Source organism: Zeus faber (genome assembly GCF_960531495.2).
Source record: "Zeus faber genome assembly, chromosome: 12".
NCBI lineage: Eukaryota > Metazoa > Chordata > Actinopteri > Zeiformes > Zeidae > Zeus > Zeus faber.
In genome coordinates, this window is record NC_137196.1 from 26,102,624 (window position 1) to 26,174,712 (window position 72,089).

General features: G+C 47.8%; 3 protein-coding genes across 3 annotated transcripts; 2 read left to right on the top strand and 1 right to left on the bottom strand.

Annotated features, from left to right (window-relative positions):
* Positions 1 to 2,357: 2,357 nt before the first annotated feature.
* Positions 2,358 to 19,088, bottom strand: plppr4a (phospholipid phosphatase related 4a; the record flags this gene model as incomplete). The annotated part of the gene is given in 13 exon segments (XM_080011354.1): positions 2,358 to 2,492; positions 3,038 to 3,049; positions 3,051 to 3,817; positions 3,946 to 4,105; positions 4,526 to 5,150; positions 5,347 to 5,575; positions 5,785 to 5,920; positions 7,639 to 7,812; positions 8,447 to 8,504; positions 11,574 to 11,769; positions 12,364 to 12,493; positions 14,565 to 14,750; positions 19,005 to 19,088. Coding segments are annotated over 13 exon segments (2,892 nt in total).
* Positions 19,089 to 22,730: 3,642 nt separating this feature from the next.
* LOC307237726 (phospholipid phosphatase-related protein type 5-like) lies at positions 22,731 to 30,711 on the top strand (the record flags this gene model as incomplete). Its single annotated transcript, XM_080010489.1, has 6 exons — positions 22,731 to 22,934; positions 23,160 to 23,292; positions 23,847 to 24,097; positions 24,198 to 24,374; positions 25,814 to 25,954; positions 30,559 to 30,711. The coding sequence occupies 6 exons, from the start codon at positions 22,731 to 22,733 to the stop codon at positions 30,709 to 30,711; spliced, it is 1,059 nt and encodes a 352-aa protein (XP_079866615.1).
* Positions 30,712 to 31,532: 821 nt separating this feature from the next.
* Positions 31,533 to 42,681, top strand: LOC307237727 (uncharacterized protein; the record flags this gene model as incomplete). Its single annotated transcript, XM_080010490.1, has 9 exons — positions 31,533 to 31,590; positions 38,214 to 38,265; positions 38,828 to 38,908; positions 39,520 to 39,641; positions 39,866 to 39,980; positions 40,091 to 40,115; positions 40,291 to 40,383; positions 40,787 to 40,947; positions 41,050 to 42,681. Exons 1-9 carry the CDS (start codon positions 31,586 to 31,588, stop codon positions 42,679 to 42,681), a joined length of 2,286 nt encoding a protein of 761 aa, XP_079866616.1. The 5' UTR covers positions 31,533 to 31,585.
* Between the last annotated feature and the right edge of the window lie 29,408 nt (positions 42,682 to 72,089).

Genomic DNA, 72,089 nt, shown 5'->3' on the forward strand with positions numbered 1-72,089 from the left:
AGAATTTGGAAATTTTCTTCTTAAAAAAAAAAGACTGAAAGCGATGAATCGATTATCAAAATAGCGATTAATTTAATAGTTGGCAACAAATCGATTAATCGACTAATCGTTGGAGCTCTACCCTGTGCACGGACCCATCGCATATTTAGTATCTCCCTGGATACCAGCGGTAACAAAGGCACTCCTCAAAGATAAACAAGCCAATTTAACATTTTTGAATCGCGGTGTGGTCACTTGTTTGTCGCCGGCACTCAGCCGTGACGACACCCCCCGTCAACAAGACTTACACCATGAACCAACCTAAGGTAACGGCGCCCTGCAGAGGCGGCGGCCGCGACGGCGGGCGAGGCCGAGCCGCGGACGACCGCCGCAAGATAACGCACTGCCAGGCGCCGCGGCCTTTCGTGCGCGAGGTGAGCAGCGTGGCCGTCGACGTTAACTCTGGCGAAGGCTCACAGGAAGCTGAACGTGAGAACGATCAAACGTGCGGGAAGCTGTTCGTAAGCGTTCGATCAGAAAAATGGGGGGGGGGGGGGGGCGGGAGACGACCCTGCCTGTTAAACCGCCGGGGAGGAAAAAGATATATATATAAAGAATCTCGAACGCGACGCCATGGTCACCCCTCTCAAAGAGAACCTTACCATGTCGTGTCATAAATATTTATTTATATTCCACCTAGGAGGAAAGAGCAGTTCTTTTTTTCGGGGGAATTCTATGTGCTTATTTGGAGTGTCACGGTATCAAACGCCCCGTCGAAATGTCCCTTAATGGCAGCTATTCAAAACGCATCGTTAACTTTGGAGGAACAAACATATAAGAGACCATATAAAGACCAGATATGTCATTAATATTCAACGGCAATATAGTACTCTGCTGATATATATATATATATATATATATATATATATATATATATATATAAACATCTCTCTTCCAAATGAAATGAAAATACATGGACGTTATGCCTCCACCACCCATCCCGGGTTAGAAACTTAAAAGTCCTGCCATGTTTTTGCTCGGGCCATGTAGCCTCCCAATTTCACTCATCGGTTTCATCTCGGGCTCGTTCCCATGTGCAAATCCAGATGGCTGACTCAAATTACCGGCGAGGAAATAAACTTTTCTGAACGTGGAAGTCCAGCCTCTGCTCTTACTTTATCCCGACCACTCCGCTATTTGCATTTGTGCAAATCCTGAACCTTTTTTAGGTTACCTTCACTGACTTTGAGGACCCTATCTCATATTGAGTTGAGTTTAATATTGTTCATTATTTGATTTGTTCATCGCTCCGTTTGCAGATAGAACATCGTACATACTGTCACCAGGTTTCGGTATCGTTGCGTCCGAATGAATCCCAACCCGCCTCAAACTGCTGTGGGACCAGCTTGTGATGGCTAAACAGACCATCGCAGAGATTCATAAGCAGCATCACGATGACATGCATCGGTCTTTGGGCTGCGGTATGATGTGCATCCAATTGCTTGTATCCAGTTTCACACAAGTATGATACCAATGAGAGCTAAGACATTTTATTATTGCCCGTTTTAACCCTTTTTTCCTTTCTAGAGAACAGCCCGAACACTGTGAACAGCGTCATTTCAAACCCCGCAGTCGCCATCGAGACGAGTATGTACACACTCTGCACTTGGTTTGTGTCCATCATGTCTAGTTATACAAGAGTTTATACATATCCATAATGTTTATCTGTGCTTGTCAAAGTGATAAAAGCTGAGGATATATATATGTATAAATGTGGATATGTACATAGCAAAACACAAACGGTGAGTTGAAGGAGTGACTAAGGGCGCTGTCGTTTCTACTCTTCAGCCAATCAAAGGCTTACAGGTGAAGCCTTGCACTGACGACTTGAGCGCGGCAAATTAAAAAAACACGACATTTTGCGAAGCATCTTGTTTGGGCTGTTGGGACACCTAGAAGTAAAAATAGAAAACAACAGCCAGAGGGTATTAAACTCAGCACTCAACACTACAGGTAATCATCTTTGCTTATTGGACAGCTGGGAGCTTAGAGGCAGAACTATATTCGGCTGTCATCATTTCTGTATCCTAGTTTAATAAACTAAGGTTCAAGACCCAGATCGGATCGTGGAAGGGTCAGAACGCACCGTTTAAATGTGAGATAAGAATGGAACTTGCAGTGAGTTCTTATGGGACAGTTGAGGTGCTATGGATGGTCATTCCTCACCAACCACTGCTGGGCTGTGGACAGATTGGACTCACTCAAATACTCCAAATACATAAAAGAAGAGTTGAAGGTCTACGACTCAAACCAAAGCACGAACTTTCCACCACCGTTGTGTTTTGGCCAATCACAAAACAGAACCGATTTACCTCAGCTCATTCTTTATAGGCCAAGCCTAGGGTCGGAGGCGGAGTGTGAGTCAGAACGGGCCGAGGTAAGGTCGGGGGCGGTGTCGGACTTGGTCGCCCATAGTACCCCTGAAACTGCCTGTTGGGGTGATTAGGGTTCTCCTGGAATCGAGCGCTGTTGGGGTTGTCGTGGAACCGGACGCCATTCGGGTTTTCCTGGAAACGGACGGTGTTGGGGTTGTCGTGAAAACGGGTGCTGTTGGGGTTCTCCTGGAAACGGACGCTGTTGGGGGGGTTCTCGTGGAAACGGGCAATGTTCTCCTGGAAACGGTTGCTGTTGGGGTTGTCGAGAAAACGGACGCTGTTGGGGTTCTCCTGGAAACGGCTGCCGTTGGGGTTCTCCTGGAAACAGCTGCTGCTGGGGTTGTCGTGGAAACGGGCGCTGTTGGGGTTCTCCTGGAAACGGGCGCTGTTGGGGTTCTCCTGGAAACGGCTGCCGATGGGGTTCTCCTGGAAACAGCTGGTGTTGGGGTTCTCCTGGAAACGGCTGCCGATGGGGTTCTCCTGGAAACAGCTGGTGTTGGGGTTCTCCTGGAAACGGCTGCCAAGGGGGTTCTCCTGGAAACAGCTGCTGTTGGGGTTCTCCTGGAAACGGGCGCTGTTAGGGTTCTCCTGGAAACAGCTGCTGTTGGGGTTGTCGTGGAAACGGGCACTGTTGGGGTTCTCCTGGAAACGGGTGCTGTTGGGGTTGTCGTGGAAACGGTTGCTGTTGTCGCTGTCGAAGCGGCCGCCGTTGTCATAGGAACGCTGGCTGTTGTGGAAGTCGGGGCTCGGCCCTCGGTCTTGGATGTGGACGATGTTAGAACCGCTCTTCCTCCTCAGAGTGGACTCGCGGCTGGAGGAGGCCACCGATTGGCAGTCGGAGCCGCCGTCGCTGCTAGCACCTGCCCCTTCGACGGGGGTGACTCTGATGGTGGTGACAGCTTGGGGGTGGGGGTGGAAGGGAGGGGCAAAGGTTGCACTGGGAGCAAAAGGTCCAGTGGAGCTATTGGAGTTTGGATTATAGTGAGGATTGGTGATATTGGGGTTACTGTTGTTACCGGGGTTCTGGCTGCTGTTGGGGTTGTTGGGGTTACTGGTGTGCAAGGGGTGGAGAGGGTGCACCACGTGGGGATGGTTGAGGTAAACTCCACCTCCCTCACCGCTCTCCGCACCCCCTCCTCCTCCCTCGCTCTCTGTCTCGGTCCCAGTCACGCTTCTCCTCCCGTCCAGTGACTCTTCGTCCCTCATCCAATCACAGCTCTCCGGGTGCCTGTTGAGGTCGTTGAGGGCGAAAGCTGACTGGCGCAGGGACGCCCGTTGGTCCGGCGGTTTCCATCGCCAGGAGCCGCTGCCGTCAGTGCTGGGCGGCTTGACCACCGGTTTGCCGCCCCCCCGGGACTCAGGATGGGCCTCCACGCGCACAATACTGCCGCTTCTCTCCAAGCCTCCTGAAGGGAACAAGCAAAACGTAAAGTTAAGGTTTCAATCATATTTACTTTTTCCACCATTTCCATTTCCACCTCCATTCAACCTATATGCAGCAAGCAGCTGTACATTCAGAGAAACCTACCACCTCCGCCCCCTCCCACTGCTCCCGTTGTAGAGGCAGGCGGGGAAGGGTCTTGGTCCGTTAGGGCACGGTAACGGATCGAGCCGGTGCAGCTCACAGTACTGCCTCCATCCTCTGACCGTGGTGAATGTAGCAGACCCTGCTGCTTGGATAAGGCTATCACCTGGAATGTGTAAAATGTACAAAGTCAATTGCAGACCTGAGGCAACTACCCCTACCCCGCTGCAGACTCTGCTGCTTGGTTAAGGCGACCACCTGGAATTTTGAGGAGGTAATATATGGGTCAATGATTACGTTTTAGAAAAAAGGGAATATCACCAACCAGCCAAATATAGCGGGCTCACGCTGTTGAAAGATTAAAAATATATAGATTTTCTGGGTTTTTCATGTTGGCAAAAAGGCCTGGTCAGATGGATTATCAACCCCTACTTTCCAAAGAATTTTCAAAAGCCATCTCTGAGATGTTCAATTTCAGATGGCAAGGGTTATGGACAGACGGACAAACTGACAAACAGAGATAGACAGACAGACAGACAGATAGAAAGATAGATTGATAGATAGGTAGGTAGGTAGGTAAATAGACCTGCATAAGGCGTGGCTGTCCTCCAGCACTTAGCGGCCTACAAGGGAGGTTGGTCTTCTCAGCCACTCTCAACCACTTCTCTCTTACTGAGCCGCCGCCATCCATGATGCTGTCCTCCGATTCGCTTTCCAGGTCCTTGGGGTTCGGGTTGTCTTCCTCAGGAATGTGAACTAACTGGGAGGAACCAGGCCGTGACTGGATAGACACTCTGGCTCCACCAGTCAGCCCGCTGCTGCCATTGTGGGAAAGGTGATTGTGATTGCCCATAGGAACCGAGCTCGCAGCTAGTTTCATGTACTGAGCTGGGATGTGGGCCCCGGCTCGGAGCTCCGCCTCCAGGCAAGTGGCTAAAGGTAGATGGGTCCCACCACGGAGCTCTGCCTCGAGGCCCATAGCAGAGGGTTCAGAGGAGCAGCGCAGCTCCATGTTATTTCTCTGAGGAGAGGAGGAGGAAGCTGGCCTCACACCGTCCATCACCTGCAGCGACAGCTTTCTGTTGTCATTCTTGTTCTTCCATTGGCTGAGCAGCTGTTTGGATCGCGTGGAGTCCATAGAGGCATGAATGGAGGCATGGCGCCGTGGAACTCGACCTTCCATGCCCTCCATTGAGGAGCCTCCATGGGACCTAGCGGGCAGAGATGAACTTCATTATCACCGAGACACAAGAAAGTCCCAGGTGGACTTGGTGAGGCGTCATAAAAGCTCAGGCCAGGTCACGTTCTAGCTAAAGGCAAAGCATGTCCCGTACAAATATGGCCGACAATGTAGTGTTTGCTGTGTTTTAAAGCTCTTTATAAAGCCAAACCGAAGAGAGAGGTTACCTTGGCAATGTGCTGCTGCTGAAGGTCATCATATTGTCATGGTTACCGAGTGGACTGGAGGGAGTTATCACTTCCACCTCGGCGCTGGCCCTCTTGAAGTTTGAAAGGGAGGGCTCGCGATAGGAGGAGCTCCGGGTCAGGATGGGCTCCGATTGGTTGGGCGACAGGGTGTGCGAGGAGGTGCGCGTCAGGATGGGCTCTGGTTGGCTCGGGGCCAGGGAGTGGTGGCCTGTCCGGGGCAAACTCAGAGTTAAACCGGATTTGACAGGTAGTAAACAAGCAGAGCATGCGCGGGGGCGAGGGGGAAACTGTCATAATTATACACTTTCGACGGCTGCATTCTCTTACAATGTCAGTAACCTCAACCCGACAAGTATTCGGACCATTTAACTGAGGGGAGATGTTTTTGATCATAATAATACATATGAATGCAAACACCTGGGTGGCTGTTGCTAACTGTTGATTGGCTGACGTTGGGGAGGGAGGAGAGAGGAGGTTCCCTCAGCGTGGGCGGGGGTGGTCGGCTCCTGGAGCGGTCCTTGCTCGGCTGGAAATTACCCACCGCATACACACCCTGCGTACGCGCTCACACACACACACACACACACACACACACACACACACACACACACACACACACCCATTCAAACACAATCCCACACACGTATATGTTGAGACACAGCCGAGCAGTTATCATGAAGCAGAACCTTGAACATGACAGAGTTTGGCTAGTTCGTACGGCTGTATCGGCTCCTCAGTCCTTCCCCATGACTGTTGCTAAGTAACTGGTGAATCTACGCCGGGCTGCAATGAAACAGGCCGCGTTGTTACGTTTGTAAAGGCATATCCGAAAGGAGAAACGCGCGCCGTGGCAGTTGTAAACCCAATGGGCTTGCTGGTTTTGGCAGAGAACATCGGTCCACCTTAACACGTGGCCGACAGCGACACAGGATGATCCACTCAGTGATGGAGAGGAAGAGAAGGGCAGAGAATGCGTGGGCGGTTTGAGGAGGCCATGTCAGATTGTGTGCGCTTGTGTGTCAGTATGTGTCACTTATTGTCTGTGTGTGTGTGTGTGAGTGTGTGTGCGCGTTTGTGTGCATGTATGTATGTATGTGTATGTGTGTGTGTGTGTGTGTGCGTGTGTGTATGCGTGCGCGTGTGTGTGTGTGTGTAGTGTGTGTGGGAGGAAGAGCAGGGTCCAGTTTGTGGGAGGATTGAATGTAATATGTCCTTAGAAGTCAGAGCGTGGAATCATCGCTTTGAGCGCAGAAAATACGTCTCATCTTAGCAAAGAGTGACTTAGCAAACCATGGGTTGCGACCCACTGCTGGGTCGCAGTATAGGGCAATGTGGGTCCAAGAACAACCCCATCAATACTTTTTACATACATTAATACCTTTTCGACTTTTATTGTGCAATTTACGATACTTGGGCAGATCTCTTGGACTATGTCTACATTGATTATTATGTTGATGTGATAAATGTGAAAGAGAAATTAATTAACAAATATTTAATATTTAAACTTATTCTCAATAAGTTGAAAGTATTTTAGTTTGAAAATATATTGGTTGGGTCTGGGGCAAAAATGTAACGCTACAGGTAAATCCAGAAGTTAGAGGATCTTGTCCATAGCACATTATATGAAAAAGTCTCTTGTGTTTTAAATTGTAGTTGTTAGCAGTTTTCTAAAATGGGGCCATGCCACTTGATGAGTAAGACCCGTATTAAGGAGGAGCAAACAGCACACCAGACAATTCAGTGTCAGTGTAATGACTAAATAAATCATAATAAAAAAAAAAAAAAGAAAAGAATATTCGCTTTTTTGAAGATCATGGTTTTACAGTTGCAGTTGCAGTACAGTTTTTCCCTCGTAGCAACATTACTGGTCACCAGAGGATCTCAAGCAGCCTATCAAAATAAGATGCGTTGAAGCACAATACTATCTAGTATGGAAGATTTGGTGGAATATGACGACAAATTCGGACGCCTTCAGCCTCCTTGAAACTCAAGGATTGCATGGTATGAATATATTTGTCATGTTTTTTAATATATATATATATATATATATATATATATATATATATGCAATCTATTATATGCCGTTTAACCCAACATTTCCAATATGAAAAATAAAATTGACATAGAAAAGAACTTGCGTCAAGGAGAAGATATCACCATTGGTACCAAAAACAATTTTTACCCGTCCCTAGAAGTGCATTGAAACAGCTATGTCTCAGCGGTAACGGTTGACATGACAACGGATTAAGACTGCGTGATTCTCTGCGTTACCAGATAGAAGGCGATCGCTCCTCCGAGTAACCAGCCGCAGTAGACGTCCACGGGGTGGTTCCGGAACTGGATGATCCTGGTCAGACCGGCCAGGATGGCCAGCATGACGAAGGTGAACACCAGCAGAGGTTTCAGCAGCTTGGCGGAGTCCGTCAGCACCGTGTTGAAGTACATCTGAAGCAAACACACGGAGGGTCACGCCAAAATGTGGAGAGAGGCGTCAAACGCTGCTTTCGCTTCGATTCCAAATCTTCCTTTGTGTCAGTTGGAAGAGTTAGAAACAAGCAGGATGAACAGCTTATTTCGTATTTAAAGATATTTGAAGCAACTGTACAACCAACCGTACACAATATTTTTGTCAACAAAAAAGCCCCCAAAAGCGTGACCCTTTCTGGCAAAGAAGCCTTTATGATCCGGCACCCATAATGGTGTACCACGTACTAACAACTACATGTGCATCCTATCGCCAGCATATTTTTGTGTGTGAGTTCAACAATTGATGAGGACATGTAAATATATCATTGTAGAGCTCAACCACTGGTCTTACTCGCCATTGTTTGTTCTTTTCCCTCTCGACCCGTTGAGCTTGCAATCTTTGTACTTTTCCGTACCTTTCCACATGCTATTTGAGCGTGCTATGATTTCCGACGTACTACACGCAAATTTAGGATACTAAATAATATGCTCGTATACCATCCCCATCATGCATCAGCAAACAGAATAAACCAAATATCCACATCCACTTTGAGCACCCAGCTTACATCAAATCACTGTGTGTGTGTGTGTGTGTGTCTGTGATTACACTTACAGAGATGTAGACAGCGGCAAAGGCAGCCAGAGTTGCATGCTGGGACGGAAATGACTTCCTAGAGAGAGAGAGAGAGAGAGAGAGAGAGAGGGAGAGAGGGAGAGAGAGAGAGAGAGTTATGCTAATCGTCATGCTGTCCATGTCTCCAAACTGACTGGACGGCCGAGGAGAACAGAGCTGAATATTCATCCACTACAAGGAAGTGACTTTCAAAGTAAGTGGGAACTGTGTGTGTAGGTGTGAGACTGTGCACGCATAAATGGTGCTTGTGTGCATATAGCTGTGTTTGTGCATGTCTGTGTGTATGTGGATATTGTGTCTGTGCATGTTTGTGAGAGAGTTTGTGTTTCTCTATATGTGTTTGGAAGTTGTGTGTGTTTCTAGTGTGTGTTTTTCACAGCAGGTGTTCAATAAATGTAGAGCATGTGTGGTCAGCATGATTAAAAAAAGGATGAAAAGTGACCTAAGGGGGGGGGGGGTGTGGGTGTGTGTGTGGGTGGGTGGGTGGAGGTGTGGGAGGGAGAGAGAGAGAGAGGCTCCACCTCCGATGGGCTCTGATGTGAGCAGGACACCCCGGGTCGACACGACCATTTTGGCCTCTTTACCTGCGCGATGCGACGCGTAAATAAACAGGAGTATATCCGTGTATCATTCCATCCTTTCATATCCCATTTAGAATCCAAAATCAGAAGTCATGGACTTTTTTTCCCCGCATGGGGGACCATGATGTTGTGAGTGTGGGGACGGCACCGTAGGGAGCACAGCGGAGAACCCTCACGCTCCCCGCCGCTCCCCGCCACCGAAGGACAGATGCGTGCACCGGCAGCATGGAGTAACCGTGCTGGTGCTCCATGCTGCTTCTACCGTAGTGTCGGGCCGTTCATGAACGATCCCATTCTTTTGAACGGCTCAAAAGACTTATTTTTTTCCAAATTTGACAGTTTTTATGTCTTTGTTTGTTTAAGTTGCTGTCTCCACTGCCGTCTGGTTCCCCATCACGCTGGCACCATGACAAGGCCCTTCTCCGACGTGTTTGACGTCCAATGTGACACACCAGAAAAAAAACTGCATTTCTCCTGGCAATGGGAAAGGCGTCAATCGCCTATTTTTAGCGGGTTGACCCGGGTTTAAAAAAGGAAAAAACAAAAAAAAAAAAGAAGGGGGGGGGGGGGTATTGCATAAGCCCCTTTCCCACTTGCACTGAAAGCCAAGCCGAGACACCTCTCGGGCGAGCGTGACGTACTGTATTCGGAACAGTCATCTTATGTGGGAACAGACTCAATAACGTCTCCATAAAGGAGGCCAATGTGGGAATGAGCACCTCCTGCCTTTGGCGGATATTTTTCATCCAGCAATGATACAGTTTCCGTGTGGGGAAAGGGGCTTAATTCAGCCTGTAGGGGGCAACAGCCACGTGGAGCCTTACTACAAGAGACATCTAGGAATAAAGATTACAAACAAAGCTGTGTGTGTGTGTGTGTGTGTGTGTCTGTCTGTGTGTGTCTGTGTGTGTGGGGTTCTAGCCTGATGCTAAAAACAGACACACAAAAGACAAAGGATCCTCACAGTCCCCACGCTCACTCTCTTGTTCAGTTAAATCCTTAATTTAACTTCCAGTGGTGACGTGACGAACAAGCTAAAATTAAGTACCGTATTTTCACGACCATAAGGCGCACCGTACTAAAAGGCGCAGTCTCAGTTATGTGTGCCATTACTGTATTTAACACACACATAAGGCGCACCGGATTATAGGGCGCGTGTTTTATATACCGGTACATATCCTCTACTACGTTTAAATACCTCTACTGCGTATTTAAAAATAGAGCGGGAGCAAAACTGAGTATGTTTGTGCTTTATTCATGTATTTATTACAAAGTATTAATCAAACCCATCGAAGTCATCATCCTCTGTTTCTGAATTAAACAGCTGCGCTAAATCAGACATGCCAGTTTCCCCTTCTTCGCTGTCAGAGTCACTTTCCGTGCCGTGCGGCTCCTCGGAAATGATGCCGGCTTTTGCGAAAGCTCGAACAACAGTGCCAGCAGACACGTTAGCCCAAGCATCTACAATCCATCCGCAAACTGTGGCGTAACTTGCCCGGCGCTGCCTTCCACTTTTCGTGAAACTGTGGTCTCCGTCGGTCATCCATCGCTCCCACGCCGCTCGCAGCCTTACTTTGAACGGCCGGTTCACACCGATGTCGAGCGGTTCCTTTGTCAGACCTCCCGGAATAACAGCAAGCACAGCGTTCATTTGTTTCACCTTGTTTTTCACATCGGCTGTGAGATGGGCACGCATGGAGTCACAGATTAACAGCGATGGTGATGCGTGGAAAAAACCACCTGGTCTCCTTACATACACCTCCCTCAGCCACTCTTTCATCATCTCCTCATCCATCCAGCCCTTTTCATTTGCCTTAATAACGACTCCAGCTGGAAAAGTCTCTTTAGGCAAAGTCTTTCTCTTAAAAATCACCATAGGCGGCAGTTTCTGTCCATTTGCGTGGCAGCCAAGCACAACAGTAAACGACGCCTTTTCATACCCCGTTGTGCGTATCGCTACCGTGCTGGTCCCCTTCTTCTCCACCGTGTGATTCACCGGGATGTCGAAAGTGAGCGGCACCTCGTCCATGTTGGTGATGTGGCTTGGCTGGATGCGTTTGTCGGCGATGTGTTTGCTGCAGTAGGAGTGGAAGCTCGCCAGCTTTTCATTATAATCCGCCGGACGTTGCTGCGCTGCTGTAGTCCTGGTCCGGATGGAAAAATGGCACCGTTTCATAAAACGAAAGCACCACGACGGACCTCCTTGAAAATGTTCAATTTTCATTTCTTCCGCTAGCGTTACTGCTTTTAGTCGAACAGTGACCGTCGAAACGCTCGCCCCACTCGTTCTTTGCTCGATGATCCACCGCTCGAGTCTTTCCTCCAACTCGGGCCACCTCGCCTTATGTCCGCGGAACACACATAGGGCGCACCGCACTATAGGGCGCGCCGCACATTTTGAGGAAAAAAATAGACGTTTATATGCGCCTTATAGTCGCGAAAATACGGTACTAAATCATCTCATATTGCACGCACGCACCTACACACACACACACACACCCACACCCACACACACACACGCTCACCTCCCAGCGTTGATGAGTCCTACATCTTGTCCAGAGCAGATGTCTTCCAGTATGAAGGACTCGTCGCAGCTCGAAATGTTGATGTGCGTCAGGTTGGGCTTGCACACGTCCAGCCAGTAGGGGGCGTGCTGCCCGGTGGACAGCTGGAGCACGTCCGTTATCAGCGCCGTTACGCACAGGCCGAAAATATGGACGCCTGCAAGGCACGGTCGGCATCAGGCACCGGACACTTTGTGATAAATTACTAAGGAATAAAAGCCCTTTCCATTTATATAACCACTTTCAGAACACCACGAGAACCATGGCGATACTGTGTATACTGAGTGTTCGAGACCACTGATGGATTTTAGTTGTAAACTCTTCTCGTCAATTGCAATAACGAGCGCAATTTTAACCCAAATCTCTGCAACATTTGCGAAGATTGCCGCAACTTTTGCCTATGAAATATCAAAATTAACGGACCGCTTCGGAAGGCGTTGTGAGCAGTTCACGCCAGGCGCTCCTCCTATCTCGTAATCTGAACTCGCCATTGCACAGTAGATGTTTAGCGTCCTATTTCTGACAGAGGACCGTGTCCTGACAGGAGGGGATCCACAATGACCGCTTCACACTGGAGGTCAGTGTCATGAAACCAGAAGGTGTTCAGACCGGGGGAGGCCCTTGACTTCTCTGTGAAATGTGGGTTTGTGAAGCCCTTTGAGACTGTATTGTGATTAAGGGCTATATAAATAAACTTCGACGTGTGTGTGTGTGTGTGTGTGCGTGCGCGTGTGCGTGTGTGTGTTCTCACCTATAAAGCGTACAGCCCTGCGGATGTAGGAGTTGAAGTTACAGCCGGCGGCATTGATGTTGGCCTCCGTCTGTGTGCCGGACGACCTCCTGGACAGATAGCAGTACAGAATCGCTTCTCCTATCAAGATCTGGTGGGAGAAAGACGGACGGACGGACGGGGGTGCTGCATCACTTAACCAGCCGATCAGTCTGCGGAATTAGATCTACGTCAGCAAAGTCAATCTAGTAATAGGTATTTGCAGAGAAAAAGTATCGCAAAGGAAAATCTTTTTTTTTCCGGCTTGTTCCTTGTTACAGCGTTCAGTGACCTGGAAGCCGACGTGCTTCTGTCACTGTGTATCATGTACTCCCACGGGGGATGGGCCATTTAGATGAACGCTGTCAAGTACATCTAAAAACTGTAGCCCGATCGCAGGACATTTTACGAGACTGCATGTACAAAATACATCAGAGATAGATGGAGCTTGTCTATTGTTCATTTTATTTTCATTCATATTTATTACAGTGTGTCCATATTCTTACTTTCTGTACTTAATGTTTCCCCGTGTCATGTTCCCTCACTGAGAAGCTGTTACCCCAACATCTCTCCCATGGTGATCCGTAAAGTACTATCTTATCGCTTATCTTACTTTTATTCCAGTTTTGAACAGTTTGTCACACGATATCACAAAAACTCCATATCTTTTCTTCAATTCCCATATTCAAATCATCCAATGACAGAGCACCAAGGTGACTAAAAATGAATTCTGGATCCAATTGCCCCCGAAATAAAACGTTCCCCCCCCGCCCCTGACTGACTGGCGAGCATGTTTTTGATTGACAGCTCAAACGGAACCAGAACTAGAATAGCAAAGCAAGCCTTTGAGACGGACAATTCTGAAATAACCAAGATACGAGAAGAAGTGCAAGCTCGGAAAAAATTGTGAGAAAAGAGACTCCCGCAAAAAATAAAAATAATCACTCAATAAACTAAATTCAATTCCAAGTCAGTGCGCAGGAGCAGGAGGCTCGTTTGAACATTTTTGAGAGGCGCTACTATCACTTTTTAAAAAACATTTTTTATAGATTTGCGCTGTGGAATTGTGGTGGAATACATATGAGGCCCTTCGCAAAAATGTTTTCCTTGGGTCATTGTTCAATATTAATGACAAAGGACTAATTCCGTGACAGTCCATCACCCAGTTTATTTATAATCGGGCCCGTGAAACTCTGAACTCAGCCGGGTTGAAGTGAGAGACAGGGAATAAAAGAAGAGAAAGATACCGGAGACGGGAGGCAGATAAAAGACGGAGTAAGCGAGGAGCAGGAGAGAGAGAGAGAGAGAATGTTTAGGTGTGCACCGTGCAGTATATAAATATAAAACCTCCGTGATCCAGATTGGCCCGCTAAGCCTCTCTCGGCATTTGATGTAGAGCGAGAAAGGAACGACAGGAGCTGGAAAAACATTTTTTGAAAAGTGTTGATGCTCAGGGGTCTGCATGTGCAGCCTGCTCCACACCGGCCAGGCCGCCGTGTCAGGACGGCCGCCGGCCTTAAGAGTTTCATTTTCCGAAATAACTCACCTTCCACTTTCAAGACCAACATTCTGATCTCAAATGCCGAGGCACGGTTGTTGTTTTTTTTTTTTTATGACACCATCCGACCCGACATGCTGGTGATGCATGTGCAGTAGATGATGCATCTGCAGAGCAAATGTTAGAACAACAGCTTGCGTAAGCCAGACAGTCTCGCTCTAAGTTAAAGGAGCAATTTGAGCTCTGTATTCCTCCCAACGCAAGTCGGGCATTTTTTTTGTCTTGAAGCGCTAACCAGGGAAATAGGCTATTAGACTCTCTGGTTTTCGACAATTCATATCTCAGTCTGCTTGATCTGACTAATCGTAGGGTGTATGGCTCAGATGTGTTATTAGCACTTCACATACTGCTGGTGTGCAGCATGAAGGGCTGTGAAGGACAGTCTTCTAATATCGATATCGTGACGGGAGACTAGACACCGTCTGGGATTATGGTTATCGTGATATTGTGATTTAGATAAAGGCTGCATAACAGTAAAGTAACCCCTCTACCTGCTTGGTCATAATATCCACATTACTAGTGAGCGCGTATCTTATGAATGAATCAATAATCGTCCGCCAAAATGGGATATTTTGTCAATATCGCCTAGCCCTATGAGAGCGGTTTAATTTAAAGGTTTGGTTACAGTGGCGGTGGGAGCAGCGAAGGCCAGGCTGAAGAGCAGCAGCAGGGGACAGACTTCCTGTCTGGGCAGGATGTAGGGCAGAGACAGGCTGCGGTCATTACAGCTGTACCCAGAATGCACCGGCTGGAACAGGTCGGTCAGCTCCAGGAAGTACAGGCTGACCACCGAGGAGGCCAGGATAGGCAGCTGAAAAAGAAGAGAACAGCCGATGTCAGGAGTGCGCATTTAGAGGAAATAGAAACCCCGCCTGCCCGGTTTACGGTTGCCAACCGGAGGCCGAGAACAGTGAGATGGAGCAGAAACGGCCGAGAGCCCGGCTCAGATGTTGGAGCCAAAGAATCTGGAAAAATATCTGCCAACAGCAAAGACGTTTCATAATCCTTCAAAACGGCCTCCCCCGCACTAGTTTCTCCTTTCCGAGGACGGCGGAGGTGAAGACCCGCCCACGGCGACCGGGATGGGTCATTCGGACGGAGCGTCAACGCGCCCTTCTCTCGGGGGGAAGTTGTTCCACCGTCACATAGCGTCGTCACTGTGCCAAAGATTAGGAACAGTTGCCTTTTTATGTTAATGCTCTCGTGTAGTAACAGCAATGTCGGTTAAGAATCGCAGTGGTCCTCGGTTTGATTTTCCAGGATGAAGAATTTAAGTCTGAGTTTATGTATTGGGTTGCAGCTGGTCGGGCTTAGGATTGGGTTCGGGGTGGCTAATGACCAGGTACGGATCCGGGAGGCGTTAGTGACGGAACCCCGGCTGTCCTCGGTGGGCCCAGGGTTGGGAAGGACACAAGCTTGTTGAAAAAAAAAAAAACCATCGTAATGGGTTCGGGCAGTCGAGAATCCCCGCAGGAGCTTCCGCACAGCTGGCCTTTGTCAGGAACGGTTTCGGAAGGAAGGGAATATCAACTAACCACCTCGCCGTGGGGGGGCTGACCCTTGTTGGGAGGCAGGATCTCTGAGTTCCCTTGCATTATGCCTTGGGGCTATTTTACATCAGCTTTAAAGACGCTAAGAGCTCCACGTTAGACAGGACTGGTCGGTTACATCACCACACACACACACACACACACACACACACACACACACACAAAACTTGTGTCCAGGCACGACACCAAACCGGAGAGGATTTGGTAGCCGTGTGTTCCCCTAAATCTGTTGGGATTTTTTAATCAAATCCTCATTGTCTGTGCTCACAGGCTGGCACCGTACCACAATAGGAGGCGCAGACAGGTACCAGACAGACAGACAGGGAGTGGCAGGTAGATAAGCAGATAGAGGAGCAGACAGTAGCAGGCATTTAAAAAAAAAAAAGTAAGGACACAAACAAACCTCGGCGCACATTTGAAATCAGGGGAAGCGCAGAGATGTTTTCTTTTCCCTGCGCTTAACGTCTCCGGTTGAGAACGCGGAGATACAAAAATATATCCCATTCAGAGTGCTACGTTGCCTGGCAACGGCCAACTCGGGCTGTTTAGTGGGTAGGACGGTGCGACTGCATGTGTGTGAGATGGAAAACAGTGAGAGAGGGACCATCTCTCACCGTTCTCCCTCAGACATCGGCAAACGTAAAGATCTCTTCGCGGGCTTTCGGAAACGGTGCGTTCTGGCCCGAGACGGGCTCGGTGAGGAGGGGGTCCGGTCCGGGCGAACGAGCGTCCCCACGCCCCGAGGTGCTTCACGTCACGGAATCAGGCGAGTCCGGACGAGAGTCCCCAAAACGGTCACCTTCACACCGGGGACGAGGCTCACGCCCAAAACGGGACGGGAGAGTTTATTCCCAGCGTTGAGGTTCGGCGGACGGACACAGAATACCACCGTCGGGCTGGTGACGTAACACGGGCAAAAATATCGACCCCTCACAACCTGAACTAATAGACGACGCTTCCCAGGCCCTCCGCCTGTTGATGTCACACAAATCGCACGGATGTTCACTTGATTTTATTCGCATTGGGTCACGTACTGACGTGGACTCGCTTAGAATCACGCTTTGCGGTTGACACTCTGCACCAGGTGCGCTCCTACGGCGAAACCACTTGAGGAACGAGCACCTTCCACGTGACTCGCTGCAAATGTCAGAGGTAAACATCGAGGAAAATCATCCGTGATGGAGCGGCGTTCGCCGAGGCTCCCACTTTCTGATTATCGCTCGATAGTTAGGATGACGATCTCGGCGGCGGAGCGCGGAATTATCAAACGGTTAAATGTATTTCTCCATGCGGGTCTAACCGGAGAGCGGCTACAGGCCGTCGATAATGCGACCTGGCAAACGACGGCGTCGCACGCTTATTCAGGCGCAGGCAGAGCAAGTATTCACACATTCAATCTTGATGCGTCGCGTTTCGATGCTCGGTGAGTTACGGTTCATGGCCCGGTTATGGCCTTACACCGACCCGGCGGGCGTCCCGTTTCGCCGAGGTCCCCTGTCTGACAAATCAGAGCGTTTTTTCAGAGAGATAACAGAAGCCGACTACTGCGGGGGGGGACAACAACAACAGCAAACACGATCTCACGTGACATCACTCCCTCCCTTTTGTTATTCTGCCACCGGCGTTTTGGGGTCGTGGTGAAGAAGGCGACGCTCTGTTGTTTTTTTTTATGTGCCGACCTCGGGGACACATTGACACAATATTGAGCCACATCTTCAGCGTCGTGTGGTTGCACGGCCACGACAGTACCAGGCTCGGGCTTGTCGGGTTTGTAATAAGATTTGAGGTTATTGTGGAGCGGCAGCCTTGGTTAGACATCAGTAAGCACTGCCTGCCCCCTGCTAGTTCCACCCTCCGCATTGTGCTCAGAGCCTAAACAGACAGGCCCCGAAAAAAAAAAAATTAAAAAAGGACCCGACTGAGGGGAGGCAGAGCTTGATTCTGTCATGCCTGTCGTTAATTTAGTGTGAGTCAGTCAGCAAATCAATCAATCAATCAATCAATCAATCAGTGAGCCAGGCATTCAGTCAGGTAGTCAGTCAATCTGCTATTCGGCTAACAAGCCTGTCAGTCACTAGGCATCCAGCCTGTCAGGCAACCAAACAGCCACTCACTCAAGCCAATTGAAAGGATTGACAGGATAGAGATGCAGGGGGAGAGGAACGCTGCAGCGCAGGGCGCAGACGCTGAGGGAAACAAACAAGCAGAGAGAAGCCACATGTCACTGGCATGGGCACAATGGAAACAGTGCAGCAGTCTATGGCAGCCAGTCAGTAGCCAACCAGCCAGTCAGTAGCCAACCAGCCAGTAAGAGGTCAACCAGCCGGCCAGTCAGTAGCCAACCAGCCAGTCTGTAGCCAACCAACCAGTCAGAGGTCAACCAGCCAGCCAGTCAGTAGCCAACCAGCCAGTCAGTAGCCAACCAGCCAGCCACTCAGTAGCCAACCAGCGAGTCAGTAGCTAACCAACCAGCCAGTCAGTAGCTAACCAGCCAGTCAGTAGCCAACCACTCAGTAGCCAACCAGCGAGTCAGTAGCTAACCAACCAGCCAGTCAGTAGCCAATAAGCCAGTGAGTAGTCAACCAACCAACCAGTCAGCAGGCAACCAACCAGCTGGTCAGTAGCCAACCAGCCAGTCAGTAATCGATGAACCAGCCAGTCAGTAGCCAACCAGCCAGTCTCTAGCCAACCAGCCAATCACTAGTCAATCAACCAGCCAGTCAGTAGCCAACCAGTCAGTCAGTAGTCAACCAACCAGCCAGTCAGTAGCCAACCACTCAGTCAGTAGTCAACCAACCAGCCAGTCATTAGCCAATCAGCCAGTCAGTAGCAAATCAGTCAGCCAGTCATTACTCAAACAGCCATTCAGTGGTCAACCCTAACCAGCCAGTCAGTAGCCAAACAGCCATTCAGTAGTCAACCAGCCAGTCAGTAACCTGTGGGGGGGATTAATCTCTATCCTCCTCCAGTAAATCAAAACATACGAGAAATCTGTTCATATGAAAGCCATCGATGGACAGACAGGCAGGCAGGCAGGCAGGCAGGCAGGCAGGCAGGCAGGCAGGCAGACAGACAGACAGACAGACAGACAGACAGACAGACAGACAGACAGACAGACAGACAGACAGACAGACAGATAGATAGATAGATAGATAGATAGATAGATAGATAGATAGATAGATAGATAGATAGATATATAGATAGATAGATAGATAGATAGATAGATAGACAGACAGACAGACAGACAGACAGACAGACAGACAGACAGACAGACAGACAGACAGACAGACAGACAGACAGACAGATAGATAGATAGATAGATAGATAGATAGATAGACAGACAGACAGACAGACAGACAGACAGACAGACAGACAGATAGTTGGATAGATAGATAGACAGACAGACAGACAGACAGACAGACAGATAGATAGATAGATAGATAGATAGATAGATAGATGGACAGACAGACAGATAGTTGGACAGGCAGGCAGACAGGCAGACAGACAGACTTCACCTCCACAAAATAAAAGCAGGGCAGCAGCGTCACACTGTCCTTCGTCTCCTTCCCGCCTTTGAGCCGCTCCTTGGCACGAGACATCGCGAGCGGCCGCTGGTCTCCCCGGTAACCGGGAGACAGGGAGTTGTATTTGATCCCCGTCTTAATTTTGGCGAACTCACGGAGCGCGAGCCTCGAGCCCCGGGCTGCCGTTAACGGCGTCCCATCGCCGGTCGAACGACCCGGCGCTCTGCGCTCGCCCGTCTCACCGCAGCCCCGCGCGCTCCCACGGAAGAACGGCTCCCGGGCGCGGGGACGTTCTCCTCCCAAAATGTCCACGGTGCGTGTCGAGGCTTCCACTTGTTACGCACGGTACACGTCTCGCGTCTCACCACCTTCTCACGGTGTGCGTGCGTGCGTGCTCCCGTGCGTGCGCGTGGTCAAAGCCCCCCCCGCCCCCGCCCCCCAGCCGCAGCTGCTGCAGGTGTGGGGGTGGTGGTGGTGGTGGTGGTGGTGGGGGCGGGGGTGGTGGGCGAGGGGGCGTCGGCAGGGGCGAATAAACTGATCGATCGGGGTGTGACGTCACAAGTGTGCTAAAAACCTATTTATCCTGCACGCGTGGCGCGCATGCATGCATGCGTGTGTGCGTGTGCGGGCGTATGTGCGTGTGCGCGGTGGGTGGATTCCTCCACCCGCTCACCGTAAATCAATGCACGTCGACGCGTGGAAATGTGGGACAGTGGGTCATGTGACAGACACACCCCCCGGGGACAAGCGGGACATGCTATGGCCCGAGGACTGGGACCATATGCGGGGACATGATGACACAGGATGTAAAACCATAGTAGAACATCTATCTATCTATCTATCTATCTATCTATCTATCTATCTATCTATCTATCTATCTATCTATCTATCTGTCTGTCTGTCCAACTATCTGTCTGTCTGTCCATCTATCTATCTATCTATCTATCTATGTCTGTCCAACTATCTGTCTGCCTGCCTGTCTGTCTATATATCTATCTATCTATCTATCTATCTATCTATCTATCTCTGTCTGTCTGTCTGTCTGTCTGTCTGTCTGTCTGTCTGTCTGTCTGTCTGTCTGTCTGTCTGTCTGTCTGTCTGTCTGTCTGTCTGTCTGTCTGTCTGTCTGTCTGTCTGTCTGTCTATTCATCTATCTATCTGTCTGTCGGGGGATAAGATATAAAGATAACCATCGACAGGATAGAATATATATCGGTTAGAGTTAGGGTTAGGGTTAGGGTCTACTGGGGTAAACAAATCACTAGTGTAAATCACTGGTGTCAGACTGTAAGACCAACAGTGCTGGCTGCACTGTTGGTCTTACAGTCTGACACTAGTGATCTTCTAAGATATCTTATCTTATCTTATCTTATCTTAAATAGGTGATGATGTTGTGTTGTAGTGTGATTTAATATCGTACCAGATTTTAGCAAATTGACATCCACTGGGGCACACGGGGAGATTGTCGGCCAATTGTCTTTTTTGTTTTGTAGGATTAGATATGATGATGTTATGACGTGATATTCAATTTGATACGGTACAACACGACACGCCACAAAACCATAGGTTCTGTTTTTATTTGACATGACATTCTAATTCAAATTTCCTGGCTATGACTGATTAGCTTCTTAAATGCAGAATGTATTTGTAAACGTCGCGTTTTGGGGTATGATGAACCCCTGAGACGGCAAAAAAACATTGAAAAGGACTGGAGAGACTCCTCCCGTTATAGAGGAGAACGAATACACTTCATCGCTTAAAGTTCAATTCACTTACACGACTCGTCAAACAAACAACAAACGGAAAAGTGACGGGAACGAAAGACAAGGAGGAGGACAGAGAAGAACCGGGGGCAAGACCGACCTGCGGTTTGATTCTCATGCTGTCGTCATGGCACCGGGTCAGGGAGGCCGGGGGAAAGATGGGATCGCTCCGGTACGACGGACGCTCCGGGAGGGGGGGGGCGATGGTTGTCGGTTCGATTCCGCTCTCCCTCCTCGTAGTTTTGGACTCTACAGTAACGTTACAGCGCTCCGTCGTCAGTAATAGATTCTGGGCCAACTGGAATTATGCCGGTCCAACAGGGAATCTCTCTCTCTCTCTCTCTCTCTCTCTCTCTCTCTCTCTCTCTCTCTCTCTCTCTCTCGCACGCACACGTCATTTTATATGATCCCTTGTTACGTTTTAACCGTGTGAATGAATCCTAATATCTCGTGATGAGTCGTGAGACCAACGAGGTCATACGGCTTGTGTGCCCTCTTTACACTCAGAGGTTAAACGTGACCCCTGATACCTCTGCAGATCCTTCCCTGTGTAACCACCAGAGGGCAGCGTTTAGCAGGGGGGGGCCGACTCCCGCCCGGCGCTACATACTGTTCCGTACAGTAGTGCGCGAGCACCGGCGGGAGCCAGGTGAGAGACCCGTTCGAAGGAGTGACCTGGGCTGTAGCGGTAAAACTGAGGTAGCCTTAAAAATGAGCCCCCTAGGTGCCGGGCCCCAGACTCATCCACCACACACACACACACACACACACACACACACACACACACACTGACAAGGCAAACAGAGCAATGGGCACAGCATGTAGACTCTCGACCATATTCTACAGTCCCAAGTCAGTCAATTGGTCTAGTTGGTCAGTCCTTCAATCCTTCAGTCAGTCAGTCAGTCAGTCAGACAGCCAGACAGCCAGACAGTCAGACAGTCAGCCAAAGAACTGCCTTTTACTTGTGCTCGGTGTATTGTGCAGATTGCTGTTAGGGAGCGAGCTCTTTGGAGCTTCTTCAGTGAAACAGAACAAATCTACTCTTTCATCTGACTCTGTCTATTCAGCAAACCCACCGGAGGGGAAGGAAGGAGGTTCCACTGCATAGAACCACGGAGGTGTGTGTGTGTGTGTGTGTGTGTGTGTGTGCGTGTGCGTGCGTGCGTGCGTGCGTGCGTGTGTGCGTGTGCGTGCGTGCGTGTGTGCGTGTGCGTGCGTGCGTGTATGCGCGCACCTTGTCGACTACGTTAAAAAGCAGAAGGGCTCTCTCCGTCCGGAGGCCAATCGCCATCGTCATCACTCTCGTTCGGGGTCTTTGAGGTGAAGCACGGCCGTCGGACCAGCGGCGAGGAGCCGAGACCGCTCCCGATCCCGAAAACGTCGATGTGGACTTCGCTCTGAGACCTTCGGCGCCTTCCCCCAAAAGCACCTCGTCGCCGACGACAACTGGACGGGGTGGTGGTGGGGGGGCGGGGATCCCTTCGCCTTTTTTCTCCACGGACCTGCCCTCCCGGTGGATCATGGATTTGACCCGGTGAACACCTGGTCCACCGCCTGCCGTCTCTTATTTTAAGGTCCCCTGCTCCGCTTTTGATCAGTGCGAGAGGAAGCTGGTGAGACCGGAGTCGTCTCTATTAGGGGCAACCTCTCAACCGGAGTGGCCGAAGGTAATTCTACGGTGGACCTACAGTATACACCGCCATGTTCCCGATGAAGCGGCTCAGGAACGGTGTCGTAGTGGAGGTTACTACGGAAGTATCCTGAGTGTGCCTTCCAGCCATATATCCACCGAAACATATTTCGTCCCCTCCTCTCCGCTCATCCACCGTCCCTTCTTCAACCTTTTTGTTCCATCAACGAGCCCCGTGGCCCCCGGCCCAGGAAGTTGACTTTTCTCGCCGGGACCCCTGACGCACATCGGACGGTCCGGTGGCGGAGGAGCCGGCGCAAAATGTTGTACTTCCAGGTGGTGATTTTGGCCGCCGTGCTGATGTTGGCTTACTACTGCGAGTACACGGACACCTTCGCCCTGGCGCAGCAGGGGTTCGTCTGCCGGGACCCGGCGCTGACCAAACCGGACCCCGGACCCGAGCAGGACGGCCGAATACCGCCGGCCGTGCTGTATTCCGTGGTGGCCGTGCTGCCTGCGGTACTGGTGAGTCCGCCCGCCTTCAGCATTTGCTTTTGTTTTTTTTTCCTTGTCCGGATTTCATTTTAGTGATATGATTATGAGGCTCTACTGTTATAGGAGCCAAACCCGCCCAGAGTCCTTCCTTCCATCTCTCATCACGGCACATCGTCGTCTCATCTGTCTTTCCCCTCTTTCTTTCCCTTTCTTTGTTTTTTTTTTTTTCCCCTACCGCCAACCGCTACTTTCCAGATCTCCGCAATAGAGCTGGTTGTGTTCCTGTTCCGCTGCAGCTCCCAGGATGTTGACAGCCAAGAGAAGGCTGTGATCATGGGGGACTGTTGCTACCTCAACCCCCTGGTGCGCAGGACCTTTCGCTTCCTCGGTAACGCAGACATGGACGACAAGGCCCACTGTGATGAATCTCGCTCACTTTAATCAAATTGTTCTTTCGATTTCCTCTGCCAGACGCCTGTAACAATGCTGAGAATGATCATGTCTTCTCGGCCGGTCTCACATGGTGACACGGGAAAGTTTGAAATCAAGATTGACGCCGCATTCAAGTTCATTCATGTCGGAACTCTACCGCCTCCTTTGAAACGTACAAAGGAACGGCCGCTTGAGTCGGAAATTCTGAGAATTCCGGGGCTAGATCGCTCGTGCGCGAGTTTGAGGGGGTAACTGACCCGGTGGCAACGCGGCGGCACACGCCGTTAACATTGAACAATGTTGGGACTTTACCCGAAACCACTGTGTAGCTTTAGCTCCCGTGAGGATGCTTTTAGAAGTCAAAAAACGCCAAACAAACACGACTATTCTGCGAGCGCCATGTTTTCCCGCGCAGAGGGAATGGAACACATTCAGCCGGGAAGTCGGTATTATCGGTTTCGCCGAGTTCCGTGGAACGCAGCCTGAGTCCCCTTCCGTCCGTCTCCACAGGTGTCTACGTTTTCGGCCTGTTCGCGACAGACATCTTCGTCAACACGGGCCAACTGGTGACGGGAACTCTGGCGCCTCACTTCCTGTCCGTCTGCCGGCCCAACTACACCGCCCTGGGTTGCCAGAACACGCCGAGCTTTGTCAGCCAATCGGACGCCTGCACCGGTGACCCTGACAACGTCACAAGGGCGAGGAGGTCCTTTCCGTCCAAAGAGGCCGCGCTCAGCCTGTATGCGGCCGTCTACCTGGGGGTGAGCTGTCGCGTCGTGGCTGCACCGTTTTAAAACCGTTTAAAAATACATTTTCGTTGCTATTTCGTGTAGAAATGTATGAAATGACGTTTCTTTCCAGATGTACGTCATGTGCTGCGCTGGCTCCAGTGGCAGCGGCTTGGCCTGCCCCCTGCTCTGCATCACCTTGGTCAGTCTGGCCGCGCTTACCGGCGTCACCAGAGTGACCGAGTACCGCAACCACTGGAGTGACGTCATCGCAGGCCAGGTCACCGGCGGCGCTATCGCTGTCTTTCTGGTCAGTCACAATGGACTCTCCACTACGCCTAATATGCTCAGTGGTCGTCTTGCAGATCATCACCTCATCACCTTCTCTTTATCCTATATACTCGAAACTCCATACGCAGAAAAATACTTTCAGTTATTCCAATGATTAGTGAGGGAGATAAAACAGCTACTACAGTATGTAGTTTATAATAATAATTAACACTAACTACTGCCACTATACTACTATCATTACTACTACGACTAATAATAATAATAATATTAATAATTATTGATTAACAACAATAACAACAACAACAACAACAACAACAATAACAAAAATAATAACTAGAATGAACATAACACTACTACTACTACTACTAATAATAATAATAATACTAATACTAATACTACCACTACTACTACGACGACGACGACGACGACGACTACTACTACTACTACTAATAATAATAATAATAATAATAATAATAGCAATAACAATAACAAAATATTTGATTAAATTAAATTAAATGTAATTTAATTCAATTTAATATAATTAAAAACAATCCAAACTACAAAATACAGTAGAATAACAGAATTCTTTACGGGGAAACATTCACTTCAAGCTACCAGTACCCGTTTTCAGAAAATATTATTTCTATATTTGGACGAATTTCTTAAGGCACTTATATCACTTTATATCACTCTATTCTGTGTGTGGGGCGTCTGTGTGCCTTTCCTACAGTAAACCAATCTAATGGACTGAACTGCTGCAGGTCAACCACACGCACACACACACACACGCACACACACACACACACACACACACACACACTAATGCACACACATGAGCTTACACACACACACACACACACACACACACACACACACACAAACACACATACACACGGACACTAATTTGCACAGTGAGCATGCACACACACACACACACACACACACACACACACACACACACACACACATACGGACACTAATGCACACACGTGAGCTTGCACACACACACACACAAACACACACACATACACATACAGACACTAATGCACACACGTGAGCTTGCACACACAAACACACACACATACACATACAGACACTAATGCACACACGTGAGCTTGCACACACACACACACACACACACATACGGAGACTAATGCACACGGTGTGCATGCACACACACACACACACACACACACGCACATGCACACACACACTAACCCTTTCTCATTGCTTGATTGAATTTGAATTCCTACTAATTTGTACCAGTTGATGTGGGACACAACCTCTGCCAGGGAAAGAGGTTTATTAAATTGGAGGGAAATAGCTTATGGTTCAGCATGAATAATTCCGTCTCTATACCCCTCTCTCCTTTTTTTCTCTCGATGTACTCCTCTATCTCCCATGTCTTAACCTATGTCTGTGACCGCCGTGTGTCGCGGCTTCATTCTCCCTCCCCAGGTGGTGTTTGTTGTCCAGTATTTTGAACAGAGATCTTCTACTGGTCAGAGCTCCGCGGAGGAGGATGTGACCGGCAGCGACACGGCCCCTCCCCTGGCCGACGGCGCCATGGAAACCATCGACAAATACATCATCACACAGGTGACGATGGCAAATGTTGTACGGTCGACAGGGTCTCGTCACGTGAAGTGCATGGGCGGCAGGGGTGATCCCGTTCGCTGGTTTTTTTTGTCACCTTGAAAAAACACATTCAAAGGCATCCCATGCAGAACTGGGAAAAGTCTGCAGAGTTTACCTTTGAATGGAGGTGGCTGAGTTGAAAGGAGCCGTTCAGGGCGTCTCACCGGCTCCTGCTCCGCCCAAGTCACCAACACAATTACAATTCATAAAATTATGACGAGATTTGACTGTGAATGTCATGGCTCTAACATCGTGAAACAGACAATATTTGGGCTTTTCCAGTATTATAGATGTACTTCGATGAACAATGTGAAAATAATAGTCACAGTTTTTGTACAAATACAGTTTTAATCTAAACGTGAAAAGGTGACAGTAGCAAGAGAGTAGCCATTGATATCATTCAGCAGCGTGGAACAGTTGCAAATAGACCATCATCTCCTTTTCTCCCCCTTGGGCTGCACCCACATTCATCCATTGTCCATCCATCCGTCCGTCTGTCCATCCACCTATCCATCCATCCATCCATCCAACCATTTACCCACCATCTGCAGTTAAAATGTGACTTATTCGTTTGTTGAGTTGATGCACCTGAAATACTTACTTAAAGCTGATTTTTGTGATTTTAGTCATGTGTGACGTGGAGGTTTTAATCTGATTTAAGTCTTTCATCTAATATTGTTATTTCATCCAAAAATATCATAGCATCTGCATCCATTTGGCCCTGTCTTCCAGATTATGTTTTACCCTGGATTGGCAGCAATGTTCACACTCCAGTTAAAGGGATCGTTCTAATTAAGATGTGCTAAAATTGGTTATTTCTGTCCATCACTACTGTATCCCCAGAACCCTGGAACGTTAACAGAAGTTACGTGACTATGAGCCCATTGTATGAAGACACGGGGGATGCCCAGAGGGAATGGACTCTGCCTGAACCCCTCCGCTTCCAGATGATAGACACGTCCTGTGACCGTCAAACAACAGACGCATCACATCTCTCTTCTAATACAAACCCTCTGAATGGATTCCCTATGACAGTCCCGTCTCCAGAGCCAACTCTGTTCTCATAACCATGACAATGGATAATAGACATACCCCATAATTCATCGGTGGATTATGTATAATTTCCATGTATTTGTCCACTCACCATTCACCAACAATTTCACCAGACTGCATATCCCTGTTTGAACAGCCCACTCCAAAACACAGCAGCCTACTTCAGAACACAACCATACCCCTATTTTACACAGTGTCATTAGTGAGGTAGAGTAGAGATAGAGCGGAGGGAGGTAGAGTGGTGTAGAGGTCGAGTAGAGCTAGAGGGGGTAGAGGTAGAGGCAGGGGGAGGTAGAATAGAGGGAGAGGTGGAGTAGAGGTAGAGCGGAGTAGAGGTAGAATAGAAGTCGAGTAGAGCTAGAGTAGAGGTAGAGGTAGAGCAGAGGAGAGGTAGAGCAGAAGTCGAGGTAGGGGTAGAGTATACTGTAGATAGAGCGGAGTAGAGTCAGAGTAGAATAGAGGTAGAGTAGAGCTAAAGCAGCGTGGAGGGGGACTGGAGGTAGAGTAGAGGTAGAGCAGCATCAAGGTAGAATATAGGGAGGTAGAGTAGAGTAGAGTAGAGGTAGAGCCGAGTTAGAACCTTCCTGTGTGTAGAGTTTACTACGTCCGCTTCTGGATTCGCTCCAAAAAATCAGCTTCTGCAGAAAAGTGAGAGAGGCTCCCGTTGCCTTCCCCGTCGGAAGACGTGAACCGTCCCAGACGCTCCGTATTTTCGGACAGTGTGTGATTTCATTGTCAGATGCTCGTCGTGTTTGGTGTCGTATGTTATTGCCGGACATGTGTCCCGTTTGCCCCGTACCACGAGGGGGCGTCGCCTCAGACTCACAGGCCCAAAGTGAGATCATTTTTTACCCTTTTCTTTGCCGGTTTCTTTGCACGTTGCTCTGTATTTATTCTAGGGTGTTGAACGACACGTGACTATGCTTTCATCCCGGCACGCATTGCTGCGTTGGGGTGAACGCGCCCGGGGTCCCCTCCGCGTGACCCGACGTGGTCCCCTCGGCTCGATCGGCGCTGAGCCGCAAGCCGTCGCCAAACACCGCAACGCGCACAGGCGTCGAAACGTGCGCTGCACAGCCCAGGATGAGAGCCCGTCCGACCGATCCGAAGGGGGATGGAGAAGAGCATCAGAATCAATAAGCTGCCGATGAATCCTGCTTGTGAACTCGCGCAGATCTCAGATTGATTCCTTTGGACCCAAATGGACGATGAGGAGGGAATCTGAGTTCTCATGACTGGAATTCCAACGAGCAGCACTGGGGGGGGGGGGGGGGGGAGTGAGATGACGGAGAAGGAAGGGGGAGATAAACAGACGGGAAGAGTGCAGGGAATAACGAGAGGGGAGGGGAGGGGAGGGGGGGGACGAGAGAGGGGTTGAGAGGGGGGGAGGGGAGAAGAGGGGAGGAGGGAGGGGAGGGGAGGGGAAGAGAGCGGAGGAGAGGGTGAAGAAAGGAGGGGAAGAGAGAGGAGGAGGAGGAGGAAGAGGAGGAGGAAGATGGGATGTAGTCAGGGAGTGGGAGATGAGTATTGAGAAGAGATGAGAGAACAGAGGAAAGGAACAAGTGGGGGGCCGGGGTTAGGGCTGGGGGTGGGGGTGACGGAGCGAGAAAAGGACGAGAGGACGAGAAGAGGACGAGAGGAGGACGAGAGGAGGAGAAGAGGACGAGAGGAAAAGAGGAGGAGAAGAGGACGAGAGGAAAAGAGAAGAGGAGGACGAGAGGAGGACGAGAGGAGAAGAGGACGAGAGGAAAAGAGGAGGAGAAGAGGAGGACGAGAGGAGGAGAAGAGGAGGACGAGAGGAGGACGAGAGGAAAAGAGGAGGAGAAGAGAACGAGAGGAAAAGAGGAGGAGAAGAGGACGAGAGGAGGAGGAGAGGAGGAGGAGAGGAGGAGGAGAGGAGGAGAAGAGGACGAGAGGCGGGAGATGAAGCCGCGGGACAAAGGGAAAAGCTGCTGCTCTGACAACGACAAGCATATGAACAGAAGAAAGGCTTTGAAATCTGAACCCACACACACGCACACACACACACTGTACATGCCAACGCACACACACACATGCAAACGCACACACAAATACATAAACACACACTTGTACATACATGCACGCACACACGTGTATATATACATGTACGCACACGCACACACATACACACACGCACACACCCATGCACACACACGCACACACGTACATACCTGCACGCACACATTTACGAACACACACACACACACACGTGCTCAAACACACACACGCACATGCTCAAACACACGCATGCACACACACACACGTACACGAACGCGTGCACGCGCACACTTACATATTCACACATGCATACACACACACACACACACACGCACGCACATGCTCAAACACACACGCGTGCACACGCACACACATACACTAACAGACACACACACACGCCATGTGTTGTGACAGTGCCAGTTTCTCAACACGTTTGTTTCTTTCTCGGAAACGTTTCTATTTTGCTGGATTCTTACGTTTCCTTGCTGCGCTCGGTCGTTGGAGTTGATCTGACGCAGAGCAGCAGCGCCCCCCGCCGGAAGGCGTGTGAACTGCGACGGTCCAGCAAACCTTGCTCAGTGTAGTTTAGTTTAGTAAATTGAGCTTTAACCAAAATACAACGTGGGATCAAATCCGACTCAAGACCTCCGATCCGTCATCCTTCTCTGTGTCTTTCATCATTTCTTCTTCTATTTTCCTTTCAAGCTGTTTTAAGATGTATTCCCCCTACAAGAAGTAAATCATAGTACTATCGGAAAGTACTATCCCAAACACGAGAACCAGTCTTTATTAACATCTAGTAATCGTCCGTATTGGATGCGTTTTGTTAGATTTTCATAAACTTATTTGCTCTTTCTAACTCTCTCGTCGAGAAAACCTGAAATAAATATAGTATAATTCATTATTTTTTACAGAAGTAGAATTCTCTCTCTCTCTCTCTGTAAAACAAAACAAAACAAAGCAAAGCAAAGCAAAGCAAAGCAAAGCTAAACTAAAATAACTAAACTAAACTAAACTAAACTAAACTAAACTAAAATAACTAAACGAAACTAAACTAAACTAAACTAAACTAAAATAACTAAACTAAACTAAACTAAAATAAACTAAAATAACTAAACTAAACTAAACTAAACTAAACTAAAATAACTAAACTAAACTAAAATAACTAAACTAAACTAAACTATACTAAACTAAAATAACTAAACTAAACTAAAATAACTAAACTAAACTAAAATAACTAAACTAAACTAAACTAAACTAAAATAACTAAACTAAACTAAACTTAAATAACTAAACTAAACTAAACTAAACTTAAATAACTAAACTAAACTAAACTAAACTAAAATAACTAAACCAAACTAAACTAAACTAAAATAACTAAACCAAACCAAACTAAACTAAAATAACTAAACCAAACCAAACCAAACCAAACTAAACTAAACAACGGGTCACTGCCAGTGACCAATACGGACCGTCACCCTATTGGTCGACAGGAGGCCAAGCGCCTGTCAATCTGTGTCACCATGACAACCACAGCCCCGCCCACACCTGGCGCTCGCGCTGCTTGGCCTCTTGCGGTCGGTCCGCGCGTGAAGCCACCGGACGACCGCCGCTTGACGGAGCGCGAGGCACTGGTCAGCAGGTAGGATGCTTTAAGAGAAGATGTGATGTGATGTGATGTGATATGATATGATATGTGTGATATGATATGATATGATATGTGTGATATGATATGATATGATATGATATGATGTGATGTGATATGATATGATGTTAAATTCGTTTTGGACAACTTTCGGATTAGCAGGACTGCGTGAATGCATCCTCACAGAATACACGGATAGATAAATGAAATAAATGTGTAAATATTGAAATAAAAAAATGTTAACAACCCGTCGACTTTGCACTGAAGTTGTCATTGGAACGGAGCAGGTCAACAAACTCATGTAGTGTTAGGTGTGACTGAAGCTGAGGAGAGAGCGTTAAATCCTTAATTCTGGTTAAGCCCCAGTTTCGCCCTGCTTGCCTGCTGGGGGGGGTTCAATATAGCCAGTCAATAAGGAAAAGGTTCATTTCAGATCCTTAATAGTGTACCTTCATCACCGTCTATCTATAAAATACACATTTATTTAAAGCCTATTCAGCGACTAATAACTTTTTATAATGTCAATTTTCCATATGCCATACTTCCCACACTGGGGCTACTGATTGGCTATTTATTGGAGTGACTTTAAACTATTCAAGAGTTATACCTGGGACTGTTTATTGGCTAATAAGCACAAATAACATTTTCTTCAGTTTGATTTGCAGCTATTTCCAAGTTTTAGTTCTGCTCACTCTATAAAATCCGACGCTAACCAATTTTTCTTTCTTTCCCACAAATGACCCTGACCGGCCCCCAGAGTGACTCAAATTGGGCCTCAAAGTCACACTGAAAGTGCTTTTCAAGCGTGTGTTTCCGTGGAGTTATTTGTCTGGTGCAGGACACGCCGCCTGTTCCACACCAGTCCAAGCAATCTGATGAAGTGAGTCAAACCGAAATACGACCCTGTACTCACATTCAGTCTCTATTTTCATTTTAACGTGGAGTGATTTTGCCGGTCGGGCGCTGAGCGCATGGTAGTTATCGCGCAGATCACACCGCGTGGTTTCCCCCGCCGTCCCCTACTGTTGGTAGGCAGATGGTTTACGCAGATTATCAACCTAATGAGCAGATTAGCACAGTTTAAACTACTTTACCGACTGGCCGGCCGGCTGACTGACTGGAAGCTTTACCTCCTGGCCTGGCTGGTCTTTTTTTTTTTTTTTTTTGGGTACTGTGAGAAAAATCCATTACCCTGATTGTTTCCTTACACACTGGCCATCTCACTTTCCCTGTAACTAGCGTCCATTGATTGTGTCTGACGGTCACCGAACGACAGGATTCCTTTCATTCCATCCAAAGCTGGGTCACGGCCGCGTTCGAACCTTGGTTAAAATGACCCGCTGCCTTGTTTGCCGTCGTTGGGGCAGAATAACATGTGCCCCGTTTTTGGTTTTTTTTCCGGACCGGCTAATTGATTAATCTGCCTTCCCATTGAGTTTAGACCTGAGGCAGTGGGTCAGTAGTGCGTTGGAATAATGTGCAAGGGGTTATACTCTACGTGGGATGGGGGCTTTAATCTAGATTTGGAGACACTTAATTGCATCAACCTCTACCTTAGAAATGGTCCGCGTCTGAGAATAGAAGCAGTTGATCTAAATGCTGCACACAGACCCTACAATGCACACATCCGTATGAATCACAGAGCTGGCTCTCGAATACAGTAGTTTCTCAAAGTGGGGTCCAGCGGGCCGCCAGCTTTCCCCCAAGAGGTTCCAGGGGGGCACCAGCAAAATGATTAATAGTTCAACTTCTCCTTTCTTTGATTTACAAGACGTCGGCACCATTAGAGAACATCCAACAGTGACTGTTTTGGTCATAGCGGAGGAGTCAGTGGAGGAAAAGTTACACATTTGATTATATTCGCTCGCGTTTACACTGAATCAGGCCCATAAGCTAACTCTGCTCGTCCCAGGAATATTTAGGCAAGAACAATTTCGGGAATTTGGTACATAATGAATTCCTGAAAGCCAAGCAAAGCAAAGGCATGACGATCACGTGAAATCACATGAAATCAAGAGCATCTTTTCTTCCAGCTCAATCCTTTTAAACCATTGAAACCTGTCTTGGTTGACAATGCATTTCCTCCTAAATACAACCACGCATTAAAGAAATAATTAATTATATAGTTTCTATTGAACTCTCTTTCTCTTACCACCTCTGCCACTGCTATTTAAAAAAAATATTATATATATATATATATATATATATATATATATATATATATATATATCATGTCAATTGAGTGGGGGGGTGGGGGGCAGAGCGGCATTAGACCCAGGTCAATAGCTGAGGCCTATTTTAGTCTCCATCCCGGAAATTTCATGGCATACCAAACAGCGTTGACCCGGCAGAACGCCCCCCCCCCCCCAAAATTCAGCCCACTGACCCAGTGGGTAAAACTAAAGAGCGTGAATATAAGCACCCTATAGCTTGACACTGGTGTATTTCTGGATAGGAAGTAGCATATCTTCTGCATCTATTTCTGAATGTATGCAGCAAATGTAGGAGAGCGAGAAAAAACACGTATCCACACGTATCTATCTCTTCTGTGGATTTGGAAGTCACAAAAACAAAACTATCTGTTAGAATTACAACTTTCTTGCTCTGATACCAAAATCAGAATATCCTATTTAGTATTGTTGCTGTATGCAACCAGCTGTTTTAAAAACAAAGGTGTAACCAAAGAAATGGATCAAAACAGCCACTGGTCCATAAAGTTCATTTAATGCAAATGAGTTGTTTTTTTTATGCAATTTCTAGCCGACCACACATTTACTGTAAATCATTTCGCAGTGAGTCAGGTTTTTTCCTCTTATTTAGGAATGAAAATGCCCACTTTTTTATTTGTATTTCTTCTTTAGGGGAACGAACAATTCAGATTGATGGGAAAACTAAGCAGGAAAATAGCCAAGGAATCAAATTTGTGGAAAAAAAAACCAATAACAGGATAGGAAACTTGACTGGGATCTGATCCCAGGACAGCCGGAGAGATAGATTAGATCGATTTCGCTCAGACGGTCTATCCAATTGGTGTAATTGATCAGGATGCAGTGTATGTCGGGTTATGTTTCATTCGGTTCTGTCCCTACACTAACTGTACAGAATGGGCGATTAACGCATTTGCAGCTGCTTACACTGTAACTATCACAGCTCATACATGCCACACATGCAACTCTATCCAGCAGCTCTTTACGAGCGCCACATTCAAAAAGCTCCGTGCTGAACCAAGCACCAAATTTGAAGTGAGATAACTACCTCAACAGTTTAACCTCCCTACCATCACATAGCTGCATGCAATGTCACCTCCAATGTTTCCTCTATTACAGAAACACTTTTATCAAATAAAACAATTTCATTTCCAGTCATACTAATACTTTTCCACATCTTTTACCAATGTTCAACCCGTGCCCTGTTCCCGTCTAAGGCGACGTCGCTTCCTCTGAAGAACGCCCTCCAGTGTCCGCACAATGCCTGACCCGTGGTCAACAGGTTTCACTACTGTGGCCTTCCTCCAGATGATGTGGGCTTCAAAAGGCTCTGTTCTAACACGGTCCCCACGTTTCAATGTGTCCATGTCCCTGGCCGCCCTGTTGAAGTATTTGGTACCGTCTCTGTTGGTTGTGAGCCAGTTCTTGCGTTGTTTGTTTCACCTCTGGTTGCAGAAGACGATTCCTTGTTGGTAGAAGGTTTCTGGTTCTCCTACTCAGCAGTCTCTGCGCTGGGCTTGTATTCAGTCCCTGAGTTGGTGTGTTGCGATGATCCAACATAGGGGTCCTCTCCTGCTGCCTTGGCTTTCATCGTCAGTCGTTTTGCTGTCTTTACAGCAGACTCTGCCTTCACGTTGCTTTGTGGGTAACCGGGAGATGAGGTTTTGTGCTCCCACTCCCATAGCTGAAGGAAACGCTGGAACTCTTGGGATGTGTTCTGTGTACTGGTGTGTTCTAACCTCTGGGATACCCTGATGGGCAAAGTGAGCCTTCAGTCTCTTAATCACTGTACTTGGAAAACAAGTCGGTACCAACCTTGGACCAGGGTCGACTGGAACGTCATGTGGATGAAACATCTCCTTTTGTTGTTTTGTGTCCAGTAATCTGAAAATATCACACTTTGCTTCGAATGTCTTGATGTGTTAATTCATTCCCTGCCAGTTTACACATTCTCTCGCGCGCCTGAGGCATCCTTCCACCCCGAGGTGAATAGAGTGAATACGAAGGGTGATCTCCGCGTCAGGGAGTGTGTCAGGGATAACAGCTCTCTCTCCTCTGAAGATGATTCCGTCATGAACGCTTATTTCTCTTGGAACGAGTAGTAGTGCCGGATATCCCTTGGTGTGTCCTTCTTATTTTGTGGCCATCCCTTTTGAATGGTCTTACTTAGTGTCTGGAGTGCCTTGTCTTCCTGTATGGTCTTTTGTGGAGTCTCTCTTCTGAGATAGGTAGGCCGTCCGCCATGTTGACGGTCTGGGTCTCAGCCCCTGCAGATCTTTGAGTTGGAATCTTTGAGTTGGATCTTTGAGCTGCTCAAGGTATCGGCCATCAAGTCACATCCAACTAAACACACATGTTTAAGTCTTCGTTGCGTATCTCAAACCTGAGCAACATTCTTTGGAGTCTCTTCGGTGAGCTTGGCAGTGGCTTCCTGACAATGTTCTCTTAAGGCTTATGGTCACTCTGCACTGTCACTTTCTGGCCCTAAGTTTGCTGGTGGAATTCCACGCCCAGCACTACAGCCAAACATGCTTTGGCTATATTGTCCTTGAGCTGGCAAAATGCTTCCTCGTGCATTTCTTCCCAGTCCCACACAAGTTCTCTGTCTGTGAGCTGTCTTGGTATCTTGCAGTCATCTGATAAGTGTTGGTAGAACTTAGCAATTTACTTTCCCCGACATGTTTAGGAACAGTTTCAGTTTCTCATCGTGGTCTTTCTTGGCCATTTCTTGCGTTATCACCTCCTCCTGCAATCAATACATCATTGGCTATGATGTATATTCCAGGCAGGCTCTCCAGCGCTTGTCAACTTCCATTAGAAAATCTCGGTTGCTGTGCTGATTCCCAGAGGCATCCCGAGCCACCGGAATCTGCCAAACGGTGTAGAGAATGTAGTCATGTGACTTGACTCCTCCTCCAGTTTGACATGCCAAAATCACATACCGTAAACACCTTTGCTCTAGGGAGGTCTGGGAGAATTTCATGGATGGTGGGAAGGCGGAAATGACTGCGCTTCAGTGCCTTATTCCGTAGTCTTGGGTCAATGCATATCCTTGGCTTCCCATTTGGCTTTTGCACAGTAACTAGGCTGCTGATCCACTGTGTGCATATCTCCACGGGGGCTATGATCTCTCCCCTTTCAAGATCCTTCAGTTCTTTTTTTAAAGTGGATTCATCATGGCGACTGGGACTCGTCGTATTGGCAGTTTCACTGGCTCCACCTTCTCCTCGATCTTGATCCTGCACTCCCCCTCCAGGCAGCCATCACCTGTGAATACATCTCTGTAGTTTTTTTTTTACTCTTTCCGTACTTACACTGAGATGGTCCTTCTTCAGCCATGGTGCTGTCAATGGTTAGTATGCTCTCTTACTGTACTTTGATCAGTTTCATGGCTTCACCTTCTTTCCTGCCAAGCAGTGGCATTACCAGCGCTTTCCTTGTGTGTTCCATTTGAGCGTCTGGATTCAGTAGATTTATGGGAATGATATTGCATGAAGCTCCACAATCTATCTGAAACTTCACTAGCTCTTTGCCAACCAGCATCCCTGCAAAAAGGTAGCTGTTGTTCGTGCATTTTCCCCCCTTTTTTCTTTGTCTAGTTTGGATTTATATCTTCCAGAAAAGTGATTTTCTTTACCACACTTTTAGCAGCACTATCCAATTTTGCAATCATGTCACAGAATTTCCTCCTAGCCTAAGTCACACCGCTCAGTTTCCATGACTCCGCTCGTTTGCCAGAGCCCAAAAACACAATGGCGGCCCAGGTTTCAAACCTTCCATATCTCTCTGCTGACTCACCGGTGCATCCTCTTCTCCTCCCGCTGTTTCCTTGTTAGCTTTTAAGCAGCGGTCAGTGTCAGGGAAAAGGGATTAACTTCCTGCTTAACATGCACTCGCAGCATTAGAAGACAAAATGTTCTTTTAAATTATATGTTTAGGTCAGGGCGGGCAGTGCGGGGGAATTTATTACAATAAAGAATTTTTAAACAGAAAATATCTGCTCATATTTTATAATTTGTATGGAGGAAGTCGATTTATTACATTTAATCATGTCATTTTAAATTGCAACTTACTCAAATATTGTATTCCTAACAGTGGCAAATTTGGATCATAATCTTCATTCATTTAGACAACAAAATTGTATGTCACAATATGAAGTCCCCCGTACAGAGTTTTATTATTATTATTTTTTTCTTTTAAGTCTGCTTCATTCTATAGCACACTGCAAAGAGAACTGATTGGCAAAGCTACAACAGGATTTAAAGAAATGACCCGGTACAGCCTAGTTTGTGTGACTCGTAGTATAAAAGCATGCATCTCAGTTGTGAATTCATGGGCACAATCAAGAAAGGAGAATTCAAAATGGATCTCCCAAAATGACCCTCCAATCTTGAGACTCCGGCATCAGGGCAAACCTTGAGGTCTTTAAATTAAAAAACAAAACAAAAAAGAGGTACCTAAAACAGTCAAAAACAAGAGATAAGGGCAGAGAATATGGATAGCAGTTATGCAGACATTCAGCTGCGACGAGATCTGAGATGGCTTCCCAAACCGTCCGTCACCACCATAGTTTTTATAGATCTCACACACACACACACACACACACACACACACACACACACACAGGCGCAGAGCAGCTGCCGTCTGAAAAAGGTCTTGTAAATCAGGGAGACAGGCCAACCGATCACCTGTTAACCCAGCGCTATTTGTTTGTGTGTGTCGCCATGGCTACCTTGGCACGCCATTGACAACCACACTGGTACGGTGAGGTGTGAGCCGCCCAGCAGGACAATAAGTTACTGCGGCTTCAACGCAACGGTAGAAAAGGTCTCTCTTTTCTCAGGTAAAGCTGCCATTTATTATACGATAAATCCTCCCCGTAAAGAATGGACCAGGAGGACTCCTCCACTCACACGTTGGTTTTACTGTGGGGGCAGTGATTTCCTCGGGTACAGTTTTAGCTGTTTATACAAGGTGTTACATTGCTGGATGAACCCACCGGCGGCAGCTGGGACAGCTGAGACACCCCCCTGTCCCGCGGTGGAATCTGAAAAGACTTTGAGTCGTTCATCATGTTCTCCCATCCTCTACATACCTGTACTCCCTGAATCTCGTTTGTTCTGTAACACAGAAAGGAAAAAATGAGCAGCTGCTATTTTTCCATGTTGATAGATCCTTGCTATTGAAGTTGGTGACCTTTGAGTTTATGCATTTTCTGCCGTCACGCCCAATGAAAATGACAAGGGGAATAAACATTTGATTAATTAATCCTGCGTCTCTCTCCCTCTCTCTCCAGGAGCAGGATGGAAGAGGCCGACCTTCTGAAGGAGAGGCTTCAGGCTATCACTGTAAGGTTCCCGGCGTTTTATCTGCGTTATTAATTAAGGAGTTTATCGGCCTGGACTTCATAGAGAATAAAGTCGTAACGTAAAAGGACTCTCCCCAAAGGTTTCTGAGGGAGTCTCTGCCCACAGGTGGCGGTTCAGGGGGGGAGAGGGAGTCTCTCTGGGCGTGGTGCGCCAACACGGCCAGGGTCTTATAGTCCATTGCACAACACGGCACGCTGGCCACAATTATATATAACGACTGAGGATTTATTTTCATAATGCGGATAATGATGATCCTCTCGGGCGCAGGAGGAATGCCGTTCCGCCGCTGGGCTGGTCACGAGCCCGTGCGCCGATCCACTCTGTAAGACAGACAAACATCAAAATGGATTGGGCCGATTCGGCCGCGGGAAAGGGAACTGTGCTGTCGCCCGCAGCCGGTGCTTGACCACGCCCCTTTGTCCGCCACAGTCCCTCAGAATAAAGCCGTGCGCCGGGGGAGGGTCCTGACGGGGTACTCGGTATAATAAACAGTGGTCGTCCTGAATGAGATCTGATTTCGTCTGATTGACTTGTTTTCCAGGAGAAGCGTCGGGTTCGGGAAGACATCCTCAGGAAGAAGCAGGAACTGGACATGGAGAAAGTCAAACTCCAGCATTTAAAGGTTCAATACATTAATATTCACCCAGCGACCGTCGCCAGACAAACTGTGTTTACAGTTTACCCTCAAGTCGGCTCAATTGGCTTTTGGGCTCTCCCACCTGACAATCCACAGACTGTGTCCTCGACCGCCCTGGGGGTGGATATTGAACATGTTTAATATATTCGCGATATGAAATCAGTGCGGCCAGGACGGACTTCCGAGCGGAGCGCGGGGAAGTGAAAAAAACAATCTTAACATACCTCACACCACAGGAAAATCTGGCAAGATAATCTTCAGAACCATCAAAAATTGTGACGTTGCTCATCGATCTACTGAATAAAACTGCGTCAGTCTCATAAGTCTGATTCTATTGTTAACAAAATACGATTTATAATACCTCAGGTCTGCCTGTTTTCATATTGGATATAATATCTAAGCTCCAAGACCCCGATCCCCGTAAGGTTCTTTTCTTAATTCATTTTATTATCCTCTGAAAGTGAAAACCGCTCCCAGTACTGAACAGTGCTGCTCCAAGGTGGCTGTAAAAGTGCCTGGAGGCAGCGCTGCATGCATTTAAGCCAAAAAATAAATAAATAAATAAATAAAAATCCACATTCTTTGGTGACCAACAGAAGAAGTCTCTGAGGGAGCAGTGGCTACTGGAGGACGCGGCTTCCCACAATGCAATGCAGCAGCAACACGCCCAGGGGGCCGACCAGCAGCGGACCAGAGCACTGCAGAGTAACATACACAGGTGAGACATAAGCTGCGTCCAAAATGGCTGCATTACGTGTACGGGATGTGCGGACAGTGCTCATCACGATGGAAAGCATATCCCACAATGCATTGTGGGGGCAAGACGCCGCTAAGAGTTTCTGTTAACACTAACGTCGTCATCAACCCTCACTGTGCCACACAGACACACTGGAATATAGACATGTAAAAGACACAAACGCGTGCTACCCTCTGACCATTCAGGATTGAGATGGAGGTGGAGTCTCTCGAGAGGGAGGAGTCTATGATTTCGACAAACGAGAGCTTCATCCTGAAGAGACTGAAGGCGGTGGAGAAAAGTCCGGAGGAAATTATCAAGGTAAACACGCACGCACACACATTTATACACACAGACCCACACACACACAATACCACACAACCGTGCTGTTTTATTATCAGAGTATTGGAATTTTGCTGTTTTTCTCGCAGGAGGCTCAGGAGAACTTCATTCCAGGTGAGGCCTGACCCCGGTGACGGTGACGGTGAATGTTCTCGTTTTAAATCACGGCGTTCCGCACCCATAATATTCCGCAATGAGCATAACTGTAACATTTCGCCAATCATTTCAGCCCGTGACACCTCAATGACAATCAGTGTGGCGTTGACCGCTGCCATCTCCCCCCCCACAGGGCCGGTAAAGACCACCAGGCCGGCCCCCGAAGCCCCACAGCCCCCCTCTCCGCCGGCCGACGCGCACACCGAACCGATATCACCCGAACAATGTGAGCGTGAGCGGTACCACCCTCTTTATCTGAAGCCGCCGGGCCAGCACGGCCCATTTTCCCAGACTTCCCCGCCACATCGGTGACATCTGTAAAGCACATGAAAATGCCCATCGAGTATTGAAAGTCAAACTGGACGTTGAGACGTTTATTTCTGACACAGTTTAATGTCGTGATTTCTTTACGCCGAAGCCCAAATCATGAATGGCTTAGTTTAATAGCTATGAATGCACAAGACAGAACGCCAGCGAAGTGGTTCCCGTGGAGTTGGGATGAATAAGGTTCTACGATATGAAGCTCATTTGATTACATGTTATGGATCAATAGTGGCAGGCGCTCGCAATCATACAAGGAGCGGACCTTGGCGCTTCATCTCTCTCTCTCTCACTCTCTCTTTCCTCAGCGCTGTTTGCCGTGGAAATCAACGTGGCCAAAAACCTGTTGACCGGAGAAAGCCGAGTCGTTTCCACGGCGTCGGTGGCCCCTCAGGAGCTGGACCGGCACTCTGGGGTCAAAGTTTACGACGACGGCAGAAAGTGTGTTTATGCCCTGGAGGCCCGCCAGGTATTGTTGTCTGCCACGTGCGACCGCCATGTTAAAGCATCGCCGGTCGGGAGGGGTGTGTCTGTCATTTCGGCGTGACCACTTCCTGTTCCCTGCACCCAGGGGTCACGTGACCAGAGCTGTGTGTCGGAGCTGTCGCCCAGGGAGGTGGAGCGGCTGCTGAGGGACGCCGCCCTCCATCGCAATGGGAGCCAACACCAAAAGGAGACCAGCAGGGCAGAGCGGCGTTCCTATGGCAACCTCCAGAATGGTGGACTTCATCACCATGGAAACCAGGATGAGGGACATCACCGGGGAGCAGATCGCCAAAGAAAGAACAAGGCAGAGGATGACCATCGCTATAGCAACCACCAGGATGAAGGACAGCCTAATGTGGGGTATCACCATGCAAACCAGGATGAGGGACATCACCGGGGCATCCATCACCAAAGAAACAACAAAGCAGAGGAAGACCATCGCTATAGCAACCACCAGGATGGAGGACAGCCTTACTTCGAGTATCACCGTGGAAACCAGGATGAGGGACATCACCGGGGCATCCATCACCAAAGAAACAACAAAGCAGAGGAAGACCATGGCTATAGCAACCACCAGGATGGAGGACAGCCTAATGTGGGGTATCACCATGGAAACCAGGATGAGGGACATCACCGGGGCATTCATCACCAAAGAAACAAAAAGGCAGAGGAAAACCATCGCTATAGCAACCACCAGGATGGAGGACAGCCTAACGTTGGGTATCACCATAGAAACGAGGATGAGGGACATCACCGGGGCATCCATCACTCCAGGCACAACGAGGGAGAGCAAGATAATCTCTATGGCAACCGCCAGAGAAAGAATTTGAGTGGACAACAGGCGGAGAGTCACCACCATGGTTATCAGGAGAACTGCTCCAGTCAGAGAGAAAGGAATGGCTATGGCAACCAGCAGGCAGTTCATCGTCCTGGAACCCGACGGGGGCCGGGGCATCACTATACCAGTGGCGATGATCGTCACTTTGGTTTCCAGGAGCGAAATATCCAAGGAAACCATGACGAGGGCCGTCACTATGGTCACCGCTTGTCCAACGGCCTCATCAGAAGCAGCAGCCGGGGGAATGAAGCGGCCAAAGCCAACGGTTGCCTCCCGCCTCCCAGATCACATGGCCAGGAAGCAATGTCTACGTACCACCCTGAGCTCTGCTACACTCCGGCCAATCACATCCCACTCAGTGATTACATCAGCGTGGAGGGGGAGGAGCTTTATCGCTACGACCCGCCTTCCTACCGCCCGCGCAGCCGATTGGAGACCAGTCGCAATGGAGATGCGCTCCACTCCGCCCCTTTGTTCTACGGCCCCCCGCAGTCGGGCCGAGCCCCCTCGCCTCTCTACGAGGCCGATGCCCCGTACACGATCCTCGGTGCCATGGAAACCACCGAGCCAATCACGGCTGTCTTCATGGGCTTTCAGACCGCGCAGGACGAAAGTGGGTGTGGCCAGGAGTACGAGGGTTCCATCAAGGCAGAGCTTGTCGTCATTGATGACGACGACGACGACGATGATGCTGCTGACGATGGCGGCGGCAGGATGACGGAGGGCAAGAGTGGAGCTCGGGTTGACGGCCGGGGTTACCCAGAAGGCCTTTCAGCCAATGGCAGCGTGCGACGGAAGGATGCGGGCAACACAAAGGCGACAGGGCCAGGTATCAGAAAGGTCCAGAAGAAGCACAAGGCCTGTTGTACTGTCAGCTAACTGGACTAACCTGTTAACCAGTGAACTAGTTAACTAGCTCACTAGTTAACCAATTTACTCCATCTGTCTGTCTGTCTGTCTGTCTGTCTGTCTGTCGATAAGATATAAAGCTATACATCGACAGGATAGAATATGAAGCTTCTGGATTAGAGATAAACGATGTAAGGCCTACTGGTGAACTGACCAACCTTGTGTGGGATTTCTTCTTATTTAGACCAAAGGCAGAAGATGACTTTGGTTCATTTTCTTTCACAAGCACTAAATGGCGAAACTGGTGAGTTGCGTGTTGCAGCATCAGGCAGAAAACTGCTCTCTTGGTTTAGAGGACGGAGATAAAATTATGTGAAGTTCAGAAACAAGTCTTTCAGATTTCCCTTTTAAGCGATTTTTTTTTTACTATTTATTTTTTTATTTTTACTGTTAATTTTCCTGTTTTTTACCAATTGTGTTTAAACCAGTTGGAGGGGTTAGAGCAATGCATGAAATGTACGCTTTTGGCGCCCTCCAGTGGTCGATAGCAGGTATCATCTCATATGTAAATAAATAGTGGTATTAGTGGTGCTTGATTGGAGCAAAAAATGGAAACATATGTTATAATTAGTATTATTACATAATAATAATAATAATACAGAAGTCATTTGATTGCACTTACTGTTTCAACCAATCTGCGTCCACCATAGATTACAACAGCAAAAAAGATCTGATGGAGATTGACTTCATCCACTGGAAATGGAAATTTGTAATAGCTTTAACTTTTATATCATCGGAAAATATCCCAGCACTCCCAACACAAGGATCCTACTGTAGCTTTTATACTTTTATAAAAAATGTATGCAAAACCCATGAATGGCGCCCGCGTTGAGCGATGAGTGTAAGATTAAAGTGAAGGCAGGAAAAGAAACACAACGGACCAAAAGCAAAGCGTTACAACGAGATGCCAAGATGATTCACCCTCATTGTTAAACGAGTGTTTATTTGTTTATATATTGTGTATCCTTGTTTACGCAGTGTGTGTGTGTGTGTGTGTGTGTGTGTGTGTGTGTCTACACGTGTGTGGGAGTGTGAATCTACAAAGTGATGACGAACCTAATAAACCTTTCTAACCTCCATTAACAGCCTGTCTGCCTGATTTACGTCAAACTAACCCACGTCTTGACACCTCACAGAGCCCATGGTATGCATCACGGTGCCCACGCGCATCGTTCATCGCCCCCCTCCCGACCCGTGACTCTGATGAGTCCAACCAGTTGGACATTCACAAATTGAAGAAAAGTCACCTCTCAAGCAGTCTTCGTCTCTTTAAGTAAACGTCATAGAATAAATACAGATTATATATAAAATTTTTATTGTTATTTTTCACCTTGGCATTCTTGGGGCTAAAAGTGTCTGGAACACGACAACCGCTGGTGCCAAGGTTGAGGTCCCGTTAGAACCGGGACATCTCAAGACATCTCGTGGTTCAAGATTCATCCGTATGGCTCCGCAGTCGGAGCAGGAATTAGTGAAAAACAGACGAAATTTGACCGGAAGTAGCTGAAGGTTTGTGAATACGGCAAGGTTCTAAAGCTTCCGGTCGGGTGGTGGAGCCAGTTGAGTTTGTGGAGTAAGACGTTTTGTGACATCATCATCTAATTCGGTATAAATGTGCAGGTTGTGGCTCCAAATGTCCACTCGCACCGCGTGAGCATGGGGTAGACTCCATCGCTCTGTAGTGGGTACAAACTGCGCGAGTGTAGGTGTGAGTACCGTCTTACCCGCTCGACGTCGATCAGGCTTTTTGATTGATATTTGATTTATTTTGCCCCTTTTTGTAAATAGAAACACATTCTGTTTGCATTTAACCCAGTGCCGTGTCCCTCCTTATTTCGTGGCTTTCAATCCAGTCGTAAAGCGCAAACTGTAGGAGTCGAAAACAGTCGAAAACATATTCCGTGTTTGTGACCTCACACATGGAGTTCGCCTGCAGCTCCAGAACAACAGGTCCGACTCGTGTCGGTTTCATTTTAGTCCCAAAAGTTTAAAACTGATGAAATGTCTCATTGGGACGTGCAGCGTTTGATCCGTTTGAATGGGAGCGTGTTGTTTGAACTTCCACACGGAGTGATTTGGGGGAGGACTCCTGTGGACTACAGGGAGTAGACGGACACCTTCTTATTTTTAGGTTAAAGTCATGACACGCAACAAGTGTACCCTTGAATTCGTAATTCTGCGTGTCACCAGGACTCCAGGAGAACTTGCGTCACTGCATCATTACGTGAGCTGATGCTGCGTTCAAAGGAAACTCGAAAAATTTTAACTTGTTTTTACTGTAATGTTGATGTTAAGACAAGCAACAGCACAAACTGATGCCACGTTTCATGGGAACTCATGACACCCAATTGTAATGGGTGTCGATAATGGATCCTGTGTATTCTGCCTGCAGCTATATCTATTATTACAATTGTTGTTATTATTATCATTATATTGAGTTTAGACGATTAGTATAGGATGTGACAACAAAGCAGGAGCTCATTGCCTCCTGAAGCTAAATGGAAGGTGTTTGGCTTGCAATACTGCAAAATCTGATTTGCTGAGAGCACCTCCCAGAATGTAATTGTGCAGAACTTAAACTTTAGATGACAGCAGCCACAGGCATGTCATAGGTTTTCTGAGAACAGGCTGCATCTATGTACTGTATGGGTCAGCGCCTGTTATACTATTCTGAGACCCTTGGTGTTTACACAAACTGGTATCCATCCAGGGACTCGGGGGTCAACGGTGTGTGAATATTAGCTGCCAACACATCAGTGCAGGTGATGTCTCTTGCTGAGAATCAAATTTTCATGTTGACGTCCCTGTGGTGAGACTCCATTGAGAAACAATAGAGCGTCTGTTTGTGTTCAGACAGGACCATATTTACTGAAGGGTGTGTGGCGGAAAAAGGGGCGTGGTCAAGCACCGGCTGCGGGTGACAGCACGGTTCCCTTTTCCCGCAGCCACCAAGCTGCCTCGAGTCGCCAAACACGGCGCTGATTGGTCCAACTCAAGGCAAGGAGTTTTGAGAACGTTTTGAGAAGTTCATCGACTCAGGGCATCGGGTAGGCATCGAACTTTGACACCGCGTTCACCCTTCGGTACGCCACACAGAACTGGACTGACCCATCAGGCTCACCCACCAGCACGATGGGACTACACCAGTCAATTGTGGACTCCTCTATTACGCCATGGCCTCTAATTCCGCCTGCACGATCTTGCGTTTGTGAGAGAGAGATGGTCACTAAACAGGGCCGCGGTACGATCGGCCGCTTTTTGAACCTCCGGCCCCAACTCATCCCACTCAATGACCAGCGTGACCAGAGGCACCCACGCCCCCTCCCTCCATTAGAGCTGGACGTAGGGAGCAACACCAACACCTTGTCTCCCGGGGCAACTTGCCTGAGGGGAGCCCCCCGGTTGTATAAGAGGCGCTGACGTTCTTGAGCCCAGGGCAAATTCTCCTGTGATAACGGCCGAATCAACGCGTGTAACTTTGCTCTCAGGTCCATCACATACTGTATTTCATTCTTACCGGTGCTAGGACCTTCCTCCCTCTTTCTTTAATTAGGCCTAGCACCCCCCGGGGTCTCCTGCCAAAGAGGAGTTCAAAAGGAGAAAATCCTCCCGCACCGCAAACAACAGGGGGTCCAACCACGTGTCCCAATTACGGCTATTAAACTGCCCTCCCAGGCCGTCGGTCTGGTGATGGTAAATGCTGGTCCCAATTGAGCGGGATGAGTTGGGGCCGGAGGTTCTAAAAGCGGCCGATCGTACCGCGGCCCTGTTAAGTGACCGTCTCTCTCCGTCCCAGAGGGCGGACGTAGCTGCACTGCAGCGTTGCTTCTCTGATGTTTTCACAAACACAAACGCAAAGATCGTGCAGGCGAAATTAGAGGCCATGCTGGACATGGGCGTAATAGAGGCTGCCTCGGATCGGACCAATCAGCGGACCCGCGCGGCGCTGATTGGTCCGGTCCGAGGCAGCCTCTATTCGAGGCAGCCTGGTGGCTGCGGGAAAAGGGAACCGTGCTGCCGTTGCTTGACCACGCCCCTTTGTCCGCCACAGGGTGAGATGGGTCATTTGACTTAAACACGCTGACCAAGTACATCAGAAGAGGAATGTCACCTCATGTCCTGTGCTTGCGCCTGCACTGGTTCCATCGTAAACTCGATTTCTGCTTTTTGAGCTGGGAAAACTTTGATCCTGGGTGTTTTTCTCTCGTTTGAATTTGCTACCGAGGACCAAGAATTTCTGTTGAAAATTTTGCCCGTATAAAATCCTTACCTTCACTATAGCCTTAACTTCAGGCCAAATTCCGTAGTGCCTTCTTGTTTCTGGACAGGTGAGATAACTTCAGCTCACTGTTCCTAACCGACCCACTGATCGCAACCTCTATGCCCCCCCCTCCAATGTGACATGGAACTAGATGGCCACAGAAATCTCTATCCAATTCTATCAATTATGACATAAACGTGGTTATCAATAGTCATCATTTCACACACACACACACAAGACAAGGAAAAAGAAACATCTGTCTATACACCACATTGGACAAACTGTTGTCCATGTCCAATGTCATGTGAGGAACATGATGCAGGTCTTCTCCTCAATTAATAAAACATTGTGATTATGTATGTGCACTATTGAACAAAGTCAAGGGGTCGATGCACCGTCACAAATTGAGGAGGTTGTTTCCAAATTCTTACGCTAGGAAACCGACCTGGACTGGGGATCTCCCCTGGTGTTGGGACTCAGCTTGGACCAGCGGCTCCCTAAAGAACCTGGAGAACAGGTGAATATCCAGTGTGCGCGCGTGTGCGCCTGTGTGTGTGTGCGTGTGTGCGCGTGTGTGCGCGTGTGCATGTGCGCGTGTGTGTGTGTGTGTGTCTGTGCGTATGTGTGTGTGACACTTATTCAGTGTGATGTAGAGCAGACCCAGTTGTCTCCGGCGGAGTCATGGTCTACATTAATCCTGGTCACTTCCTGTCAGAGCTGAGTGTGTGTGTGTGTGTGTGTGTGTGTGTGTGTGTGTGTGTGTGTGTGTGTGTGTGTGTGTGTTTGTGTGTGTGTGTGTGTGTGTGTGTGTGTGCGCGTGTGTGTGTGTGTGTGTGTGTGTGTGTGTGTGTGTGTGTCTGCACTTGACTAAAATCCGTATTGGCACGCACCATGCGCCTGTCCTGCAGCGTGTCAGAATGCTGCTAATTGCATTAGTTTGAATATTTGGCTTTCTGACACCACGCGTGACACAGTTATTGGTGTGACCGTCAACATCAATCTGTCATTGATTATAATGATGGCGGTCTAGGGCAGCGATGCTCAAACTAAGGGTCATGACCCACATGTTGGATCACGGTGTAGTCAGATTGATGCTTCATGTGAATGCATTTTGTATGAATGCCAATATAAATGCAATCTTCCTATATATATAATAAATATAAATTGAATGGAAATATTGTTTATGTTGGTGTGCCTCACGCCAACATGTGGAAAGAACTGTTACAGAGCAAATCCTGTTTAGTGTCTCCACTGTGCTCTATTGGCAGTTTGTCAATATTCTGAGCTCATGTTTATTTTCTCCACATACAGAAACGAGGTCAGAGGTTTTCTGTTGGTTCCCTCCCACACTCAAACAGGTCAAATCTGTTGATGCAAATGAAATATCTGATGGTCACTGTTCTTTCCCACGTGTGTTTTCTCCTGCCAGGTGCTGCTGTCCCGATGAGATCTGAGGAGGAGTCACACACACACACACACACGCACGCGCACACACACACGCGCACACACACACACATACGCACACATATGCGCACGCACACACTCTCACACATACACACACACACACCTACGCACGCGCACACGCACTCCCACACACCCACTCACACACGCACATGCACGCACACACACACACGCACACATACGTGCACGCACACACTCACACACACATCACACACACACATGCGCCCACACACACCCACACACGCACACACTCACACACACGCACTCACACACACACACACTCACGTACACACTCACACACACACACACACACACACACACGCACACAAAAACGCACACACACTCACGTACACACTCACACACACACACACACACACACATGCGCATGCACACGCTCATGCACACACTCATCCACACGCACGCACACACACACACACACATTTGTACCGACACAACCACACACAGACACACACATTGAGAAAAAAATACTTTTTACACACAAGAAAAAAATCGAAATGGGACCAGAATCCTTTGATCTTTTTTTGCCACCTTTCAGAAGTGACGCAGCCGTCAACGCAGGGAAACACGTCTGTATGTCTTTGAAAGAAGCTTCAAGCAGATTTTGGGTGAAGGCTGCTGCCCACAGATGGTTGTGTGGTGCTGAGCCAAGCTCATTTTCCGGCTCTAAAAATACAACACCAATACGTTTCTTCTGCTGTCACATACAGCGCCGTGTTCTCAGGCCGGGAGGTTCTGCAGTTTAGCCCCAGTGAGCTGCTTTATTTTAATTGGCTGTCTTTTTGAGTCTTCCTTTGTTTTGTTGCTTCCAGAATATCACTACTTAGCGTCACAAAGATTAAAAAAAAACAAACGTGCAAACAATGACGCTTTCCAACGTTGCTTTTAGTCTCCTTGCCAGATAAACAGATAAATTGGGTTTGGAAATGCAAAAAAAAACAAAAGAAAAACAGAAGAAAATACAGACAATAATGAGATGAAGAAACGGAAAAAGACATGAACGTTGAGTTCGCGACTTTTTTGAGTTCGTGCTTTACAGAACGATGTGCATTTGTTTAATAATGACAGTCTGAATTGTGTTTTAAGCAACATTTATTAAATGAGCTGAACAAAAAAAACCCGCAGTGTGTCAATGAATCGCACATAAGCAATAATATTTATGGACAACTCATATATTTCAGAAAAAATTTGCCTTACTCATGATTCTGAGTGACAGCAATGTTTAAAAAGAAAATCTCCCTTAATATGAATATACAGTGTAAACTTTCTTACATTGGTTTGAAACTGTCCCGAAACCAAAAGTACAGCATTAAAAACTATTTATAAAAGAATCAGTAATGAGGACGTTAACATACACAACTACTGAGAAGGAAGCTGTGCAAATGTAGTTGAGAAGAATTGTCAAGTTGATCGTCCTATATTGTGCCACTATGGATTATGGTGGGGTTTTACAACTACAGTACAGGTTTAAAATGAATGTTCCACTACGGCAATATTAAATATTAATATCTATTAGATGCTGCAGTTCCAGTGCTGAGTGAGTATGGGAGGAAGGAGGTGCCAAGGTATTAACAGGGTCCAGAATCAATGGAGGACAAGCATTAGTTTAGTTAGTGAGTTAAATGATAAACTGGATGGATCAGAGTTTCAATATTGACGTTTCTGACAGCGTGATATTTCTACTCGAGAACAAACTCTACGAAAACAGTAATGAAAAAAAAAACAAAGAACAAGCAGAGAAAGGGAAATAACAGTTCGATGACTACTGAGAAAACGGAGGGTTCCAAAGTAGCGAGAGTGGATGAATAAGTGGGGGAAGGGAGGTTTTGGGGGACGGCAGGAGTTGAAGGAGGAGACGGGGTGGAATTCAACGGTACGGGAGGAAGGCTCGAGGGGTGATAGGTCGACGGGCGTGGTCTAGGACGTGGGGCGGCCACCTGAGAGTCAGCGGGGGCCGTGATGTCTGGGCTTTCCTCCCAAACTTGAACCTCCCTGATCAGGATGCCGTAGGGTCGGATAGAGTGCTCCACCAGCGCCCTCTCCTCCTGAGCAGACAGCCCCTGGGGAACAGGAATCAGCCAGTTGTCCTTGGTGGGCTTCTCTCTCATAACCGGATTGATGCGGTTCTGCATGATCACCTTGTAGGTTTTCCCGTCCACCCTCGATGTGAAGGTCTCGGCGTAGAGCCACTCAGCAATATCCAGGTCAGGTGTTGAGTAAATGCCTCGACCATACTTCGCACCACTCCCTGGTTTGTAACAAGATGCGATGATACCCTTAGCCCCTTCCAGACTTGTCCCGTGGTAGGACACGGGCCACTCCCCGGGAGCGGAGCCAGTCCTCCAGCCATCGCTGCCCAGCCAGGTGTTCCCATCTGGATACTTATTTTTCACCTTTAAGGCCATTCGGTACCATCCTCGAGGCTGTTTGTACAACTCATCACCCCTGACGAAAGCATGAATTTCAGTTAAGGACGTGAAGTCCCAGTCAAAGCGGGGGTCAAAAATCTCCCTCAAGTCGGTTTCAAGGTGTCTTGAGGTGTGGCCTCCGCCCAGGATGGCGGAGATGTTGAAGTCGTCAACAGCAAGGGACGGTGTTGTCTTTGCATCGGTAGATCTCTCCCTCAGTCGTTTCAGTGGGATTCCAGACAGCAGAGACAGAACTTCAAGTCGAACCTCATAATCCACCATGGTCGATGGTCGACTGCTTCCTCCTGTTTCGGCAACAGAGGTGTATTTCGGGACAAAACTCTTCCCAGTCCTCACTCCCTCTCTCTCGATCACACGTCTCGAGCGTGTAATACCTTCCACTTTCTTGAGGTCTTGGTTATGTTTTTCATACCTTGCAACCGATCTTTGATCACAAAGCTGAAGTCAATATTGAAACTACGCCAGGTAGATTGGCAGAGCCTTCGGGCGTGGCCGCAGGTGTGGTGTCGTATTTTACCTGCTCCACCGGCTATGCGGTGGAGCGCCCCAGGCGTGTCGATGTTGTTGACGGCAACAGCAATTAAAATATTTTTGAACATATCGTTTGTGTCAGGATCCTGCCTTGCTTTGATTCCCTGTCTGCCTCTCTCTGGTTCCCTCTGTCTGCTTTAGGTATTTCTGTCTCTGTCTTCCTCTAGCCATCTCTAGCTCCCTCTGTCAGTCTATAGGTCTCTATACCCCTCTCGAGCTCGCTCTCTCTGTCTGTCTGCTATCGCATCCCTGTCACTGCGCAACTGCCCCTAGTTAGGGATCTCACCACCTCTCTTCACCTCCCTCATCACTCCTTTTGAATTTAACCTGGTCCCATTCACTCTGTCGGCGTCCGATCGCCGCATGTGTTGTCGAATGTTTTCGCGCATGTGTTAGCGTTTATGTTCCTGCGTGTTTCCCTGGGTTTCCCTGGGTTTCCCTGGGTTTCCCTTAGGTCCTAGGTCTCCGTCTGCTCCCGGTTCCTGATTCCTGATTCCCTGCCGGTCCCTGGGCCTTGATTCCCTGCCGGCCCCTGGGCCCCGATTCTCTGCCGGTTCCTGGTTCCTGAGTCCCTGCCTGTTTGTGAGTCTCTGCCTTCTCCATCACTAGTCCCTGCCTGTCCTGATCCCCCTTCTGTTGCCTGTTCCTGATTCCCTGTCTGTCCACACATAAAACCCCTGTACAAATTCCTAAAACCGTGTGTGTCCTGCGTTGGGGTTAATCTGACCACATCCTTAACAGTACGATCCGACCAAACATGAACCCAGCAGACACGCTTTTTATGTCGTTCATGGGGTTCCTCACCCAGGGCCAATGTCTAGCCTCGCCGGCTAGCTGTAGGCCTGCTGGTCGCCAGCATGCTTCCCAGAACTGGACGTCCCCTCCAGGCACACCGGACTGCTCGCCCCGTGCCCCCACTCCCGGCAATCAGATGCGGGGTGGCGACCCTGGAGCAGAGCCTTGGCCTAGCCCACAGGCCTGAGCCGGCTAGGCCGACACTCGCCTGCCCCGTTCCTGCCCCTGAGGATCCCAAGCAGTCCCCCTTCTGGTGGTCCCGCCTTGTGTTTTCTCTCGGGACCCTCAGAAATCCCCTCAGGAAAGGGCCCTGGTGCTCCGCAGTCTCCGCGGCCCCGGCACTCTGCAGTCTCCGCGGCCCCGGTGCTCCGCAGTCTCCTTAGCCCTGGTGCTCCGCAGTCTCCGTTGCCCAGCACCTCCGTGTCTCTGTTGCCCCCCTTGCCTTTCTCCTGCCAGGACTTTGAAGTGTCGAAGGAGGTGTTGGAAGGGGAGGAGCCCGTTTTCCTACGTCTACTCGTGGTCTCCTGGGGACTGGATCCTGACTTCTGCTGGATGTTAGCATTCAACTGGTGGAAATGACATGCCCCCCCGTTTCCGTTTCCCTGTCCTGCTCATCCTATTGGGACTTCTAGGAGCCGTGCCTTGAGGGGACTTAAAAATAAGTAAAACAGAAGAAAATACAGACAATGAGATGAAGAAATGGAAGAAGACATGAACGTTGAGTTTGTGACTCGAAAGTCTTTCATGCTTTACAGAACGATGTGTATTTGTTTAATAATGACAGTCTGAATTGTGTTGCAACATTTATTAAATGAGATGAACAAAAAGAAACCGCAGTGTTTCAATGAATTGCGCATAAGCAATAATATTTATGGACAACTCATATATTTCAGAAAAGATTGCCTGACTCATGATACTGAGTGACAGCAATGTTTAAAAAGAAAATCTCTCTTAATATGAATAATATTGAAGTTTCAATATTGACGTTTCTGACAGCGTGATATTTCTACTCGAGAACAAACTCTACGAAAACAGTAATGAAAAAAAAAACAAAGAAGAAGCAGAGAAAGGGAAATAACAGTTCGATGACTACTGAGAAAACGGAGGGTTCCAAAGTAGCGAGAGTGGATGAATAAGTGGGGGAAGGGAGGTTTTGGGGGACGGCAGGAGTTGAAGGAGGAGACGGGGTGGAATTCAACGGTACGGGAGGAAGGCTCGAGGGGTGATAGGTCGACGGGCGTGGTCTAGGACGTGGGGCGGCCACCTGAGAGTCAGCGGGGGCCGTGATGTCGGGGCTTTCCTCCCAAACTTGAACCTCCCTGATCAGGATGCCGTAGGGTCGGATAGAGTGCTCCACCAGCGCCCTCTCCTCCTGAGCAGACAGCCCCTGGGGAACAGGAATCAGCCAGTTGTCCTTGGTGGGCTTCTCTCTCATAACCGGATTGATGCGGTTCTGCATGATCACCTTGTAGGTTTTCCCGTCCACCCTCGATGTGAAGGTCTCGGCGTAGAGCCACTCAGCAATATCCAGGTCAGGTGTTGAGTAAATGCCTCGACCATACTTCGCACCACTCCCTGGTTTGTAACAAGATGCGATGATACCCTTGGCCCCTTCCAGACTTGTCCCGTGGTAGGACACGGGCCACTCCCCGGGAGCGGAGCCAGTCCTCCAGCCATCGCTGCCCAGCCAGGTGTTCCCATCTGGATACTTATTTTTCACCTTTAAGGCCATTCGGTACCATCCTCGAGGCTGTTTGTACAACTCATCGCCCCTGATGAACGCATGAAATTTAGTTAAGGACGTGAAGTCCCAGTCAAAGCGGGGGTCAAAAATCTCCCTCAAGTCGGTTTCAAGGCGACTTGAGCCGTGGCCTCCGCCCAGGATGGCGTAGATGTGGAAGTAGTCAACAGCAAGAGACGGTGTTGCAACGGTAGACCTCTTCCTCAGTCGTTTCAGTGGGATTCCGGACAGCAGAGACAGAACCTCAAGTCGAACGTCGTAATCCACCATGGTTTGTGGTCGGCTGGTTCCTCCTGGTTCTACAACAGAGGTGTATTTCGGGACAAAACTCTTTCCCTGTCCTCGCTCCCTCTCTCTCGATTACACGTTTTTTTTTTTATACCTTGTAGCTGACCTTTGATCACAAACCTTAAGTCAACAACACTGAAATCACGAGGTAAGTTGGCACAGCCTACGGGTGTGGTATTTTACCTGCTCCACCCGCTATGTGGTGGATGTTGTTGACAGCAACAGCGATTAAAATATTTTTTAACATATAGTTTGATGACAAGTTATTTTAAGTTATAAGTTATTAAGTATGTTTTAATATTCATATCGGGTCATTCAACAGTCTGAGAACAGGCTGACGTCACCAACAACCCCATCACTATCCACAGCGTACTTACTTGCTGTCAATTCAGGTCACATGAACGAAAGGCAACAAGCGTGTTTAAAACGACAAAGCCTGCAGAAAGCGCTTTTTTAAAACAGCGAAATTGCAAGGGCAGGCAGCAAAGCACCCACAATAACTACATTTTAAGCTGCAAAATGATACTAGGAAGTTATAATTGGTATTTACATGTGAACGTGAAAGGCCTTCTTTCACAGTTCACATTTCCATGATCGCGAAAGGACTATCGAGTTTCTGTTTTCCACAGACACATAACATGTACCCTATTATGGCACCGGATGCATTGATTCCCTGGTCCCCGCCTCTATCCTTGACTAACAACTGATTTTTAGCTCTTGTTAAATAGTAAGTCGTGCCTATCTGAGCTGGCACGTCCACCAAAAGTGAAGTTAAAACACTTTTTCACAAAATCTGTTCTCCCTCTTTGTGACTGCAGCCTTGCAGGCATTCTATTGAGAGAGTCAGGGATCCTCCAGCTCGAAACTCACTGAAGGGGTTGCGACGTTCCGTTTTGATCTCCATTCCTAACAGCGCCCCTTGTTTTTTCACTTGGATAAAAAATGAGGGAGGAAGCAGGAAGTGACACCGGCTGAAGGTAGCCTTTAAATGGGCCACATCCGTCAATAACTATTGGCACTTTACTCGATCAATAAGGAACAGAGCATGGCTCCTGTATATTAAAGCCATACAAAAGTGTACGTTAAACAACCAGTAAGTGAGTAGAGAGTAGAGTGACCTTTTTTTCAAATCCATTTTCAGCGTAATGTGTAATCATTTTATTCAAGCTCACTTTTTCCCAAAAATGTTATGAAACAAAGAAATGCTTAATATGTGTCTGGAAATGTAAAGAATACACTCATGTTTACCATTGCTCTTCATCACATGCCATGCATAAGTGAACAATGTGAAATTGCACTCAAGCCAAATACTTCTGTACCTTATATCCAATACAAAGAACTCAGATAACACATTGTTGAATTATGTCATCCTTTAATCATGTCATCACAGAACTTTTTATTTGGCAAAAACAAATATTTCAACTGAAGGCAAACTACAACAGAACCAGAATGATGAGACATTTGAAGAGAAACTCAGAAATCTGCTACAACTGTATTAATATAGTGTTGTAATGCAAAGTGTACCGAGTTGTCTAGTGTTTCCTCTGTATTCATTCAGCAGTGGGTGACCACCATGACACCAACAAAATGCTCGTGTATATTATATGGTTTATGAGCAATATGTTTTTTCTCTAAACAAGATGCTGTTGTTTGGACCAATGCTTGCAATTAAACAAAACTTTGGACCGATAATGGGAGTGACATCGCGTCAAAACCACTACTGCAATGAAATCATGAGGCAAACACTCAGCATATAAAGTTCTACAAGTATATAATATGTGGTATTGTACATCAAGCGCAGTAAAATGATGACATATGCAAAATAAACTTTAAAACCTTTTTTGCTCCCGTCATACAGTGGCAGCCTTTATCTTGCAATCAAGGCATCTCAGCACCTCTGAAACATTTGACTAAAAAACCTCTCTGAACTCTGAAGTTCTTGTAAAAAATAGTCTTTCGGTTTGATCTGTGAATATATCACATCAGCGACATTCATCTACAACATGTCACGGCACAAAACATGTCCTACGCTAAGCAATTCACTCCCCTAAAGTTTGGAAAGCTCATATTTCCGATTTGACTTGAATGCACCTTCGTCCTACAGTACAGTGGTTCCACATTGGACTTGTAGAGGAAACTAAAATGAGCGATTGTCTTTTTAATAATACGTATCCCTGTTCACCAGGTTACTATTCTATATCAAATGAATATGAGTATAAACAAATTAAAACTGTCCCCTGCCTGCAAACATGGCAGGTCATTCCAACACAACCCTTCAAAACAAGTTACTTACAAGTAAAACTATTTGGGAAAAAAAATGTAAAGATCAAGAATCACACTATTGTTTAATTTATCATTGTTTTTTTTTTTAAATAAATATCCTGTAAAAATACAGTGCAATAAATCTCTCTCTCTCTCTCTCTCTCGTAAACAACAAAGTACATAAAAATATGTAGAAATCTTCACCAGACACTATAGTCGAGAATAACAGAAAATAAAACACAATAAATAAACAAATTCAAACCGTGGAGGCATTAATAAAGTTTGAGCCGATTTAAAATCAAAGCCGCCATGTTGTACGTTGGATTCCGTAGAAGCAGTTGCCACGAAGCGCAGGGAAAACAACTATTGGGGTCAAGCGCATCGCAATGGCCGGCCCTGCCACTGGACTTTGGTCGAGTTCCATCGAAACCCGTTGAAATAGCACAACACAGCAAAGCCTGTGCGAAACCTGTAACATTCGAACCCTCTGCTTTATGGCTCATATTGACATATATTTTATTAGCTATTTATATATTATTTCTTCTCGCCCAAAAGGGGGCGTCAGCGGGAAAAGAAATGTTCCGAAGAATCTCGGTCGAATCTCGTAATTTTTATTTATATAACACACTCATAAAGCCCTGAACTTTATATCAGGTGTATAGGAACCAGACCAGGTTTTGAATCCCCTGCCGGACAATGTTAGTCTTCTTGTAGTATCAGCCGGGGATTCTCAAACTGTGGGTCCCGAGGTCGGGACCCACAGTTTGAGAACCACGGCTTTAAGCAGCGAAAGACTTACTGATACAAACTTTAAAGAATGGAAGTGGGTCTTCGAGAAAAAGTTTTAAAAGTGCGACTTCATATTAGCAATATATAACAATAAATAGTTTGAGTGGTACAATAATACAGTTATTATATCTGAAATATGTACAATACAAAGTGCTATTTTCCACATGTGACTCCGTTTCCATTATTACTTTTAAAAGGAGGTTTTCCCACATAAGCAGGCGGAGAAAACCCTCTGACCTTGTTCCTCACTCCACTATTTACAGGTATGACTATTTTTCATAGCGGATTGACATTTTTGGGCCGATTCATTACGACTCCGAACCTCCAAAGTTGAAGTCGCGCGGCGCAAACCCCGCCCGACATCCGTCTAATCTAGTTTTTAAATACCAAAGACACGACCACGCGAGACCCGCACTGCTGTTCCAAGCCGTTTTCTTTTTCAATTAAACACCCCAATTGAAATTGACATTGCTTGTCAAATGACCTTGTTGGTAGGTCTTTTGTATAAAATCCAAATCACACTCGTGGTCGTGATGTTATACTGTATATGATTTCGAATAACAGCGACGCTCATAAAGTATAACAACTCCCCCACTGCTCCATTAAGAACTCCGGGGTGTGGCCCAATTAAAAAAATAGCCTAAACATATTTAAAATAATTCTATTTATTCTTTAGTAATAACCACCAGCAGTCCGACCGTGCAGGAGCCCAACAAGGTTCGTCTAAGCCGTGCCGGACTGCGCTGAAAACATTTCACTCCGACCCATTTCGGTCTTTTAAAAAGAAAACGTTGAGAAACACTAGAGGTGGAGGACGAGAGACGAGAGACGTCAGCGACGGAAGCGGCTGCTTTCCCCGCCGGCGACTTTTCATTCCTTCTTCTGATTGGCTAGAAGGCTGGCCTCCCAGCGCTGCGCCATCGCATTTTGTCGCCGTGGCAACGATGACAGGGCAGGGGGGAACTGAGGGGAGGGGGGAGATTCATCTGAATGGCTGCAGTCATGACAGAAGGATGGACGGATGGACAGATGGACGGATTGACAGAGGGATGAATGGACGGATGGATCAATGGATGGATGGATGGATGGAGTTGAGGTATATAGAGTGAATATGTAAGAGATGGGTGAAGGGAAAGTAGAATAGATGATGGGTGGATGGATGGATGGATGGAGCAATGGATGGATGGATGGAGCAATGGATGGATGGATGGATGGAGGGATGGACAGAAGGAAGGACGGATGGAAGGACGGACAGATGGATGGATGGGCGGATGGATGGATGGACGGACAGATGGAGGAACGGACGGATGGGTGGATGGATGGATGGATGGACGGACAGATGGAGGAATGGACAGATGGGTGGATGGATGGATGGACGGACCGATAGGTGGATGGATGGATGGATGGAGTTGAGTTATAGAGTGAATATGTAAAAAATGGGTGAAGGGAAAGTAGAATAGATGATGGGTGGATGAATGATGGGGCAATGGATGGATGGATGGATGGAGTTGAGGTATAGAGTGAATATGAAAGAAATGGGTGAAGGGAAAGTAGAATAGATGATGGGTGGATGAATGATGGAGCAATGGATGGATGGATGGATGGATGGATGGAGGGATGGACAGAAGGATGGATGGATGGACGGACGGACGGATGGATGGATGGGCAGATGGATGGATGGACGGACAGACGGAGGAACGGGCGGATGGGCGGATGGATGGATGGACGGATGGATAGGCAGATGGATGGATGGATGAATGGATGGGTGGAGTTGAGGTATATAGTGAATATGTAAGAGATAGGTGAAGGGAAAGTATAATTAATTGATACATGGATGGATGTATGGATGGATGGATGACAGAAGAATGGATGGACAGATGGATGAGTAGAGGTATATACAGTAGATATGTGTGAGATGGATGAAGGGAAAGTGGAGTGGATCAGTGGATGAAATGATAGGTGGTGGGATGGATGATGGGTGGGTGAATGTATTGATGATGAACGGATGGGCGCAGGGATGGACGGACGGATGAGAGAAGAATGGAACAGAATAGATGGATAAAATAAGTAATGAATAGGTGGTTGAAACAGTTCATGTTTGACAAACAAATTAATCATCCTCCGGCTGAAGATTCACAAACGGGAAAAATCAATGAACAGATGAGAGAACGACAAATTAATTACATACTGTACACACATTTAAAAAAAAGAATGAAACATGACATCCAGGTGTTGCGACAGCAGGTGCAACTGCAGAACATGTTACCACAATGTCAAATGAAGTGTGTGTTTACTCATCACTAATGCTATTTAATAAGGGATGGTTTGGAGTTTTTGGGGATTTATGTGATGTACCTAGAATATCCATGTCTGTGGGATCAGCGTTTTATCAACATTACGCCAGAAATTGCGACAAATTTAACAACATTTTTGTGGAGTGTCATCTTAGAAGAGCAACAACTATAAATAAATACCCTGAATGCTGAACGATCCCACTGCCAATAATATATTTTTAGATGTGAGCGCTCTGGCAAATACGTCAGGAGTCGAGAGAAAGGCTCAAACTGTCGAAAACGGCCTGATCCCATTCATCTGGGAGTGCAGGTGTAATTCTGATGCTTAGTTTTTGCTTCCCCATGCCTGTTTAGCAGACTGGGTGGATTGCATTTGGAGTCAGATATAGAAGGTTTGATCAAAAACTATAAATGTGCATTAAAATATTTGGATTTTTAGAGGCATGTATGCGTGTTGGACAGTGACGCCCACCTTGTGGTCACAAGACAAACTGGACCGTTCCATTTTGCGAGTCCTGGATGGGGACGAAGGGGAGGACACACATCTGTCCGGGACCTCTGACACCGGAAGGGAACATTCTGGAGGATCAATGTAAAACAATTGAGAAAGTGGATTCAATCAGAAGACGGAGACAGCTGTGAAATCAAAAAAGCAAAATGAAAAAAACACTAAATTATCACTTTCTACAAGTTACATTTTTAATTTAATTTCATGTTTATGTCACAATATACCAATTTTTATTCATTTCAGATTAAACTTGTACTTTTTCATTTATTTTATCACCCACTGCGGTAAAAAAAATTGGGTACTATTTTGACCCATAATCAATGTACTTTTTATAGTAAATTCAGAAGGTGCTATTGCTGTGGTAGGTATCAACACAAAGACAACATGCTAAAAATAAGGATAGTGCCTTAAAATGCAGAATTGAATATATACAGAAGACAACATCAAGGGAAGACAAATAACATAATAATAAAAAACAGGGATGCACCGATTATGAAATTCTGGGCCGATATCGATGTTTTCCAAGTTCCCCTGAACGCAGCATCACTTACAGTTTTCCGAGTTTCCTTGAACGCAGCATCACTTCCTGCAGGGAGTTGTGTCCACGTCTTTTAAAATCAATCGCAGAAGGCATCGTTCTCTCGGACGGATACATTACATTTTTTTTAAAAAGCTAAAATGGGTCGGCCAATAAACTTTGGCGGCGGTTAATACACATCGGTGAATGTCATCTTATTTGCCGATTGGCTGATGGCGGTCAACAAGGCCAATATCGACCAGCACCGATGTACGGACGATACATCGGTGCATCCCTAATGAAAAATAACAACAACAAATCGACAGCAAAATAGTTCACTGAAACGAGCAGGGACGTTAATTCAACCAAAAGTTCGGGTGGAGATAAAAGGAAAGTGTGAAAAAAAAAGGGCTCTGACAGAAGAACGCCACCCAGCGTCCCCGCCTGAGAACGACATACCGCTGTAGCTGCTGCTGTCGTTGAGCCCAGGAGACACCAGCACCGTGTCGTACCTCTCCTTCTCTCTTCCTCTCCTCCACTCCTCCTCTCTCCTCCTCCGCCACTCCTCCTCCCGCTGCCTCCTCCACTCCTCCTCCCGCTGCCGCACCATTCGGATCTCCTGCTCCACCAGCGACTGGCTGCTGAGCGAGCGCAGCTTGAAGAAGGGATTGGAGGAGAAGGTGCTCTCCTGGGTCTCCGCGGAGACGGGGGTGGAGCTCAGGCAGAACTCGGAGGCGCTGCGGATGATCAGGTTGGAGGTCTCCACCACGATGACGTTGGCGGTCGGCACGGCGTCCAGCCCGCCCGTCCAGTCGCCGAAGCCCGCCGGGGAGAGGAGGCGGGTCCTGGAGGCGAAGTGGGCGGAGTCCGGCTCCAGGATGATCACGTTGTTGGCGGTCATCTCGTGGTAGGCGGACCGGGGCAGCGAGGAGGAGGAGGAGGACGGCGAAGGGGACGGTGACACCGACAAGGTGGGAGTGCGGCAGGCCGGGGGTCTGGGGGGCGACCGCCCCGTCTGCAGACTGGACGGTCTGACCGGAGAGGACAGGCACGGGACAGGCAAAATCAATACAACTCAACTAGCCGTGCATACAGCTAGTACAGGGTTAAGGGTGGTCGACGTTGAGGAATTTCATGGCGATAAGCACGACAAAACGAACACAATATATTAAGAATCCCATAGTGCAGACTCCCGTGAGAGAAACATGCAGATGATCAATGCTCATGAAAGACATTGCTTTACAACCAAGCTCTGTCTAAATGCTGATGGGCATATGTTTTGTTTGGTGACTACTCCCGACTCCTCTTTATCGGGAGATCTTACGCTCCTGCACACAACTGTCACAACTGTTTCAGTGGTGATCTGTGTTTTTCTAGCACTCGGTGTATGCGTTCCTTTTTATGATAGCGTTTGATGTTTTTATTTGTTGAACATGTTCTCAGCTGTGGAAGGCGACAGCGAATCACGCGGCTCGTCTCAGCATCGGCACAACCTTTTCTCCGGATATAAGCTGGCTTTTTTCCTCTGTAAAACTAGACCGATCAGAGCACTGTTTTGAAGCATGCCTGTATCTTTCTCTTTCTTCTGCAGAATTAATATATCCAACCTATATAACCAATATAGCCTTGAGAGTGAAATTCCCCTCCAAATTTCATATTATTGTGCGAAATCCTCGGCCATATCATGAGTCATCACCATTTCATGAGTTAAGATGAAAAAAATGTGTGTCTCATTGTGGCAATGTCGTCATTCATAACAATACAAAACCACATGAGGGAAAGAGACAATAATACAGTGAACCGTAAATGGTAAACAAATACTTATTACAATGACCCAATGTGTGAGTTGAATTTGCGCTACTTCCTACAGGTGCGTAACAGGTCGGGGTCTCTCTCCCTCCGCCCTGTCCTACCTGGGTGTGGTCAGGCCCTGCGCCACCATCCCCCTCTCTCGCCGGTGCCTCTCGTCCCTCTCCAGCGTGAGCCGGATCTCTCGCTCCACGGCGCTCTCCGGCTCGTCCAGGGGGCTGCGGTACGACGAGTCGTCCAGGCCCGAGTCCTCCGAGCCGGGGGAGAGGGTGGAGGAGAGCGGGGGCTCGCGGGGAGGTTGCTGCCGGGCTTCCCTTTCAGAGGTCGAGGTCAAAATCAAAATTAAGGTCCGAAAAAAAGATTGCCTTTATTGCCTATTAATGAAGGTAATTTAAGGAGGGAATCCACGATGTTCATCAGTATCTTGACATAATTTCGTTGATATAAGGACATAATAGATAGAAAATGTAGTCCATTCGTTGACATTTATCTACTTGTCTCATCGGCATCATGATGTGACTTCAAGCAACTAGTGTGTGTAGTCCGGTCATCGGTTTTCTACAGAGAAATGTGCATTAAAATCGCGTCCTGGCTCCGGTGCGTTACCTGTGCTTGAGTCTGGGGCTCCGTGCCGGGGGGTACAGCGAGCTGTGTGTCCCCTGGAAGCTCCCCTGACTCCTCAGCCCCGGCTGCGGGAGGGGTTTCCCTTTGACCTCCTCCTCCATCCTCTTCCACTGTTGCCGTGCCGACAGGAAGTCCACATGCTCGCTGGAGACGTTCTCGCTGGAGGGCTCCCGGTGGACGCCGAGGTCGGCATGAGCCTGCGGGGGAAGGTTGGGGCCAAGAAAGGTTTGAAAAGTTGTTTGGTTGCTGTTCAAAGCGTCGATTCAAAGGAAGTTGCCACTACATTTTGAAAAGATAAACGATAGTGAAATAAAGCTGAAGTTACTGTAACGATACAGCTTTTATGAATTTTGATTTGGAGATTTTTCTATTTTCTCTATCCAAAGCCATGTCCTTGAAGTTGAAAAATCCACCACAGTGCCCATTAAACGTCACAGTTCCCATGCAAAGAGGGGTTGAGGTATCTAAAAAAAAAAAAAAAAGAATTTTTGGGAGGGAAGCCCAGTCACAAGGGGAGCTCAAACACAGACTGAAGGGAATGCCTACAAACTGACTGATTATAAGGGGCTTAAGCTCGCCGGATGGATAGAATCCCACTGTTCCTTCACACGGTACGGTGTGTTTTCATTAAAAAATCTTTGATAATGCAGCCTCAGCACTTGTGTCGACTGAGCGTTTTTGTTTTGTTTTGTTTCTTTGGCGGAAAAGTGCTGGCTGAGGCTCACTTATGCAGGGGAAAACAAAAAAAAATCGCTGAGCATGCGGTTTTGCATGACGGCGGACGTCGCTCAATTCAAGTTCTGTGGCCGATCTACTAAGTCCCGCCCCGTCTGGTCTGTGATTGGTGGAATGGAAGTTTAAAAACCTTTATACTTTATAGACTTTGTTTCAGCCCGTCCACCAGAGAAGGATGGTTGTGGCACTAAACCCAGGTCAGGGTGTCGGGGCAGCTTTACCTTTTTGTCTGCGTCTGTGGAGCTGGATGTGGAGCTGACCGAAGGAGAACGCAGGAGGACGTCTCCCAGTGGCCCCTTCCTCTGCTCCTCGCGGGGGTCTCCTCTCCCCTCGTCCTCCAGCGTTTCGTCCTCGGCCACTCCCTCCCTCTCCGCCTCCTCCGTCCCCCCGCCCTCTCCCCTCTCTCCTCCTCTCTCCTCCTCGTCCCGTGGTCTTCTGCTCGGCCGGAGCCCGCCTCGCTCCTCCTCCTCCTCCGGTTCCCTCTCCTTTCTCTCCTCTTCCCAGAGGACGTTCCCAACCGCTTCTCCCGCCGCTTCCTGGAGGGCGGTGTCACCAGGGGTGGAGGAGGCCCAGAGGTCCTCCCCGGCGTCGCTGTCCGACGTCACGATGGCCAGCTCCGCCTGCAGGCAGTCGCTCAGGTCGTCCCTGTCGTGACCCCAGCACTCGCCCGACATGGCCGTCCCTGGATTCTCGGAGGGATTCGAACCCACAGCCTCCTCCGGCGGACTGTCCGAGGGGAGCGGGAGACCGAGCGCCACGCCCACCTCTCCATCTTCCGCTGCCTCTCCCTCTCCCTCTCCTCTCTTTCCATCCTCCTCCTCTGTCCGTTCTCCACCTCCTCCGCCCTGCTCTTCCTCTAGACCTAAAAGGAGAGAGTTTCCGTCCAACTCCTCCCTGTCCTCCTCTTCCTCGCTCTTTTCCTCCTTCTCCTCCTCCTCCTCCTCCTCTCCGTCTTCCTCCGTCACGCCCTCCCGTTCAGCAGTGATCCGCTCATGCGTCGCTAGGACTTCTGGGTAGGAAAGTCCCTCGCTCTCCTGGCTCCAGCAGCCAATCAGCATGCCGGTCTCCGTCTCCGTCTGAGGTGGGGTGGAGCTGATCTCCATGGCAACGGGCTCTGGTGGAGCGCTGGTTGGCCTGGGCAAGCCGTTGACCGGGTTATCGTTGTCGGGGTTGCTGTTGCCTGGGCTACCGTCGATGGGGTTGCCGTCGCCGGGGTTACGGTTGTCCTGGTTACCGTCAGTTAGCTCAGCTGTTGCCCTCCGTAGCCCTGCAGTGGCTCTCTGTGGATGCAAAACAGAAAATTACAAATCCCCAAATATTCCTATTAAAGGTTACTGTCGATTCATATTTATGTTGCGTTTATAGATTCTATGCATCATACAGTGAAGAGTTCCATCAAAGCTGTAAAAGTGAAGACAGCACTTGTTAAGTTACGTCCTTCCACCTTGGTACCTTGTCCTTTACCAGCTTCCCGTTTCTTCAAAAGGTTGACGTGACACAAGACCAACTAATCAGCTAGCGTCATGTGACTATCCTAAATGTTCTAAATATGGTGCTTGATCTGGTTGCCATAGTAAAGTTAATCACGCCAACTGACAAAAACAAGTTAAAGGGGACCTATTGTGCTCCTTTTTACACATGTGAATACAGGTCTCTGTGGTCCCCAAAAACACGTTTTGGAAGCTTTGGAGCGGAGAATACCACTCAGTTCATGCAGTCGAGCCGTGGTGACATGCCTCTAAACACGGACTGTTTAGAGGCACCCAAACTGACCAAAATGGACAGTTTGAGTGTGTGTAGCTTTGTTTGCGAATGAACAACCAAGCCCATTTCATATACTCTGCAAACTTCTGATTTCACCTTATCAGTCCACTAAAATCTATTTCTGAACGAATGAGAGGCGAGAAATAAGCAATCTTCACTCATATTAGATCTACAAGGCAGAATTTAAAAGTTTGTCCCGACTTTCAGTAACGTGCTCCAAGCTTGTGGGAGACAAGCACCAAAACTCTTGCACGCGGGGATTTTTGGTTTCATCTGAACGTCGGAAAATAAAATAAAATGAATAAATAAAAAACACACTATTTTTTTATTGGTTTTGTTTGGAGAAACTCACAGCGGATGGAGCAGCTGCCCATATAAAAAAGATTTGTGATGAGCTGACATCAGCTCGTGCAGAGTAGAAAAAACCTTTGAATACCCAGTGTTCAGAGCTGTCGGAACTCTTAGTGTTTTGTTCACAGCGATTCCTTTGTCATTAGTTTACCTCATTATCTGACTCTTTGGCCACGTCTTATATGAACATCCGACATTGTGACGTTAAATATATGACAGAAAAAGGAAAAGCATAATAGGGCAAAAATGTCATAATAGTAAAAACAAAGTAAAAGACGACAACCAAGTCCCTCCAAATAGTGTCAGTAGTACAGCGGTACGACTACATTTTGAGCTTCTAAATTGTGCTTGTTCGTTTGATTTTTCCATTTGTAGCTTGTACCCTTGCTTTACATATTTGACTTACAAGATATCCTCGGCAGACCATGGTAACCATCTGATGTTTCCTTTGAATTTTGCCGAATCAATGAATCCAACCGGAACGTCCCAGGATGTACAAGACTAAGTGACATATTTATAAGGAAACAGTCAAACAGACCCTATGCATTCTCCATTAATCTCTTATAGCCTCAACTACCTCCGCACGTGAAAAAGCCATCATGCACGTTTCCATGGCAGCACTGCGTTGGCTGTGAGTGGGTTGGCGGATTATTATTATGGTCTGTCTTTCCAGGCATGTGTTGGTGACAGATTGGAGTTATTGCTATGGCAACACCAAGGGCAGCTCCACCGGCTCACGTTGAAGCGAACGGCGCTGGGGTCAGTTCGATATTAATCCAGTGAAAATCTATCTCGACGCTTTTATTAGATAATCATTGGAGACAATCTATAAAATGGCGTACGTGGTTATCGCCGTGCAGCACCCAGAGGTTTAGTCCACGGGGAAATATTCAAATCCCAGACACATGCGCCCGGTTACACAACAACTGTAGAACACGCAGTGTACGCAGTGTAACTGGGTTGGAACAACTAAATTAGACTATTTATATAAGGGTTTTCTAATGCCTCCGCAACACCACCAAACACACATGCATCTGTATTTGAAAACAGTTTCACATGGAGGGAGACTGATGCATGTTTCATGAGATTAGGAAACTTTAGTGTCCTCAGTGAAGCAATTTGTCTTCAGAAAAAAAAACGACACAAACATCCTATATACTGAGTAAAGAGCAGAATCACAACAGTCCACCACGGACGTGGATGGCGTGGCGGTGGGCTCAGGTCGCCGCTTTCCGCCTTTTTGTGCCGAACAGTCCAAACGACAGAGTTCAGAGCGCAGCAGCTGGGGATGCGCTGCACCTCTAATCCAACATCCCATCACTGCCGGGTCTAGAATCCGTGACCTTTGTTGGTTATTGGTTGACCTTGCAACCTTTTCATCCACCCTCCCTACTTCATCCGTCCACACAGGTTTAGTTAAACCGTCCACTCCTTTCCCCCGTCCTGTGTCTGCGTTAATTGTCCGTGAAGTTAAGTCGCCCCCGGTCCGACGGCCGTCTGCCAACAGCACCACAACAGCTGGACACCCAAAGACCTCATCGGACACCTGGTTGTGTGTGTGTGTGAGTGTGTCTGTGTGTGTGTGTGTGTGTGTGTGCGTGCGTGTGTGTGCGTGTGTCCATGTGTGTGCGTGTGCGTCCCCGGTTGTTTATGTGTGTGCGTGCATGTGTGTGTGTGCGTGCGTGCATGTGTATGTGTGTGTGTCCGGTTGTTTATGTGTGTGTCTGTGTTGGTGTGTGTATGTGTGCATGTTTACGTGTGTGTATGTGCATGTTTACGTGTGTTTGTGTGTGTGTGTGTGTGTGTGCGCCTGTTAACGTGTGTATGTGTGTGTGTGTGTGTGTGTGTGTGCGTGTGTATTGAGACTATTTAAGCGGATTTAGGAATAATGGGCGCCTTATTTTTTATTTTTTTCGACTCTACGGAGGCATGATGCATAAGCACACAATACAATTATTTTCCATTATATTCAGTTCTATTATGTAATATTCATTCTATCCATCCTGTCCTATCCCATATGAGCATATTATATTATATTATATCCATTGTAACATATTATATCATATTCTATCCATTTTAATATATTATATTATATTTTATCCATTCCATATTATAGTATACTGTATATCCTATCAATTATATTATATTTTACGCACTCTATCCAATCCTATTCAATTTTATTCCAGTTTCATATTCGAGTCTGTTCCATACTATAATATTCTGTCCTATTCTAATCTTTACAAAAAATATTTGGGGTGGGGGGGTGGAGGCATGACGCCTCATCAATCCGCACAGTAGCTGCAATTATTCTCTAATCTATTCGCTTCCATTCTATCCTATTGCTGAGGTGGGTGCTGTGCTATAAGCATGTTACATAAGACATCTGCAGAAAACGGGAAACGCACCAAAATCGTGACACATAAGCGCACAACACAGGGAGCCAGAAAACAGGGTTTGACGGAGACGAAGCCTACACGCCTACACACACACACACACACACACACACGCACGCACAGACACACGCACGCACGCACTCTGTACCTACCAGCAGCTTCCAGCACAGCAGCCAGAAGGAGATCATCTCCAAGCGGCCGCGACGCGCACACTCCTCCCCGCCGCTCCGTCCCAGCGGCAGGCCGAGCAACCAGGCGGCTGCACGCCGGTTGGAGCCGGGACGCATGGAGGGACTGACGGAGTGTGTGCGTGCGTGCGTGCGTGCGTGCGTGCGTGCGTGCGTGTGTGAGAGGGGAGAGAGAGAGAGAGAGAGAGAGAGGGGGAGAAGGGGGAGGGGGCGGGGGGGAGTCTATCGATCAAAGCGATTACTGTGCGTTCCGAGTGAATTGGAGCAGATGCGATTAATCTGTATTGACGGGAAAGGCACTGAATCCACACCTCCCTCTCTCCCTCTCTCCCTCTCTCCCTCTCTCTCTCGCTCTCTCTCTCTCTCACGACATCCCTCCCTCACTCCTCTCCCTCTCCCTCCCTCTCTCTCTCTCCCTCTCTCTCTCCCTCCCTCACTCCTCTCTCTCTCTCTTTCTCTCTCTCTCACCACATCCCTCCCTCACTCCTCTCTCCCTCTCTCTCTCCCTCCCTCACTCCTCTCTCTCTCTCTTTCTCTCTCTCTCACCACATCCCTCCCTCACTCCCCTCTCTCACCTCCTCCTCCATCTCTCTCTCTCTCTCTCTCTCTCTCTCTCTCTCTCTCTCTCCAACCGCATCCCTCCCTCACTCCTCTCTCTCTCCCTCCCTCTCCCTCTCCCTCCCTCTCTCTCCCTCCCTCTCTCTCTCTCCCTCTCTCTCTCCCTCCCTCACTCCTCTCTCGCTCTTTCTCCCTCTCTCACCACATCCCTCCCTCACTCCCCTCTCTCACCTCCTCCTCCATCTCTCTCTCTCTCTCTCTCTCTCTCTCTCTCTCTCTCTCTCTCTCTCTCTCTCTCTCTCTCTCCAACCACATCCCTCCCTCACTCCCTCCCTCTCTCTTCTCTCTCTCCATCACTGTATGAGCCTGTGATGCCGCAGCATCCCTCCCCCTCCCCTCCCTCCCTCCAGGCTCTTTTTTTTTTATTTTATTTAAAAATATATATATATTTTCGATAATTTTTCTAAATATTTTTCTTTACCCCGAACACGAACACCACGAGCAAAGTCATTGATTCCCAAACTGCCAGGACACAGTCACACATTTAAAGTGGTAATCCGTGACAGTATTTGTGCGAGCGTGACGGTCCTTGCGGTCTTTGGTGTTTCTCATCCCGTTTTAATTTGGTTCGCCGTTCTCAGGTGGACTCGGTTCTCTTGCTGTTTTTCTCCGCTCGCCGTGACGCCTGAACTTCCTGGATCAAGGGGGCGACGGCTGGAAGAAAGTTGCACCTTCCAGTGGAACTCTGGGACTCCAGGGTCATCCAACCAGAGCAGACGAGACAAAACAAGGAAAGACGTGCAATGTGACTGGTGGAACAAGGCCGACAAACTACAAGTTGGGGCTCAAAATGTTTTATGTACCATAACTTTAAAGGTTTCTGTTTTTTTTTAATTTTTTTTATTTTTTTAATCAGAATAACCTATTTGAGCTTTGAAGTGCACATAATAAAATACAACAATTTCCTTTTTCAAATATGAAGCTTAAAATAACTAATTTAATCTGGACTTTACACGTACACACTGAGCACATGGAGGCATGGATCTAGGTTAGGTATTTAGTTGTAGACTCCAGGGCTAATTAGTGGCCTACATTCCAGAACTAGCGGGTGAGTCGGGGTGTAATAACTGAATTAACATCACCACCGGCGCCAAAATTATTTTGATTTTCTAACCAGCGGCTGTATCAATCCAAGTAGGAAGAACCTACCGCGTGCACCTGCAAATACGTGGATATTGAAAGTCCGTTTCGGGTTTAATGAAACATGAAAGCGCGTCTATTTCACGTCTTAACTCAAGGTCAATCTCCTCCTAAAATGGGGAATGGTAGCTCAGGAGGTAGAGCTGGTAATCTAAGGGTCGCTGGTTCGATCCCAGGCTCCTCCTGCTAGCACGCTGTAGTGTCCTTGACACTTAACTCCTGATGGCTGCGTCCGTCGGTGTTTGAATAATTATAATTTGCTTTGGATAAAAGCGTCAGCGAAAAAGATTTAAAAAATACTTTGCGGAGCAATTTGATTTGCTCAATATACTGTACAGGAATCCATTTTAAAGTCGATTGCAATTACGCAATTGCAATTACGCTTCATTCTCAACTTTTAACCTTGAGCCCACAGACTGTCACCACATTGTGTGTGTGCGCGTGTGCGAGTGCGTGTGTGTGTGTGTGTGTGTGTGTGTGTGTGAGTGTGTGCGGTTTTGTAAGGTGAGTTTAGGTAGCCATCCCAAACAACCCCAATCTCATCATCAGGCTGGGCAGACAAAAACACACACGCACACGCACACACACGCACGCACGCACACACACACACACACACACACACACACACACACACACACACACACACACACACACACACACACACACAGTCAATCTGGATGGCCGCAGCTTAGCCAGTCTGATGAGCAGACAGAGAGAGGGATGAATAGACGGAGAGATGATGGGATGAGACAGAAAACGAGGGAACGCTGTGTTTGAAATGGGAGCAGCAGCGACCTTGAGATTCCGAGCTGTCACCAGATTACTTTCTAATTATTATTGTTTCAGATTTTACGGGTTTAACATCCAACCCCCACCACCCCGCCATGGTTGAAGCAGCATTTTACCAGAAGGGGTGGAGGTGGATCCTCCCCGCATTTTAACACACACACACACACACACACGCACACCACCCCCCCCCCCCCCCCACACACACACATACACAAACGCATGCGCATTCACACACACACACACACACACACACTTGAAAAATGTCGTCAAATTCTATCAAACTGTGCCGATTTCAATTGACGACATGAAATAAGTACATAAACAAAACTTCATTCATTCTGCACTTATTTAAAAAACACCCTGTACAAGAACAAATTCAACTGAGATGAATGCATAAATAAAAATTGGACGGACAAGGAAAACAAACGACGGGACAGTGAAAAGTGGAAAGTGACAGTAAACCAGTGGTTGTCAACGTGGGGGAGAATCACTGAATTACATCTGAAGCGTGGTCTTCAATCACAAATACAAAATGAGAAACAAACACTGCAATGCTTTTTAAAACCCCTTAAACCGCTTCCAAATCGGATCGGGTTATATCGTTGTGTTTTTATCATTGCCTAATCTGCCGGTGTATAATCCGTAAAAACAGCCGGTTTTTGGGATGTTTGGGGTTCACGTCTCGTGATCTGAGAATCTGATGATGTCGTTGGGAATCTCCCGACATCCCAGATTATCAACACAGCGCTGCTCGGCGGCGACCTCGGCAGGAAACAGCATCCAGTTTACACGCAAGGTCGGAGGGAGAGACCCTGCCCCCAGCATGCACGCACACACACACACACACACGCACGCGCGCACACTCACACACACACACACCCACACACACACTGATAGACACAAAAATACACACAAAGAAGCATGCAGCCCTGACTAGAGGACAAATTCACACACACATATAACAACCAAGACACACACACACACACACACACACACACACACACACTTATAGACAAGATAATTCACACATAGAAGGATATAGCCCCGAATACACAGAAAAATACACACACATA